General features: G+C 39.1%; 1 protein-coding gene across 4 annotated transcripts; it reads left to right on the top strand.

The window, feature by feature from the left end:
• The first annotated feature begins 21,704 nt into the window (after nt 1-21,704).
• On the top strand, nt 21,705-28,433 carry LOC149140927 (ACT domain-containing protein ACR4-like). Of its 4 annotated transcripts, none has more exons than XM_089447048.1 (6): nt 21,705-22,581; nt 23,312-24,393; nt 24,495-24,567; nt 25,325-25,429; nt 25,571-26,744; nt 27,110-28,433. In XM_089447048.1, the coding sequence occupies exons 2-5, from the start codon at nt 24,386-24,388 to the stop codon at nt 25,919-25,921; spliced, it is 537 nt and encodes a 178-aa protein (XP_089303174.1). In that variant the 5' UTR covers nt 21,705-22,581; nt 23,312-24,385; the 3' UTR covers nt 25,922-26,744; nt 27,110-28,433. The 4 variants fall into 4 exon arrangements, with proteins under 4 accessions (XP_089303174.1, XP_089303176.1, XP_089303175.1 ...); XM_089447050.1 differs by having other exon boundaries at nt 21,705-24,393; nt 25,571-26,394; nt 26,475-26,744; XM_089447049.1 differs by having other exon boundaries at nt 21,705-24,393; nt 27,110-27,934; nt 28,015-28,433.
• The last annotated feature ends 43,656 nt before the right edge of the window (nt 28,434-72,089 follow it).

Here is a 72,089-nt window from a genome sequence, read left to right as displayed (position 1 = left end):
CCTCACTCAAGACATCTAACCTGCCAAGTTGTCCTTCCTATGGCTAGCTCACGAACAAGTGATCTCTCCTGCCAATAAAATTCCACTTTCAAATGATATCCCTTACCCACATGACAACTAGCTACGTCACTGCTACCTTGCATCTCTCACCCACTCACATTAACAATAACTACCAAATTCATATAGACAATCAATGACCTTCCATATCCTATCTCTAGCATTACATAGTCAATAAGATAGATTATAACCCTTCGAGTTCGGCTAAGTAGTAATTATAGATAAATGTTTATCTTGTGCCATGACGATTCAAAATGTTGACTAGAGAGATGTGCACATCTGAACCAACTTGTTCCTTATTATTATTATTAGGGGGTCCAAGTGTGGGAAATAATTTGAATCAACTAGAGGAGGGTATATTATTTACTAAATCAATTTATTTGTTGGTCCAACCAACTATTATTTCTCCCATGGGAAAGTAATAGTAACTCTTTTTCTTTCAAATGAAATAACAGTGCCCAACAAAAACCAATGATACAAATTCAACTATAGTTAGGCTCGGTGAGTCGTACAAGCAAAATGTTTAGGATGAGCGGGAACCCCTACCCTACCTGCTATTATTATTATTATTATTATTATTATTACTATTTGTTCTGGATCTATTGTTTAGTCTTCTTTGGACTCAGTGAGGTCTATGTACATGACCCCTTTCCTACATCTTTTAGTAATTAGATCCTTGAGAAAGCGGTAGGGAATTAAGTATACTCCTTCACAGATGAGTTTTCTAGCTATAATAAAACACAAATCACTGGGAGGACAAGAACAAGACCACATTTTCTATGGAATGGGGGTGATACACCTACGATGTCATGCCCTTCGGACTAAAGAATGCATCCACAATGTTTTCTAGAGTGGTGGTTGTTCCATTCTCTGAGTATATCCATAAGTTCCTCTCACTTATGGTCGAGTGTTGGGTCCTTAATTTTTGGTAGCAGTTTTGGAAAATATTGATTAAGTTTTGGTCGAAAAATTGTCACAGAGAATATTACCATAAATGGCGAGACAAGTGGTAAAAATAGGCAGAATCCGAGAACAGTACGAAAGGAGCGGAAAAAATAGGTTAGAAGTAGTTACCTTGGAACTCATAAAAGCTGTAGAAGGAGGATAGGTGTACTAGAATCTGAAAGGATCAAATGGGATAAGGACCAAAACACCTAGATTTTGTCAAAGTGGACTAGATCAAGCGAGTGGGATCAACAAAGGAAATCTATAAAAGTCTAATGGAAAGATGAAAAAACAGAGAGAATTTCTTGTGTACATCGAGATGCTTCCAATGTGAATTTATGAACAAGTTCCAAACTCTATTATATTCCTATGTTTTACTCTATGCTTTGGCTTGATAACTATTCAGGATCTCGCATCTTTATGAAGAGATGCAATGTATTATAAATATTAGGTTGATAATAGAAATAAGTATTGCAGGGAATGATTATATGTCTCTATGTTAGAATGAATTATTATTTATTTGGCCTTTTAAAATTATTGAGATCATGATCTAAACGTCCTTTGTTGTTTTTGGTTACAAGGTATTTATGTTTAATTATTTAATGAATTAAAGATGTTAATAAAATGTCAAATGTAGTATCTGCGCAATGAGTTTTTTGTTAAATTATTCCTTGACCTTGTTCTATGATACCTTATCCTTTTGTTGAGTCTCGACAAACCTTGGGTGAGACGCTTCTCTTCCCAGGAGAAGTGAAAATGTTGGAAATATGATATAATATGGCAGAAATCTTCGTTGGCACCCTATGTCCAAACTCGGGTCTTCGCTATTACATTTTGTGCCAACAAATGGTTTCATTGCCAGGACCCTAATTACTTTGAATGGATTTGTACCATGATATTGAGGATCCTTAGAGGAGATATTCAAGATTGGTGGCATGAGAAAATTGACCGATTTATTTTACAGCAAGCGCAATTACGATAGAAGAATTTAGAGTGGGTAAAGGAGGAGGTTTTGTATGTAGAACCTACTTGTGATTGATAAAAAATATTCTGGTGTAAGTTCCCTGAAGAACTTCATATGGGATGTAAACCATGTCAAAATCTGTCATAATTAGACAACTGTTGATCTAGTTGAGTTCCATAAACTAGATACTAAGGTGTCTAGGGTTGTTGATTTTTGGGTACAAGCAACTCTAGAAAGTTATATCATTGAATTTGTTGTAGAAGATCATCTATATTTTTCCAAAGTGTAAGCAGTGTTCAAGTGTTGGTTATGGGGAAGACTGTTGAAGGATATCCCTCTTTGGATTAAATTTTTGATGGTGGAAAAAAACTTACGGTCATTTCAAGAACATAATATGGCATCTTAAAACTCTAAGTACTAGGGGTGGGATCTAGGGGAGAGATGTTGACTAGTTGCAAAAGATGAATACATTGTTGTGATGGATGCAGATGATTCGTAAAGATCTCAAGATCTAAGAGCATAGAGAAGGGCAACGATAGTTGATGAATAGCGGGAAAAGACATTGCGTGAAATTTGAAGATGATAGAAAGAGTTACACCTAATATGAGAGGCATTGAATAGTCCAATGTTGTGGATAGAAGTACCAAGTGGTTCAAAGTTGTGGCATACAGGAAATAATAGTGGTGTAAGTCCTATCCAAATAGGAGGTGTTGGAAGTTGTGTCATCAGAAAGATGGAGGGAAGTAGTAAAAATCCCCATGAGTCAGAAGGAGTAAAGACGTCAAGTGAATCAAGATCTTCAGTTGAGTTAATCAACCAGAATACTCCTCCCGATGAAGAACTGATTTTTATAATGAGGTGATTGTTTTATGAAGATGATGCATCCCCCATAAGTAATATTTCACTGGGTAACAATGTAGGTAGCTCCTTCGCTAACCTCCCCCTGGAACCCTATCAAAATCCTACTTATTTTATTTCAAAGTTAGTTAAAATTTTAAAAGTTCAGCAGGTTTATAGTGCATATACGACCAGTGCTTCTAGTGGTGTTGGTAGCAGTTACCAATCAAGTTCCTAGGGATCTTCATAGTCTGGTTTGCAAGGATTTATACCGATATCACCTGGCCAATCTACAATGGTTGGTAACATAGCGAGATCATTCACTCGATACCTTGAATTTTCAGGACAAGGAAATGAGGATGTTGAGCAACATTGGTATTTGTGTGAAACCATATGGAGGGCTAGACAGACACCCGATGCTACTAAGATTATTGAGTTTCAAACTACTCTAATCCTCTATGGGTTGGTGTAGAATGTGAACATCCATGAGAGTCAAAGAGACCTTGGGATGTGGAACCCAACGGTCACACAAAAGTACTATAAATGCATATCATGTCAATAATAATGTATTCAATGTTTATCATCCACCTTTGTTTTTTACATTACATGTAACTTTAACATGGTATCAGAGCAGGTACATTCATAATCTGCTCAATCTTTTGTGAGCCACTATTTTTGTGACCTTTCTCTGCCTTTCAGTTCTGCTACCATCCAACAAACCTACCCACTGTTCTCTGCCCATGAATCAAAAGAATTATTAGTGTGTCATCGTATCACCCATCAAACCAGCAAACACTCCTCTCTCTCTCTCAGCGAAATTGCAGCAAATGCTCTTCCTGACACCTCTATCATTTTCCTGCCACTGACAAGCTTCCTATCCACCAAGGCTTTAAGCTAAATTCAAGCTGCTAATTTTCTCAACTATTATTTCCTTGTTGCTCAACTGTTATCTTTGTTGAACCGTTCCTCCTCATTCGTGCTCACAACACTACGTGTATGTTAGTCTGCCTCCACCCCATCTGAAACGTTACATTACATCTTGTCTCTCTACTGCTACCAATAAGGATTTTCCATGTGAGCATTCATGGTTTGAAATCTCAATGGTATTTTATTGACGTTTGTCCATCGCCATTATGAAGCAAGGAAAAGAATGACAAATTGAGAGATTATATTTTTCGTTTTCAGTTTGGAGAGATGTTGTTTCATTCATTTCGATTTTGATTCATATTTACAAATCCAAGACATGGTGTGAATTCTGATGACCGTTTCTCTCCCACTCGTTGTTAATAAAATATATTCAATTGGTTTTATCTACTGAGTTTTTTTGAACCACCATTTTAGAAATTAGACAAGCAGGTTTGGAATAACTTCATCTTTATGGGACCGCATATTTGGTACCCTTCTTTGGAAGAAAGTGTGTGAAACTAGAAGTCACTTTCTTGTAATGCGCATGAAACCATGAGTCACTAAAGGCCTTTCCAACCTTCAGACGTCTAGGGTTCGAGTCCTTTTAGATATCGCTTCGGATCTCACCTCCAGCTCATTCTCTTCCAAATTTTCCGGCAGCTACACCACTCAGTCTCCAGCACACTTCACTACTCCGAACCTCGGACTTCGCCATGCTCCACCTCACATCCACCAATCTACATTCAATGTCACCACCGTGCAGAGGATTTCAAACAGTCTCGCACGCAAATTTTTAAGATGAAATGAAATTGCAGGAGTTCAAACTCAGAAATCGTACGCAAATTTTTAAATGAAATGAAAGTCGCCGAGCTCCTGGTAATCACTATTTCGACGGGAGCAACCACAAGATAGTTAACATTGTAGCCGTGGTCCAAGTATTCCAGATTCTCTTAGAAATAATTTCATTATCTCCCAAGTCTGTCTCTTGCTTCTGTTGGGAGGCTGACGGGTATATATATATATATATATATATATATATATATTGCATGTGCATTGAGCTTGGATTCATATTATTGTGTTGGCATTGTAAGTGTGTTTGGTATAACAGAAATTCTGTAATACCTCCTCGATCCCTTTCTGGTGCGGTGTTGTTCCTTCTACTATCGTAAACCACATGCTCCATGCACAATGTGGGGCAAGGGAGATTCCTAAGACAAATCCATCACACCAAAAATTATGCAATTTCTTCTTCTACAGAATTGGCTGCAGAATTTGAACTTGAGATCTATTGGAACCATATCCTGCATATGTTAGCTGATATATTTGAGCAATGTATAAGTTGATTGCACTCGCATAGTAAAGTGGTTGGAGGTGTCATGCTCTACTATGTGTTTGAAAGTGAATTATTGTGCGCTAAGAGTTGAATTGAAGGCTATAACTTAAATAAATATTATATGTTGTGTGAATGAATTCGGCTATGCACAAATAGTGTCATTTATGAGTAGAGCTTCGAGGTTTGCATCCTGTTAGTACTTATTGTGGAATATTGGTGATGTAAGCCCCCCATTGCACTTATTAGAATCCCTCTATTTGAAATCGGCGTGTTCCAGTACTCCTGTGCATTGAAATTTTTGAAAGACTACGTCGGCCAGTGGCTAAAATTATGATATATTGCTTATATTAATTGCGTTGAACCAACAATTTATATAGAACTCCGTCCATAGTCATATATTCAATTTGAGCCTTTTGGATTCTTCATTTCCTTAGTAGAGTACAGGTGATTAGATTAAGGGAGCGCTGGTGGTTGCCAATTAATGCAGAGGTCTGCCCAAACATGATGCAATAGGGGAGTACATGCAAGTTGGTCTGTATGGTATATGCATTATATACTCTCTGTTGTTGATTGTGTTATATTGGAGTTTGAAGTTTAGCATTGAGTTCTCATTATTTTACTATTTTTTGAGGTTGATTTGCTAAAAAATGGATTTAATTTGTAAAGTATTAGAGTTTCTCAAAACACTCATACAATGTATTATTGAAGACACAGTAAAAATCAGCAAAGTCAATCTTGCTCATATTCAAATATGTCTACAAGATGCACATCAAAAGATTGATTTTTTGCAATTAGAATCTCTTCTTTAGCAAGAAGAATTAAAACAGAAGAGTTGTCATTTTGAATCCATTTCTATTCGGAAAATTGATACATACTTCCATCAGCTACTAGAAAGTAATCATATAAATGAGATTAAGATTGATTCAGATGAAATACCCATCTCAAGAGCAGAGTTGAATGCAAAGCAGAAATCCAGTGTATGCCTCCCAAGCCCATCATCAGGACTTGGGAAGAACTTATCCATAACAAGCACAAAACTGGTCTTGGATATGACAAGGATGTGTCCTTTCATATTCCAAATTATTCCAAGCCCATCAAATTTTAGAGTGCAGGATTTCTTAATGAGACTTCACCTTCACATGTTCCAGATTCTACTCCTTCACATTCATAGTCAAAAGTTGTTAAATGCCAACACTGTGACCGAGTTGGCCATATGAAATATCAATGTTTTGATCTTCACCCATGTAAGCATTGTCATAAAACCAGTCATTCTTCAAACATATGCTTCAAAAATAAACCTCCTGCAAGAACAAAGATTCATCTTAGATGGATCGCTTCTTGGCAATGGGCTTCAACAGCCAAGAAGATATTTGACTCATACAACAGGATTTGTTCTCGAATATTGAAAAGTCTTGCAATTGATATCTCTTCATATTCTCACCTTGTATTTGATAGGGAGGGAAGTGATGGTCATCTACAAGCTTCAAAGCCACATCAAGCGAGCCTAAGACACAACTTGCCATACCAGATTCAGAGTTGTAGCCAGAGACAAATATGCCCCTGAGCATGGCTTCAGTTGGTGATACCTCTTCAAATAATTTGGGACACTTCCTCTAGTAGAATACTTCAGCGTCTTTCCAATTTTGGAAGAGTTCCAGGAATTTCATTAAGCATTCCAGAGTTGTTGGTCATCCTTAAACCATCACAGGTTTAGACCTCCCTTTTCAGGTTGAGGTTCTCCCTTTTATGCAGGGTGAGACCTCCCTTTCATGGTTGAAGCTTTCCCTCTTCAAAACATCAGGAGCACTTCCTCTAGCAGAAGACCTGAGCTTCATGCCAGACTTGGAAGAGTTACAGGAACTACACTAAGCATTCCAGTGTTGGTGGCCATCCTTAAACCACGCCCCTTATACCAACATTTCAGAGAGCACATTCAGCCTAGTGTTGCAATGCATTTTTGCACATTTTTTATTACAACTCTCTTCTTGACTCATACATACCCCTTCGAATTAAGGGGGGGAATGTTGGACACCTAATCCTCTGTGGGTTGGTGTAGAATGTGAACAGCCATGAGAGTCCAAGAGACCTTGGGATGTGGAACCCAACAGTCACACAAATGTACTATAAATGCATATCATGTCAATAATAATGTATTCAATGTTTATCATCCACCTTTGATATTTACATTCCATGTGACTTTAACCATAAGGATGATCTAAATTGTGGGATATCAAAAAACTAAGGGGAAATTGCATGGGAGTACGTGCAAGATTTAAAGATGTTATTGGTAAATTAAGCTACCTAATTTATGCCAATAACTAGTGATATTTGTTTATTAAAGGTTTATTATCGTTAACTCATACTCCCTCAATGCAACAAAATATTGATACATTGCAAACTACACTTGAGCAAGCTACAAAGATTGACGTTATGGCAGGGTATCGTCATGAGCACAAGGGAGGTGCTACTTCAAGTGATATTTCCCTTATTGGAATATAACATCAGACTGTTGATTTGACAAAGAAATTAAAAGACATGCATGTGGCACAACCTTTACGGCCTCAGGTATGGTGCACTAATTTTCATGTTGAGGGACATCATGCAACAAAATGTCCAAGGTTGAGAGGTTCAGGACCATCCTCCATGCCTATGGTACCAACTCCACCTTTTCCTACTATTGGGGTTATGCAAGTTGTTACAAACACTTTATTTCAAGGGCATACTCAATTTCATGCATTTGCTAATCAACAAGGTACATCTAAAACTGAGTATTGTGAGATATTTTGTACCTATGGCCACCCCCCTCATCTTTGTTCTATTTTGCAAAAACATTTAGACATTCCAAACAATGTTGTTTATGAATTTTGTGGGTCACCATCTCATCATACTACTTTGGTTGACTGCCTTGATTGCTCTACATTTAGAGTCACTGAAGCTCCTCAAGCACGTGGAGGAGGAAGTTCAAGGGGAGGAAGAAATAAAGGAAGAATTTTAATCTCTTTTTATAACTATGATCAAGAAGGATGTGTTTCCCATGATTATCCATTACCTAGAAGGCCCTAGTGTTCTCAATGCAGGGTAAATACACATGCAACGAAGGACTATCCTGAGTTGATCACTCGGTGGGAAAAGTGTAGCCGATAAAGAGGAGAAAATCTAATTAATTCATAACCTAGGGGACCTGAACCAACTCCATTGTCGAATATTAACATAGTTGCTAGAGAAGGAAAATGGACTAGGGTAGGCATGGGCATCTCTAAACAACTTACTATATTTAAATTTGTATCGCCTAATAAGTCTTATGATTCCAATTAACATAAAGAATATTATTAGGGATGCAACATAAATTTTTAAGTAGTTGGCATCATCTTATAGTCCTCATGTTGAACAACAAGAATAGGTAAGAATTTTGAGTCTAAGGCCATCTCAAGAAACACCTCAGCCTGTTATGGAATAGTTTAATTTTTTTTTTTTTTCAAATTATGAATGATGACCAGTTATCCAGATAGTTGTGTAAGAAGCTCAAAACTGTTGTTAAGGATGACTAACTCTCGGATGGACCTATTTCTGTAAATATTCCTAAATGACACACCAGATGTGTTCGACAGAATAAGAGGAGAACAGGAAGATAATTTTATGTTGATGCTTAAGTCACAGGATTCAAAATCAAGGATTCTATGCTATATTTGGGTTTTGATGTCAATATCCTACCAAGAAAGACTTGGGAGGCATCAGGGAAACCAAAGTTGGTGTTCTCACCGATTCATTTACGTATGGATAACCAATATTGTATTCTTCCAATTCGACGCCTAGAGGATGTTGAAGTTGATATTGTTGGGGTAAAAACATATGTTGATTTTGAAGTGATAGATATCATGGGGGGTAAAGACCCATATCCACCATTATTGGGAATAGATTGGGCTTTTAAGAACTATGTTGGTATTGATCTTAAGAAGGAGACAATGAATTTTGAGGTAGGTGGAGTTTGAGTCATAGGACCACTAGATCCTTATCAAGGTCCAAGGCTTATAGAACTTGTAGATGATAGAGAGGAACCTAAACTTGTAGATATACCAACTCATTGTGCGTAAAAGAGAAGATTATATCAATCCTACAATAGATGGTTCTATTAGTGAGGAGCATTCAAATCACAAAATTTGGTTCAAACATTGTGTTGGATGATTGGAAGTAAGGAGATCACGAGTTTCACTCTATACATTGTGCAACTATTAGTTGTGCCTGCTAGATTGGGACTGAGGTACGATATTTTCCTACTTTTAATGGTATAGGTTTTGTTGTTAATTTCATTAATGAAATTTATTCAAAGATTGGAGAGACGCAAAAATTTCCTTTCATGGATGTTTCCGTTCAAGTAACACCAGCAAGATGCTTGGGAGCTCATCATGTTCATCTTCATGACGGGAAGTCAGTCAAATCTACCTTTTTTATGTCGATTTGGTGCCACAAAAAAATTTCAGCTAAAATTCATGTATATGAAGGATATACTAGTCCACAGAAACATATTTAGACATGTAGTCTTAGGTGGACTGAAGCAGGACTTCCTACAAACTTGTTGGTACATCAATTCATCCATACATTGGGGACGTTTCCACGAGCCTGGTATATAAAGGAAGAAATGAAGAGACAAACGATTGAGTGGGAATCAATGGTAGCTCAATTTTCCAATGATTTCTCCTTTTCAGACGAAGATGAAAATATTGCAGGAGCCTTAAAATCAATAAAAGGCTTATTGTTTCTTATAGGAAATCCTATTGAGGAATTCCATGTTGATGGGATTTTTGAGCACTTATATGAATTAAGGTTTTTTGAAGTTGTTGCTTGTGGCAAGTTTAATCAAGACCTTAATGAAGTTGATTTGGAAGAGTTGAGGCATTTAACTTTCAAAAAGTTTGAAGGGAGAAAAACATAAAGGATGATCCTATAAAATATGCTCTGCATTTGAAGCCATTGACGCTGCAGAAACATAATATTGGGACTGAAGAAAACCCTAAGTTAGCTTCCATTGGTGATTATTGGAATGAACAAAAGAGTATGAATATCTTTTTCCCGCATTAGTCTCAAAGCTTAAAGGAATTAAAGGAGATTTAGGAGAAATGAATATTATCTTGAAGTGAGATGTAAGAACAGTCAAACATTGGCCCTATAAATTAAATCCAAGAGTAAATGATAACGTAAAGAAGGAAATTGATAAGATGTTCGCTACCACTCTCATCTTTCCGGTTGATGAATCCAAGTTGACCAGTCCTATTGTAAATCAAGATAAGAAGGATTTAGATGACATTAGGGTTTGTGTGCATTACATAAGCCTTAATAATTCTTATTTTCATGTTCAGTTTCCTATTCCTTTCAGTGACGAAGTAATGGTCAATGTTGCTAGAAATAAAGCCTATTCCTTTATTGATGGATTTTCAATCTATCATTAGGTGCACATTGCAGAAGAGGATAATCACATGAATACCTTTACTACTGAATAGGGTTCCTATGCTTATCATGTTATGCCATTCAGTATTAAGAAATATCCAATTTTATTTTTGAGGATTGTTATTGCTGCCTTCCGAGATTATATTCATAAATTTCTTGAAGTATACATGGATGATTAGATGGTATATATCCTTTTGAAAAAGCATTCTAGTGTGTTGCAGGTGATGTTTCATCGCTGTCAGCAACTGCAAATTTCTTTAAGTTTGAATAAATGTATCTTTGTTGTTCCCTTTAGTACATCGCATGGAAACATTGTTTGTAAAGAAGGAGTTTGTGTAGATTATGTTAAAGTTGCAACCGTTTTAAATATGTCACCACCAACAAGTGTTAAGCAGTTGTAATCAACCTTGGGGAACAGAGGCTATTATCATTGATTTATATGCAACTATGTCATGATCACAACACCTTTGGAGAAGTTACTAAAGAGAGCGGAGCATTTTGTATGGACTACTAAATGTGATACTACATTTGGTACCTTAAAGGAAAAGCTTGTGAGTGCTCCAATTCTAGTCTATCCATATTGGAATAAGGAATTCCATGTACATATAGACGCTTCTAGAATTGCTTTGGGTGCCATCTTATCTCAACCAGGAGAAGGTAACTTGGACCGTCCCATTTATATTTCCAACAGGAAACTCTCTACGGCTGAAAATAATTATACAACTACCGAAAGGGAGGCTCTCACTATGGTGTATTCTCCTAAAAAATCCAAGCACTATTTGCTTGGGGGGGGGATTTAAAATTCTTTACTGGCCACTCTGCTTTGAAATATTTGGTTAATAAACATGTATTATAGGGAAGGATATGCATATGGCTTCTTTTATTTCAGGAATTCACGTTCAAAGTTATTGTAAAATCGGGTCGATCCAATGTCGGACCGAATCATCTTTGTTGTTTGGAGTCTGGTGAAGCAATAATTTCATTTGATGACCAGTTGCCTAGTGTAGATTTGTTCCAGATTGAAGCAATACCTCGTTATTTGGAGGATATATCAATGTTCTTAACCACTAGTAAGTGTTGGAAAATGTAACTAGTTTTGGTCTTCATGATTGTCAATGTACTCAAATCATGATGTATATCTTATGTTGCAAGAAAAAGAAGAAAGAAAATATTATTTTCAAAGCATGGGTTTCATGCTCCATTTTGATGGTCATCTAAGTCAAGCATGTTCTTCATGCTTCTAAGGTTTGTCATGTTAAAAGAATATTTTTCTTGAGTCAAGAGAGTCTTTATCATTTGTATAAGACCTTATCGGGCAAGATGTAACATGTAAAAGATATTGCTTTTGATTCTAGAAAGTCCCAGAAACCTCCCAGCACAAGTTGGCCCTAACAGCTACAATTTGGCATAAAGGAGGGAAATTGACCGCAAGGAAAGCATATAAATAAGAGCATATTCATCCTCATTAAGCACCAATTCAATTTCTCTCATTAAGAAGTTTGATCTGAAGCTGAAAACATCAAGGAAGAAAGAGCGAAGATCTAGAAATAAAGGAGAAGAAGAAATATTTCCTTTGGGATATTTTTCTCTCATACATGCAAATAATATAGGGTTTCTTCAAGGCCAAAGTTGTGTAGGTTTTAAACCTATACAAAAATTACATGCATATGAGTTTTAAATAACAGAAAATAAACAATGGCAAGAAACACAAAACAAACACACAAAGATTTTCCCCTGGATCACAAAACCGGGACTACCAGATTGATTCTTCATTATACTCCTTTCAATGTTACAACACATATATATTCATGTTGAAGCATTCATAAACCCCTATCCATTAACGTTGGATTAGAACATAATCGTAGTTCCCTTGACCAGATCTACAAGATAACATGGGCAGAAAACCATCATGCCCAAAACCATGTGCAAAACCGATGAACAAAACCATTGGTAGGTTCGCCCACCTAATATAGGGTCCAAAAAAATATAACACACACCCAACAAGTTGCGAGTTGAATTTGGGGGCTGAAGTTAAAGTTTGATGTTGGTTGGAGCAGAATTGATCCTTGTTGTTTTGGCTAATATTTGACCTAATTGGAAGGGCTTCTTGGAAGGGGAATTAGTCTAGGGTTTGGGTCTTGGTTTTCTCATTTGAAGTAGAATATATAAGAAGAGAAGAGATTTTCTAGGTTTTCCCCTTCGAGAGGTTTTTCCATGGCTTGGACGTGTCCATTGGCTTTATTATTTTTCTCTTGATAATTGTTTGAAGAAAATATATAATAAATAAAACACAAGAAGATAAATAAATTTCACAATAAATTATTAAGGAATAAGGAGAAATTGAATTAATAGCTTCCATATTGCATTCTCCAATCGTAAGTGCCCTAATGACTATACAACAACTCAAAAAACACATATGGTAGTGTGTGTTCAAGATTACCAACTTATTGCATGACAACTATACAAAATGGGGCTTGATCATATTTTGCACATATGTGTTTTGGACAATGAGAAAGAATATGTTTTGTGGGGATGTCATTCTGGGGTTGCAAAAGGTCATATAGGAGGAAAAGCGACTGCCAAAAAAGTGGTGCAAGTTGGACTATGGTGGCCTACTTTATTTAAGGGTGTAAAAGAATATGCCAAGAAGTGTGATGTTTGTAATGAGTAGGTTGGCCATATTAATGTGATGATCTTCCATTGCATCTCATTCGAGCCCTTGAAGCCTTTGAAAAGTGGGCTATTTATTTCTTGGGGACCACCAATCCCCATGCACGACAGTGTCATGCTCATTATATTATCACTGCCACCGATTATTTATGTAACCACCCCTTCCCACATTTACCCAATTTCATCGTCTTGTCAGGATAAAAATGAGATGAAGACTTACTATGACATGACCCGACCTTCAAGCTCCAATTAAGGAAGTGGGGCCTACAACTGACCACAAACTAAAAACTCCCAACATTCCACAAGGTTGTTGGACACTCAAAGGCAAAAGGACCACCCCAGGCGACCAAACCCTGAGTTGGGGCTCTTTTCACTTACATAAAATCCTAATTGCATGCATGACAAGGCGTGGGTGCACATATATGCCTCTAACCACATGCACAACACTCCCTCCATGAGGTTGTGACTCAACTTGCCCAAGTCAAAGGGTCCGGTCCCGAGATCTGAGCCACAATTCCAGGCCTGCCTCTAGACCACTGCCCATAACTGCCTGAGAATTTCTAGAATCATTATTCACATGAGGACAAAGCTAAACATTTAAACTCGAATCAAGAAATTGACCAAGACTACCTAGAACACACTAGACATTGCGTCAAACACATGGAAAACTTGTAAGCTAAAAGTCATGAAATCACATCTAATGATAATAGTCTGAGATTCATTTGAGAATCACTGAGAAGGTCCTATGCCCTGTCCACATACCTACAACAACACTTATTAGTCCATATATTCATCAACCAAACATAGCTAAACAATTCATGACAAGAGCCATAAATGGTACACATCATATAACCAACATATAACCTAAAAATAACCAGCATAGGAACCATGATAACTCAGTCATAATATCACCAACATAATCACTAAAAATATACATGAATCATAGCAGAATAATAACTCTTATTAATATGTGAAAATACCAACCAAGTCAAGGACTTCCACGTACCACCCGACCATAGATTGGACTGAACCAAATTTCTCTTTTAGCCAATCACCCTCGTACCATATTCCTAGCATGAATGTTTGATCTCATGGAATAAACCAAGACAAAACAAAGCCAGGGCTTCCAAAGGCCAACCACCTCAACTCTCAACCAGTGATTCCACCTCTATGGTCAGACATCACTAACACCAACCAAATTGGTCTCTACCCAAGATGCCAAGGGCTCCAGGAACAAGTAACTCAACCCACAACCTTCCAAATATCTAGAGAATTTGTCCAACCCGACTCCAAGGACTAGTAACTCAACCCCCAAGGGTTCTAGAGTGTTTGTCCCAACTTAGGCTCCAGGACAACTCAACCCAAGTTGTTCCAGGGCTTCTAAAGCATTTCTTCCAACCCACAACCATTAGTAATTATCAGCACTAATCAAAAAATATATATATTGGAAAAAACCACAACAGCGTCGCTATTAAGGAAATGACAAGGCAAGACTAAAACCATTGTCAATATAGGCAAATTTGTATGCCAATGACAACACATAACCAATTAATCACATGAATTAACCATGCATCCAAAAATCAACAAGGAAATCACACATTCAACCTCTTACCTGCAAAGGAATTCAGGTGTAGTTGTTGATCCCACTGTTTCCTTGCGCTTTCCTTTGCCTTCTTTGTCCAAATCCAATTTATTCCAAGGTGATCCAAGAATGCTCCAAGCATACTCTAAGTGTGCAAGAGTGTGAGAAAACTAGAAAATGAAATGAGAGCTCCCAGAATGAACTGACAAAAGTTATGAACTGATCCTAAGTAGCCTTTTTATCATTGAGGCCTTTATTTTCTTCATGTTCCTTCATTTTTCCTTTAATTTTCCTCTCATGCAAATATGTGTCTCTTCACCTTCATTTTCTCCTATTTTTCTTTATTTTCATAAATAAATGCCATTATTTCCACTTTTCCTTTTCCAATTTCCATAGCCATAAATTAATCACAAGTGATACCCATCACTATTTTTTTCCCAACATTCAGCTTGAAATACGTGACCCATGACCTTGGTCTTATTTTATTTACATGTAAAATCAACCAGGGGCTATTACAAACCCCTCCCCCTTGGGGGAACACCGTCCTTGGTGTTCTATGACACCTATGACCAGTAAACAACTGAAAATACAACATATTGCTCATGGAGCTTTATAGCATAGCTTGATGTAGTATTTACAATGAACAACTGCTACAAACCATGACCAACATGAGAAACATGACAATCATACCACTTATTGGAGCTTTATAACACAACACGTTGCGGTATCTACCACAAAATCAATATACATATACATAATACCAAAAACCCATTTTCTTGAAGCAACAATTAATGAAGGATACACAACTCACATCTAATATTCCATCTCCCATGTAGCTTCATTAAGCCCAAAGTGCTCCCATTGCACTTTGACCTGCTCAATTGCTTTGTTCCTGAGCATGAGTTGTTTTCGCTACAATATGCATTGTGGTTCTGGCTAAAATTCTCCATCTGGTTCCATCTGCAATATAGACTAGTCAATCACATGATCAATATCCTGGACATAATTCCTAAGCAATGAAACATGGAAAACATCATGGAATTTCATTATCATAGGCAGTGAAAGTTTGTAGGCCACTGGTCCAATCGTCTCAAGGATCTCGAAAGGCCCGCAATACCGAGGTGCTAGCTCAACACATGATCCAATCCTCAAGGAGTTCCTCTTGGGCTTGATGCGCAAATACACATGCTCCCCAACTTGAAACTCCTTAAATACCCTATTATAATTTTCATAACTCTTATGTCTGTCCTATGTTGCCTTTAAATTCCTTTTAATAACCTACCTCTCCTTCTCCATCTCTACCAACATATCAGGTCCAATCAATACCATGTTCACTAAATCACTCCAATTTATAGGAGTATTACAACTCTTCCCATAAAGGGCCTCAAATAGACTCATCTTCAAGGACTCTTGATACCCATTATTATACGCAAACTCTACCAATGGAAGATACTCCTCCCACTTCCACTGTTGATTCATGATCCTCAACATGTCCTCAATAATCTTGTTAACCCTCTATGTCTATCCATCTTTTTGTTGATGATAAGCTATGTTGAAGGGCATCTTTGTCCCCAAACCTGAAAACAACTCTTTCCAAAACCTAGAAGTGAAATTGACATCTCTGTTTGATACAATCCTCTTAGGAACGCCATGCAGTCTCACTATCTCCCTAATGAAAATTTGAGCAACCTCGCTAGCTGAATTCGTAGACTTAACTACAATGAAATGAGCTACCTTACTTAACCTTTCAACCATAACCATAATAGAATCATGTTGTCAAGATGTCCCGAAAAACTTGTACTGAAGTCCATGGATATGACCTCCCATTTCCACTATGGAATCAAAATTAGATGTGATATACCATATGGATGATTACACTCTGCTTTTACCTATTGATAGTCCAAACATCTCGCAACAAACTCAGCCACCTCTTTCTTCAATTTCAGCCAATGATAGAATTTCTTAATTATTGTCAATGTCTTTTGATATCCCAAGTGACCTAAATATGGCTTAACATGGAATCCCCTCAAGATAAGATTCTTGAGATCACTGTCATCTAGTACTTAAATCAAGTTCCTAAAATCTAACCAAGCCATTTGTTTTGAGATGATATTTCTCATCCCTTTCACGTGTACCCTACTATTGTACCCTATGCCTCGACTATTGATACTTGTCATCATGTTGTCTTGCCTGCAATATTCGCTCCTACAAGTCTATCCCATAAGAACTCACTATTGAGAGTATCTAACAATCTAGCTTTCCTAACATTTAAATTATGTTAATCAAATAAGTATCGTAGTCCACTATGATCACTCATCAAGATGAACCTCCTACCAAGAAGATAGTGTCTCCACATATCCAATGCATGAATGATAACTGCCAACTCAAGATCATGAGTCACATAGTTTTGCTCATGCTCATTCAACTTCCTCAACTCATAACATACTACCTACCCTTCCTACATTAGGACTCCACCAAGTCCTCTCTTGCAAGCATTTTTACAAACCACAAACTCTTTGTCAGGAACTGTGATCTTCAAAACTGGAGGATTTGTAAGCAAATGTTTCAACTACTCAAAACTAGTTGTACACTCCTCATTCAATTAAAACTTCTTTCCTTTTCACTACAAATATGTAATAGGATAGGCAATCCATGAGAATTTCTTGATGAACCTATTATAGTAACATGTTAGTCCCATATATGATCTAACCTCATCCACATTCCTAGGAGTTGCCCACTCCATGATAGTTCTTATCTTTTCTAGGTTTGTTGTTATAACTTCCTTCTCTTTCTCATTCTTAGAGTATATCAATATGTCATTAATGAGTATTATCAAAAACTTGTCTAGATAAGGATGCAACACACTATTCATTAAACACATGAAAGTAGTTGGAGCATTAATAATACCAAAAGGAACTGCTATAAACTCATAATCCTCATACCTAGTACGGAATTCAGTCTTGTAGATGTCCTCTTCTTTGATGCATACCTAATGATATCTTGATCTCAAGTCAATCTTCGAGAACATTATTGCTCCCTTCAACTGATCAAACAATCCATTCATCTGCAGAAAATGATACCTATTCTTGATAGTCACTTTGTTCAACTATCTGTAATCAATTCACAACCTGAGAGTATTGTCCCCCTTGTTTACAAAAAATACTGGTGCACCCAAGGTGACACACTTGTCCTTATGTATCACTTATCAAGCAATTCCTTGATCTCTAACTTCAGTTCCATTAACTTTAGAGTGTTCATCATGTAAGGTGCCTTTGATGTTGGTGTTTCTCTATGAATCAACTCAATAGAAGAGTCCACTTCCCTATGAGGCGGTAACTCTAAAATATATTTTTGAAAGACATCCTGAAACTATTGCAAAACTGGATACTTCTTCAAAACTTCAACATCCTCAACATCCTTCCCTTTGTGACTGGAAATATGGACTGCAAATAATACACACCCTTTCCTACTATTGTGCTTTTCCTACATAGATATAAACATTGTCATTGATGTAGGATTCCTTTTACCCTGCAAGATTCTTCTCTCTCATTCATCATCCAAACACTCAATAGCCTTATCATATCAATCTACTTTAGTCCTGCGAATATACAACCAATCCATACCCAACAACATATTGTATGATCCCAACAGAAGCACATTTAGATGCGCTGATGTAGACATACTGTTTAGTTCAAATGCACAATATCTTACCCAATGATGAACTCTTTTCTTGGTACTTGTAGCTAACTACACCAACCAAGACTTTTATGCACTTTTGTATTCAAGCAACATGTATCCACGTCAGGACTGATATAACTATAGGTAAATCAAAGTTCAATCAAAATAGAAACAACTTGATCACAAATATTACCTTCCATATCGATAATAGATGCCTGATCACCAGCTTTCATATTATCCAATGTTACATAAATCCGAGGAATACTTTGTCCAACATCCCCAACTCTCTGTGCCTCCTAAGAACTGTAAATATGCAGTCTGCCACCCTAATATTGTGGATAATCTCCCCTGTGATGATCCTTGCCACAAGTCCAACACTGCAAAGGTTTCTTGCCATCACACTTGTTCTTCTCCTCAGCTGAAATCCATGTCCTTTGTAGATTGTATTTAATTTCTTGTATGATGCTACATTCTCCTTGTTACATGTATCCTGAGGTCTTCCTCACTTCTTATCGCATTTCCTTTAAAGTATTTTCATTATCTTTCCAACCCTGCTTAGGTTCTGACTTACGCTTAGACTACTCATAACAATGTTTCAACTTCCCAATTACTTCCTCTAATGTTTAAGGCTCATCATACTCAATATGATCCTTGAATTCTAAAGGCATTCCACTAATGAATCTTTAAACCTTCGTCTTCTCATCCTTAAGATATGGTACATACCTCAACATCTCCAAGAACTTAGTCGTGTACTCTTCATCTGTCATAGATCCCATCTTCAATTTGTAGAACTCCTTATTCTTACTGTCATAGTACCTCTCTAACAAGTACTTCTTTCTGAAAAGTCTCTTAAACTCATGCCAACTCAACTCCCTTATCCTGATATCTCTAACACAGTTCACATCTTCCTTGTAACAACCTAAGGTTAAAAAATTTAATAAAGAAAAAATAAGAACAAGGTCATGGGACATTTATTCCAAGCTAAATGTTGGCAAAATATCCTAGTGGGCATCACTTCTTGTGTTTATGGCTAAGGGGAATTTGACAAAGGCAATGGCAAAGGCATTAAAAAGGAAAAAAGGCTTTTTTGGCATGTTATTTATGAAAATAAAGGAAATTAGGAGAAAACGGAGGTGAAAGGTCACAGGTTGCATGTGAGGAGGAAATTGATGGAAAAATGAATAAAATGAGGCATCAATAATAAAAAGACATCAAAGCATCAGTTCGTATATTTTTGTTATTTCATTTTCAGAATTGGTTTCAGAAAGGAGAAGAGCACCAAGAAAATCAAGCAAGCAAAGGAAGGACAAGGAAGGACAATGAAATCAAAGGAAGTAAGGACCAATCAAGGAATGGTTGGATCAGGCAGCTTCAACGGGAATACTTGTAGGTACCAGATTTCATGTATGATTTCCTAGCTAGTTTTGGCATGCATGGCATATGCATGTGTATATTTGGTTTCATTATTGTCGGTGGCATGGATTTTGCTGGGTTTTAAGAGTGGTTTTTATCCTTCCATTTCCATTTTCGAAGTCATGGTGTGGCGGGATTCTTTCTCAATTGAGCTATGGATTGTCAGAAGGTTTTGGATTCGGGTGAGGTGGTCTCAGGAAAATCCCAAGGGTTGTGGTGGAGATTGTTTTCTCCGAGAAGCCCTCAACAAGTGGGTGGAGACAGGAAAATTCCTAAAGGGATGGCGAAGGCATTCTGAGGCATCCAATCTTGGTTTGGTTTGGTGATCTTGAGATAGGTTTAACTGAGATCACGGTATGGTGAGGGTGGAGGTGGTTTAACCTCTAGATTCCATTGGTTGTTTATGGATCGTTTTATCCCATGAGATCCCACATTCATGCTTGGAATATGGCATGAGGGTGATTGTCTAAACGAAATATTTGGTTTAGCCCAATCTATGGTCAGGAGGTACATAGAAGTCCCTGACTTGGTTGGATTTTGCATATGGTTAATAAGAGCTAAGTTTCTCTTCATTTTTGTGAGTAAATGTACATGTTATTATGTGGCTTTAATGTTTGTTCTCTCATTGTTATTTATCTGGTTATATGTTGGTTATAAGCATGGTTAATTGAAAAATATAAGTATTTATCTTAACACATTCCCATCAATGAATGTTTGGTTAATGAATGCATTACCTAATTGGTTTTATGACAGCTATTGTGAGAAAGCATTGGCCCTTCTTGTTTAACTTCAGATAATTTTTCAAATCCTTATCTTCAAATATGTATTCTTGACCTGTAGGTTGCATTTTTACCATGTGTTTGACGGAATGTTAGTCCTAGTTGGGAGGAGCTAGGTCAAGTCTCGATTCAATTTTTGGTTTATAAGCTTTGTTTCTATGCCATTTATCATTTCTGGAACTTTCACTGAGTTTTGGGTAGAGGCCTGTGTCCTAGACTTGAAAAACTGGCTCAAAATTTAGGTTCGAAAGCATAGAAATGACTAGAAAATTGCACAGTCACATGGAGGCAGGCTTATCAGTGTCACTGGAGGGCTACAGTCACTTGCATTCCTTGGAAAGGGAGCATTTGAGGCTCTAGGTCAGTGAAAAAAATAGTTATCTCATGGGCTGGACACCAGGAGGGGTTGGGTTTCTCTTAGAGGTCCTATAGCACCTGATGTTGAAAATGCAACAAGATGATGGAGCTTAGTGGAAAGAAGTCGCCTTCACTAAGTGAGCCCGCAGGGTATTTTTGGCGCAAAGTCTATTTTTAGACTATGTCTATTTTTAGACATATGGATCATGGTCTATGAGTTGCAGAATGTTGTTTATGGATGATTGGTCATGTTGGGAAAGATAGATGGACTTCTATTTTTGGTTCACAACAGAGTGATCAGAGTCTATTTTTAGACTGCCATGCTAAAAATAGAAATAGTCAAATATTATTAGCCTTTAGTAATATTTGGACCCTAAACATTATCTTATTCTCTTGGAGCACTTCAGTTCGAGCTACGGATGTGGCACATGCAGCTGATAAAAGGAATCACGTGGTTTCTTATGTGTTAGTTGAGCTATTGCATGGAGGACTTCAGTTAGAACTCATGCATGTGGGTTATGTGGAGTTGGATGTGATGTTGATGGAGTTGTGTTCAGTTTGACTTAGTTGAACTAGTTGTATTTAGTCTAACTAAAGAATACACTAGTGATGAGTTGTGTGAATTGATTACGCCGTAAGGGGTTTCCCTCTGAAATCCATCTCCATTTTTGCCTACGTGTCCTCCTTTGACGCCGTACGATTAGATGTTAGACGATTACGCACACTGAAACCGTCGATCAAAACAGTCACTGAAGCGGTCCAGGTAATGAAGAGCGCGGGGTGCCAATCGCCATTCCAGAGGTAGGGTTTCTCCAGTGGTGTTCTCCAGGCGGGCGTCAGGACTTGCCTCCCCTGGATCCCTCAGGACTTGCCTCCCCTGGATCCCTCCACGCCGCTTTGGATCCCTCTGAATCATCCATGCAATATCCCTCTGAATCATCCATGCGTTGTATTGCAGAGGTTGGCAACAAACCCTTGCGTAGTGCCTTTGTTTGGAAAACCAGTAGGTCTAGATGCAGCCGCTGAACATACGACAATTGAATTAACACAGAGAAGCTAAAACGGTTGTATTGCAGAGGTTGGCAACAAACCCTTGCGTAGTGCCTTTGTTTGGAAAACCAGTAGGTCTAGATGCAGCCGCTGAACATACGACAATTGAATTAACACAGAGAAGCTAAAACGGTGGTGTCAATGGGATTCACTCACACAGAAAGGCGGCTTTATCAATTGATGTTTGCTGACCGTGACTATGATAAACTCGATGGAACTGGAGACAGGGCATCTCTTTCTCTCAAGGACAACGACAACGCCAAGCCTCTTGTGACTGTTGACAACTGTTTGGAGCCCTGCTACTATCTTTGGAGATCAATACCTTGCCGGATTTAGCTACTAGACTCGGGATTAGCCAAATAAAATCAGATTATGGAGGATTACAGATGCTGGAACATTCTCTGAAAAGAATGTTGTCCACCATTTCGAGTGGTTCATACGATCACAGCGAATATATTGAGGAATATATCGTAGGGTTCTTTGAGGCAAATGCATCCTTTGCAAAAATTTGTGGGTCTGCACTTCTGAAAGAATTTAGTACCAATATCGAACGCGCTAAATCTGATAAGTATGCTATCCTTACTGCTTGTACTGCACTTTTATGGATTGTCAATGTGATTCAGCGATGTGATGGGCAATTGTTTGAAATATTGTTCAAATTATTTTGCGAAGATGCTGAACTTCCTATCGCAATAAATCGTTCTTACAGTGGATATTCTGGTAGTGTTAGTCCATATTCTGGTCTAAAGAAGCCAATTCTTGGTCTAAATACCCCACTTTTGGACCTAATTGATCGGTTTCTAAATTGTCTGGGCAACGGCGAAATAATTACTTCTACATTATTTAGGGTTTCTTTTCTCACAAATTGGGTTCCTGTCATTGCTGCGCATCTCAATCACAAGAATCAATTGGAAAAAAGTATCATTGATGTTGCTGAAACCCTCCCTCCGGTTGAGCAAAGACGGATTTACAACATTTGGAAAAAACCTCTGACCAAAACCCACACAGAAACATTTAATTGCTGGGCCAAGAAAGTAGAGGATGCCATCCTTCGCCACAACTATTTTTTTATGTAAGTGGTTTTCTTAGTTCAGAGGATGTGGTCCGATGGTTAAGTAGGAAAGTTTGTTCTCCATAGGTCATGTGGTTCAATATGCTCCTTCTTGATCAGTCCGATGGTTAAGTAGGAAAGTTTGGTCTCCACAGATCATGTGGTCCAATATGCTCCTTCTTTTCAGTCACATTGGTTGATTTGGATGGTATATTCCCCATATGTTTTTTTGATGGTGCATCTTCAGGGGGAAGATGTGGCTGTGGTGTATATCTTCGTATTGATCCCTCTTTTCTATATCATTTTTTCTGGTCTGGTGGGTTTGGAGACAATTGCATGGCAGAGATGATTGTTTTATGGGATGCTCTTCAATGTGTCTCTTGGATAGGCATTGCGAAGATTGTGATCATTAGCGATTCCCTCTCTACAATTTAGTGGATACAGGGTAGGAGTGATCTGGATATCCCTCCTCTATGTAATTGGATGCAACAAATCCTAGACCTAAAGTCTTCCTTACCTGATGGGTCATTTCAGCGTGTATACCGGGAACAAAACTTGGAGGCAGACACTCTTTCTAAGGGCGGTGTGGCTCTCTCCGATGGTCATATGATCTATGAATATAGAGTCGATGGTATCATTTGTGGCCAAGGCTATTTTGACATCCGAACGAAAAACGTTCCGATCTCTTTTTGCCATTTTCAGAACTTCAGCTTTTTCCAGAAATTTTGTACTGTGTCTATCTATCCCTGTTTTGTTATGTTTTTGCTCTCAATGTGAGTAATCTTTTTGACAGTGTTATTGTGATGTTATGATGGCATATCAGTGGTCTGTTTTGATTATATTCTGGTGTTTACTGTCCAGCTTGGACAAGGCAAGGTATGCTAATGTAAAACAATCTAAAACATGTTTCTGTTTTTTTCTTCTGCAAAACAAAAGTAAGACTGTATGCCTAACCGCTGCTCCAAACATAATTTATTCACTAGAAAAAAACCTCTGTTATCCCTACCGGATGACCTAGTCAATAGATCTGAAGCCTGTTCAGCGGATTCTAAGCCCATCCCTGTGGGAGGACCAGGGCAATAAGTGCAAGCCTCCCTATGTATCTGTAAGTGAAACAATTTTGATATATCCACAGTAGATCTGAAGCCTGTTCAGCGGATTCTAAGCCATCCCTGTGGGAGGACCAGAGCAATAAGTGCAAGCCTCCCTATGTATCTGTAAGTGAAACAAATTTGATATATCCACAGTAGATCTGAAGCCTGTTCAGCGGATTCTAAGCCATCCCTGTGGGAAGACCAGAGCAATAAGTGCAAGCCTCCCTATGTATCTGTAAGTGAAACAATTTTGATATATCCACAGTTTTGTTTGAGTGTCAGCTTATACATAGTTATTTTCCAAATATGTTGTTACACTGATAATTATTTTTTCAGTATCAACAGTGATCTGATCATTTTTCGATGTTGCCAGTCTGATTCTTGCCCTGCCCCCAATGTACTTGCAGAGGTTTTTTCTGGTCCCTAATTACCTTCCACGGTTCTTATTGTTTGTTATTATTTTCACTGGATAAGGCCATTGGTTTTTTATGGAGGTTGAAAAGATTTATTGAATTAAAATGAAAAATAATAATTTTGTGTTCATTATAATTCCTTTTGATTTCATTATAAACAATGTTGGTTTGACAGGCATGAAGAAAACAAAAAACGTAAAGCACTGTCAACGCATCCCCATTTTGGATTTTTTTTTTTTTACTTTTGATTTAGTGAAAGGTTGAAATCAAAAACTCTGTTGTGAAATGTTGAAAGGAGTATGAATGTATAATGTTCATCCGTAGTTTCTATATTATATTTGTTTTTTAATAGTTGGTTCGAAAATCTTTACTTAATATAAGCATTTATTTTGATAGGAATAATGTTAAAATTTAATTAATTATATTTTTAAATTGTATTATTAAATGTTAGAATTTATAATTTCATGATCTTTTTGAAATATGATATATATATTATAATTTTTTATTTTAAATACATGTTTTCGTATCTAGAAAATTATGAAAAATTAAATACATATATTTTTTTTTTTCAAATGTTTATGAAAAATTAAATACATATATATTTTTTTTTCAAATGTTTATTTCCTAATTTGATTTTGTTAAACCAGGTATAGGTGGTTTCAGATCACATCCCTAATGGGATTAATATTGAATCTAAATTAGGTTAAAGAAGAGTTGGGGTATTTATTTCCATTCTTCTCTTTTGTGATACAGGAGTACTACATTAGGCATACTGATGGTTGCCCCGTGTATTCAGAAGCAGAGAAGCAGCGTGTGATTCAGTGTTTGGAGGCTGCCATTAGACGAAGAACATCAGAGGTATGAGTCCAAGGATCGAATCCATGGTGGAAATTTATTCAAAACCCTAAGACTTGGGATTCCCAGTGCATTCAAATTTGATCCTTTTTAAATTTTAGTCAGCTTAGTGTGAGTTTTGTTGATGATATTTTATGAATTCAGGGTATGCGACTGGAACTCTGCACCAACGACCGTGTTGGGCTTCTGTCGGAGGTGACTCGCATATTTAGAGAAAATGGGATGTCAGTTACAAAAGCAGAGGTGTCAACGCGGGGTGATAAGGTAGCTGATGTGTTCTATGTGACTGATACAGCTGGAAACCCCGTTGATGCCAAGACAGTAGAAGCTGTTCGCCAAGAAATTGGACTAACAATCTTGCAAGTAAAAGACGACTGTATGCATACAAAATCTCCTCCAAGGGAACCTGCCATCCGATTCTCCCTTGGTGATCTCTTCAAATCAAAGTCAGAGCGTTTTCTCTATAGCCTTGGATTGATAAAATCCTATTCTTAGATGTTGTATTTTGGGCCTCTTGCAATGGAATTAAGTAATTGCCTTTGAAGGTTGTATGTATGGACGATGGTTCTCTAAAAACCATCCTCGTTCATCTGTTTTACACTGTGACAATTACCTTGCTAAAGACAGAAATTGGGTACAGCAATGCCAGGATCTAGAAAGCACAATACCACTAGGATTTGCCAAATATGATTTGTTGATGATCGAACAGAAGACCAACAATGGAGAACTATTCACCACACTGGCCGAACATGGCCCTGTCATTTGATGACCCAGGAATTGCGAAATTGACCTCATCATAGAGAAGTGTGCAAAATTGGTAGATCTGAAAGAAGACAGCACTAATTACAGTGGTGGTAGGAGAAAGGAACTAAATCCACCTAATCTAGAATTGCTTATACAAGTTGTACAAATTACAAGCTGATAAATAGTCTTTGTTCTACAAAATGACAACTCTTCAAACTACACAGGTAAAGACCATTGATGAATCACAGTGTTAACATAGATTCTAGTGCTTGACATAGATTCTTAGCACTTCTTGGCCTTGTAGGAAGTAAAATACTCCTTTTAGCCACTGGAGGTTTCCTTTGAAAAGTAGAAGTCACGATCCCAAGTCTATCTGCAAGAATTGGGCAGACTGAAGGAGAAGGCGTTGGATTCTGGACTTCTTGCTGAACATCTGAATTTGAAAGGTGTGTGATTTGGTAGGAGATTGGTACAGCACGAGGTGACAATTTGGGGCAATTGCTGGTAGTTTTTGCTTTCCTTCATCGAATAGGAACTGCACCCCACCTTTCTGTTTAGAGATTCCTGGTCAGTGGTATGTTTTCGCTGGATCAGCTAATACAGTGCTTCCCCCTCCTTTCTTAAATCATTTGAATCCACTGGCACTTCTGATCACTTTCACTTCTTATACCGTTGTATTGATGATGTAAAATATGTAAATAATTGTATAGCAAATTCAATGGAGTTGGCCTCTGGATGATCATAGTTCATTGTTTGTGATCGACTTGACTGGGGGTTGGCCTCTGTATAGCTCTGTATCCTCTGTTTCTTTATCAGCCCATAATAATAAAAGTTTATTACAAATGTGTGTGGTGCGATTCCCAGTGCATTCAAATTTGATCCTTTTTAAATTTTAGTCAGCTTAGTGTGAGTTTTGTTGATGATATTTTATGAATTCAGGGTATGCGACTGGAACTCTGCACCAACGACCGTGTTGGGCTTCTGTCGGAGGTGACTCGCATATTTAGAGAAAAATGGGATGTCAGTTACAAAAGCAGAGGTGTCAACGCGGGGTGATAAGGTAGCTGATGTGTTCTATGTGACTGATACAGCTGGAAACCCCGTTGATGCCAAGACAGTAGAAGTTGTTCGCCAAAAAATTGGACTAACAATCTTGCAAGTAAAAGACGTCTGTATGCATACAAAATCTCCTCCAAGGGAACCTGCCATCCGATTCTCCCTTGGTGATCTCTTCAAATCAAAGTCAGATCGTTTTCTCTACAGTCTTGGATTGATAAAATCCTATTCTTAGATGTTGTATTTTGGGCCTCTTGCAATGGAATTAAGTAATTGCCTTTGAATGTTGTATGTATGGACGATGGTTCTCTAAAAACCATCCTCGTTCATCTGTTTTACACTGTGACAATTACCTTGCTAAAGACAGAAATTGGGTACAGCAATGCCAGGATCTAGAAAGCACAATACCACTAGGATTTGCCAAATATGATTTGTTGATGATCGAACAGAAGACCAGCAATGGAGAACTATTCACCACACTGGCCGAACATGGCCCTGTCATTTGATGACCGGGGAATTGCGAAATTGACCTCATCATAGAGAAGTGTGCAAAATTGGTAGATCTGAAAGAAGACAACACTAATTACAGTGGTGGTAGGAGAAAGGAACTAAATCCACCTAATCTAGAATTGCTTATACAAGTTGTACAAATTACAAGCTGATAAATAGTCTTTGTTCTACAAAATGACAACTCTTCAAACTACACAGGTAAAGACCATTGATGAATCACAGTGTTAACATAGATTCTAGTGCTTGACATAGATTCTTAGCACTTCTTGGCCTTGTAGGAAGTAAAATACTCCTTTTAGCCACTGGAGGTTTCCTTTGAAAAGTAGAAGTCACGATCCCAAGTCTATCTGCAAGAATTGGGCAGACTGAAGGAGAAGGCGTTGGATTCTGGACTTCTTGCTGAACATCTGAATTTGAAAGGTGTGTGATTTGGTAGGAGATTGGTACAGCACGAGGTGACAATTTGGGTCAATTGTTGGTAGTTTTTGCTTTCCTTCATCGAATAGGAACTGCACCCCACCTTTCTGTTTAGAGATTCCTGGTCAGTGGTATGTTTTCGCTGGATCAGCTAATACAGTGCTTCCCCCTTCTTTCTTAAATCATTTGAATCCACTGGCACTTCTGATCACTTGCACTTCTTATACCGTTGTATTGATGATGTAAAATATGTAAATAATTGTATAGCAAATTCAATGGAGTTGGCCTCTGGATGATCATAGTTCATTGTTTGTGATCGACTTGACTGGGGGTTGGCCTCTGTATAGCTCTGTATCCTCTGTTTCTTTATCAGCCCATAATAATAAAAGTTTATTACAAATGTGTGTGGTGCTTGTTTGTGCTATTGTTCTTTGTATTATGTTTGGCACTTTTTATGAAGTAACCGCGATGATGATACTTCAGGTATTTCGTGGCAATGTTGATTTGCTCTGTCTAATTTATAAGATTTATGTTGTTATTTCACGGGAGGTTGCTATGCGCTGTATCATCTCCAAGTGCAGTCGAGGATAGTTAACAACAAATCGTGAACTCCTTTGGAAAATGAGCTTTCAAAGGATCTAAAGAAAGTGAATTCTCAAGGAATTTATGTCTTATTTTTAAAACTAGGGTTTTAAGTATATCACAATGTCCTTTAAATGTCCTCAAGTCAATGGTAATGGTTGTTAGAGAGCCGTGGACTTACAGGAACGAAGAATAATGAATTTCAAGAAAATGTTGTGTTCAAAGATATCTTTACAGTGTTGAAGTACAAGTAAGCATTGCCTGACATAAAATGGATAACTAAATAATTTTAATGACAAGACAATCGGTATGATTTATACATGGCTTAAAATTAAAAGTAACTCATCTAAAATAGGAAAACAATCAACGTTAATCATCTTAAATGCATTTGGATCTTCATCTCAGATACTTTGATTTGCAAAGCTTGGGGACCTATCTTAGATACTTTGACTTGCAAAGCTTGGGGACCTATCTTAGATACTTCGACAACGACAACGCCAAGCCTCTTGTGACTGTTGACAACTGTTTGGAGAGGGGGTATTCTGTGGTGACTGTTCAGTGTAAAGACAGACCTAAGCTTCTCTTTGATATTGTTTGCAGCTTGACAGATATGGAGTATGTTGTCTTTCATGCCACTATAGACTCTCAAGGCCCACAAACTTTTCAGGTATAGCTCCAGCAACTACAAGGGACTTGATTTTTCATAGGATCTTTGTTTTTTTTTCAAATGTTTATTTCCTAATTTCATTTTGTTAAACCAGGTATAGGTGGTTTCAGATCACATCCCTAATGGGATTAATATTGAATCTAAATTAGGTTAAAGAAGAGTTTGGGTATTTATTTCCATTCTTCTCTTTTGTGATACAGGAGTACTACATCAGGCATACTGATGGTTGCCCCGTGTATTCAGAAGCAGAGAAGCAGCGTGTGATTCAGTGTTTGGAGGCTGCCATTAGACGAAGAACATCAAAGGTATGAGTCCAAGGATCGAATCCATGGTGGAAATTTATTCAAAACCCTAAGACTTGGGATTCTCGATGCATTCAAATTTGATCCTTTTTAAATTTTAGTCAGCTTAGTGTGAGTTTTGTTGATGATATTTTATGAATTCAGGGTATGTGACTGGAGCTCTGCACCAACGACCATGTTGGGCTTCTGTCGGAGGTGACTCGCATATTTAGAGAAAATGGGATGTCAGTTACAAAAGCAGAGGTGTCAACGCGGGGTGATAAGGTAGCTGATGTGTTCTATGTGACTGATACAGCTGGAAACCCCGTTGATGCCAAGACAGTAGAAGTTGTTCGCCAAGAAATTGGACTAACAATCTTGCAAGTAAAAGACGACTGTATGCATACAAAATCTCCTCCAAGGGAACCTACCATCCGATTCTCCCTTGGTGATCTCTTCAAATCAAAGTCAGAGCGTTTTCTCTACAGTCTTGGATTGATAAAATCCTATTCTTAGATGTTGTATTTTGGGCCTCTTGCAATGGAATTAAGTAATTGCCTTTGAAGGTTGTATGTATGGACGATGGTTCTCTAAAAACCATCGTCGTTCATCTGTTTTCCACTGTGACAATTACCTTGCTAAAGACAGAAATTGGGTACAGCAATGCCAGGATCTGGAAAGCACAATACCACTGGGATTTGCCAAATATGATTTGTTGATGATCGAACAGAAGACCAGCAATGGAGAACTATTCACCACACTGGCCGAACATGGCCCTGTCATTTAATGACCCAGGAATTGCGAAATTGACCTCATCATAGAGAAGTGTGCAAAATTGGTAGATCTGAAAGAAGACAGCACTAATTACAGTGGTGGTAGGAGAAAGGAACTAAATCCACCTAATCTAGAATTGCTTATACAAGTTGTACAAATTACAAGCTGATAAATAGTCTTTGTTCTACAAAATGACAACTCTTCAAACTACACAGGTAAAGACCATTGATGAATCACAGTGTTAACATAGATTCTAGTGCTTGACATAGATTCTTAGCACTTCTTGGCCTTGTAGGAAGTAAAATACTCCTTTTAGCCACTGGAGGTTTCCTTTGAAAAGTAGAAGGCACGATCCCAAGTCTATCTGCAAGAATTGGGCAGACTGATGGAGAAGGCGTTGGATTCTGGACTTCTTGCTGAACATCTGAATTTGAAAGGAGTGTGATTTGGTAGGAGATTGGTACAGCACAAGGTGACAATTTGGGGAAATTGCTGGTATTTTTTGCTTTCCTTCATCGAATAGGAACTGCACCCCACCTTTCTGTTTAGAGATTCCTGGTCAGTGGTATGTTTTCGCTGGATCAGCTAATACAGTGCTTCCCCCTTCTTTCTTAAATCATTTGAATCCACTGGCACTTCTGATCACTTGCACTTCTTATACCGTTGTATTGATGATGTAAAATATGTAAATAATTGTACAACAAATTCAATGGAGTTGGCCTCTGGATGATCATAGTTCATTGTTTGTGATCGACTTGACTGGGGGTTGGCCTTTGTATAGCTCTGTATCCTCTGTTTCTTTATCAGCCCATAATAATAAAAGTTTATTACAAATGTGTGTGGTGCTTGTTTGTGCTATTGTTCTTTGTATTATGTTTGGCACTTTTTATGAAGTAACCGCGATGATGATACTTCAGGTATTTCGTGGCAATGTTGATTTGCTCTATCTGATTTATAAGATTTCTATTGTTATTTCACGGGAGGTTGCTATGCGCTGTATCATCTCCAAGTGCAGCCGAGGATAGTTAACAACAAATCGTGAACTCCTATGGTAAATGAGCTTTCAAAGGATCTAAAGAAAGTGAATTCTCAAGGAATTTATGGTTACCCATACAAGAGTGATCAGGGGAATGGCCCTTCTCTAGAACACACCGCCAAAAACATACAGAACATTTACAAACACATACAGAGAGTCCCTGTTTCAGTTCTGCAAGTGATAAAATTGCCTCCAGTTGCAACTTTTGTACATCAGCATTCCCAGAAAATTCTGCAGTGTTGCAGTGAAGCCACTTTTCAACACGATCGCGCCGTCTATCAGACAATGCCACTAAGAAATCGAGAAATTTAGAGTGCCAAAAATCACCATTTTTGCCTCTCCTTTCCAAGACACGTTCTAGTTTCGATCTGAGACGATACAAAATTTTTCCATTTGACATAGATTCATCCAGAGTTGCAAGCTCCAAGCCAGTGTCATGCAAATCTAGAAGGAGATCCCCAATTACCATTGGAGCGTCACTTACCTCTTCCTCTGAGTCAAATTGGCAGCCTTCAAACACTGAATCATGATTAGATAAGCCATTGCTTGTAGTCAATCATGCATGGATTCATTTGACTATGAATTGGCTCTGGATAATACAAATGTATTGCCTGCATTCCAAATTGTGGTCAAGGAGATTTACACTAATGTGAGCAAGAAAATGTTGAATTCAGATTCCTATAAGTCTCAATTGCCTCTCAACAGAGTTAATATTATGGATGTATATGGAGATGGGGATGGAGTGGAACCACCCAAGACAAAGAATTCTTGCTGCTGAGGATTCAGAGAAAAAGCTCCTTTGTTTCTAGGCCTTCTTCAAACAATTGTCTGTGTCCTTAATTGGAAGAACAAATATGCAACATAAGCTATTAGCATGATGATGTTGCTGACTCTAGACAGTTGTAATGTTGATACGGCTGCTTCACTATATGCCATAGATTGTTGAAGGGCCAAGGGTGCATGAGACACAGTGAAGCCATCATGAGAAGACTGGAGTCGATTCCAGAAATAACCTACGTCATATAGCAATACAACACCCATGGTTAGGCCCTAATGAATGAATATCATGAGCAGGTCGGACTTGTTTTGGTGGCCTAGGTTGTTAAAGAAAAACTAAAAATATATCACATGCCTTGTCAAACCGTTGTTCTTTTTTCATGTTGGCAATTCCTCCACAAAAGAGAGATGTGCCAAGCACAAAAAGTAAGTTGGAAAGCACAGAGCCTAGTAGAGAATACTTGACCACATTGGTCTTGCCATGGTAAAGTGCGAACACTGCAATGAGCATCTCTGTTGCATTTCCACATGTGGCGTTGAGCAGCCCGCCAACTATAGGAGAATTAATTAACAATATATTTGCATCAGTTACTTTGAAATGTCAAACACTTTCTCATATATATCAATTAGCTCATATCTTGTATCCACAAATATGAGTACATAGTCCATATACATATAAGAATCTCACTTGTTGGTCCAGTGTAGAATGCAATTTGTCTGCAACAATTTACAACAAAACATCAGATTGTAGAACCAACAAACATAATATTTTATGAAGTCACTGCACTGCAGTGACCATTCCAAGTGTATAAACAATTGCAGTACAAGGTATAGATTACACATAACCTATGTACATATACCATGCAATTTTTCACTTACTCGGTGACAAAGCCTATACGTTCAGCAAGAGGTGCAAGGCCAAGCAAACTGATGATGAACACCTAAACCTGCAAACAAAAGAATGTGGAAAATGATGCCAGAAAAACTTACAGAAAATGTCAGAAATGATAAACTTTCAAGTATCATGAACCCTCCGTCCTTTCTATTGATAAACTTACAGAAATGATGCTACTTTCAATAAAGAGCTTGAAAGACAACTTGTTATTGTTAGATTTCTTACAATAGATGGGCTGGAGCTTCCATTTATGGTTGCTCTGTTTCTTCCACTCAAAGAGGATGAGTTCATTTCCATCAGGTATTCCTCCAACATGGCTATCTGCAGCTTTCGCATCCATATTCAAATTAATGTTGTTCACAGGGCTCAGACATTGATACCTATTTCCAACATCTGCACTTAAGGTCCACAGAACAGACTGCTCTGCCTTGTCATGATTATAATCTGCCAAGTATATCTATTCAACAACATTCAACAAAAACTATGGATTAGGGGACCACCGTTGTAAACAACTCTGTTGCAGCCCATAATTCCCAAGACCCTGGCATTCCGAAACCCTGAGTTAAGGTGGTTTATAGAATTGCAGTGAATAAGACTTCTCTACATATCCAAAGGAGAGGCTATATTAAACAATGAAACTAAAAGGAAAAGGGAAATAGAAAGTTTTACCTGGTCCCATTCTTTATCCCCGTGTTTCAGAGCATGTCTGGCATTCTGAAACCCTGAGTTAAGGTGGTTTATAGCATTTCAGTGAATAAGACTTCTCTACATATCCAGAGGAGAGGCTATATTAAACAATGAAACTAAAAGGAAAAGGGAAACAGAAATTTTTACCTGGTCCCATTCTTTATCCCTGTGTTTCAAAGCATGTCTGGTGGACTTGTATATCGATATGGATACCTAGTTGTTGTTCACGTGAATTCATTTGTTTAACTTCACCTTCAACTAGACAATCTTTAAGGTATCTAAACAAGTTCAATGGATATTTATGACTACTTTTATTCTATTTCATAGCCACTTTAACCCCCGAATAGGGTTTTCGGCATGGCTTCCTCAATTCAAACTCATTATCATCGACCCTTGCTTTCAAAAAAGCCCATTCACATTTCAATATTCTTCCACACACTATGCCTTACGGCGTTTCCTTTGCAACATTAGGTGCAAATGCTAGTTGTTAATTAATTCACTAATTATTAACTCATAAAGAAACTAAAGAATACATCAATTAACTCAGTGCATGGACAGTTCAACAGAGACAGGTGTTAGAGGTAAGTGAAAGGGTTTGTTGTGACTATCAGTTCTGCATGAGATTTTGCACATGCATGGATTGAGTAATGCCAATGAGGACTGCACAGTGTGGGCCAATATCAAGGGAATTGTAGCTTGTGCTCACGTGATTCTCTTGCAGGATTGTGCAGTGGAGGCAGGCAAAGCAGCGGAGGAGATTTGAACCTGTGACTTGTTCGGATCTGAGCTAGTTTTGTGTGTAACAGGTGGAGATAGTACTGAGTACTTGTGAGGAGTATTGTTACATGTTCTCAATCATTATAATATACAGATAGTGTGGGGTTTTCAGCTGTATGCTTTCCCCGGGTTACATACTGTGTTAATGTGTGCATGCTATTGATGTTTTATTGTTATTGATGCTGCTAAATTGATGATCAACATAGAGGAGCTTATGTATTGTGTATGTATTCCACAATAGTACATGATCAGGATACTCGTTGTTGAATATGTGTTTATTATTCAAAATTTCTACATGGTATCGGAGCTAGATGATTTGTAGAAAAAGTTTCTACATGGTATCATAGCGGTTGATCATCAGATCTATTATTCAGAAAGTGTTTACATTTTATTTCTTCAGGCAGAGTCTGTAATCGGGCCAGGTAGCCTCTGGATTCATCCTTCTTTTAGAAGGTGAGATATCCGATGAATGCCCATACAGTCGATCTCTGTACGAGAAATACTTTGTTCTCACGAATCTTAGATCAGAAGAGGATGAGTTTTTTTGAGCTAGTGGAATTCGAATTTCCAGCAGTGTTTTCTTGGTGTCAAAGTTGAAATGTCTTTCAACGGATTGTGATTGGAGTATGCCCTTGAGGTAAGCTTGAACTATATTGCATGGAAGGACAGGCTGGAGGTGGTGTTAGATGATAATGGGTTGAAGGAGTTCATAGATGCGGATGTCCCAAAACCTACTGATGCTGCTCAAGTCAGGGATTGGCAAAAGAAGACAGCAAAGTGTCGAAGGATTCTGTTGGAGGGCATGAGGGATCACATTGTGTCCAGCCTCCATGGAAAGGCTTCTCCATATTTGATGTGGAAAATGTTGACAGAATTATTCCAAAGCAAAAGTGACCAGAGGAAGTTGGCGCTCAAGGATAAACTCAGAAACATTAGGTGTGAGAATGGAGACAGTATGCCCCAGTATCTCACGAAGTTCACCCAATGCCGGGATGAGCTGGGAAGTGTGGGGGTAACTGTTGAGGATGAGGATATGGTGAGTCTAGCACTCCTTGGTCTTCAAAAGAGTTGGCATTCCTATCAGGACTCTGTCAATGGTCGGAAGAAATTGCTAGGATGGGAGAGACTTTCGTCAGATCTTGTGCAGGAGGAGATCAGACGGAGCACCAGAGACAGTTCTTCATTCATGCATGATGAGGAGAAATGTGCCTTAGCGAGTAAGGCGAAGAAGGGGAAGGAGAAGAGTTCTCTTTCCGAATCCAGTTCTTCCAATGATGGGAAGAAGGTCGACAAGTCGAAGGTGAGATGCTTTCGTTGTCATGAGTTGGGCCATTATGCTACTAATTGCCCAAAGAAGAAGTCCAAGAAGGGATCCGGCGAAGGATCTAAAGGTGAGGCACTTGCTTCACAATTTGAGTTGGATTTCACACTCTTCGCATGCATGGTTTCATCCATGATGGGAAGTGGTTGGTTTCTTGACGGTGGAGCTTCTTTCCACATGACTGGTGACAAAATTTTGTTCAGTACTTTGGAGGAGAAAGATCTCCAGATACTCATAGCGATGGGTAATGATGAGAAGTATAGTGTCTCAGGTGCAGGCACGGTTATTTTTCAGAGGTAGCATGGAGCTCGCCTTACCTTGACCGAAGTCAAGTATGTACGAGGACTAAAGAGAAACTTGGTGTCGATCACGATGCTGGAGGACAGAGGCTATGATGTAGTCTTCAGTAAGGGAAAGGTTTTCCTTAGACACATCATCACTAGACAAGTGAAGCAGATTGGTTCACGGGTTAAGAACCTATATGCTCTTGAGGTTCAAGATGCATGCAAAGCCTTGTGCAGCGAAGCAATTGATGGATACTTGGTGGTTGAGAGGGAGCGTATATTACCTCTTAACATGCAGAGCCAGAAGAAGTCTCAGACAATTGTGGAGGAGCCACGATTGGTGTAGCAGCTTCAAGAGATTGTGGAGCAGCCACAACAAGGGAAGCTAAGAGGAGATCGAGTAGAGACATCTACTCATGCAGAGACCTCCAGTAGGGGGAAACTGCGAGCCAGGTGGGCAGAGGGATTGCATGCAGCCATACCTCTAGGTAGGAGGTGGGGTGATGTGGATTGATCGTCCCAAGGAGGAGGGGCAGGATCCTTGAGGTACCCAACCTCTTGGATGAGACCTTGCTACGGGAGCCCCGATGTGGAGAGCAGGAACTGACTGATTGGGTAGAGACAGATGCGGGTGGAGCGGCAGAGAGAGCGACAGTGTAGGGAATCCCAGGACAGCGCATAACTAGCAGGCTGCAGCAATGCGAGAGGCACAAGTGTTTTGCACAGTGCTAGGTGGCACAAAGAAGTGTGCAATGGTGCGAGATGCATGGAGATGTTGCAGTAGCGTAGATGTCAGAGAGGGATCACTTGTCAGCAGCAAGTAGAGCTTCAGCATCAGAGTGTGTTCCTAGCCCAACAGAGTGGTCAGTTGGGAGTGTTTTGTTTCAGGTGTTGTTGGAGCAAATGTGTTGCATGCAGAACATTCCAGAGTTGCAGGATAGGGGTTGCAGATAATCCATATCTTGTTGAGAGGGAGTGTTGAAAATGCAACAAGATGATGGAGCTTAGTGGAAAGAAGTCGCCTTCACTAAGTGGGCCTGCAGGGTATTTTTGGCGCAAAGTCTATTTTTAGACATATGGATCATGGTCTATGAGTTGCAGAATGTTGTTTATGGATGATTGGTCATGTTGGGAAAAATAGATGGACTTCTATTTTTGGTTCACAGCGGAGTGATCAGAGTCTATTTTTAGACTGCCATGCTAAAAATAGAAACAGTCAAATATTATTATCCCTTAGTAATATTTGGACTCTAAACATTATCTTATTCTCTTGGAGCACTTCAGTTCGAGCTATGGATGTGGCACATGCATCTGAAAAAAGGAATCGCGTGATTTCTTATGTGTTAGTTGAGCTATTGTATGGAGGACTTCAGTTAGAACTCATGCATGTGAGTTCTGTGGAGTTGGATGTGGAGTTGATGGAGTTGTGTTCAGTTTGACTTAGTTGAACTAGTTGTATTTAGTCTAACTAAAGAATACACTAGTGATGAGTTGTGTGAATTTATTTTTAATTAATTCACTAATTATTAACTCATAAAGAAACTAAAGAATACATCAGTTAACTCAGTGCATGGACAGTTCAACAGAGACAGGTGTTAGAGGTAAGTGAAAGGGTGAGTTGTGACTATCAGTTGTGCATGAGATTTTGCACATGCATGGATTGAGTAATGCCAATGAGGACTGCACATTGTGGGCCAATATCAAGGGAATTGTAGCTTGTTCTCACGTGATTCTCTTGCAGGATTGTGCAGTGGAGGCAGGCAAAGCAGTGGAGGAGATTTGAACCTGTGACTTGTTCGGATCTGAGCTAGTTTTGTGGGTAACAGGTGGAGATAGTACTGAGTACTTGTGAGGAGTATTGTACTATGTATTGTTACATGTTCTCAATCATTATAATATACAGATAGTGTGGTGTTTTCAGCTGTATGCTTTCCCCGGGTTACATACTGTGTTAATGTGTGCATGTTATTGATGTTTTATTGTTATTGATGCTGCTAAATTGATGATCAATGTAGAGGAGCTTAGGTATTGTGTGTGCATTTCGCAATAGTACATGATCAGGATACTCTCTGTTGAATATGTGTTTATTATTCAAAATTTCTACACCTGAGGGAAGTCAGTAAGGTCTTAAGTTTTCAAATCTATTTCCTTAAGGTCATATAGGAGGTTGAGTCTTATCATAGTGACCCTCAACTCATGTTTACCATGGGAAAGCTGGTGAAAGAGGGTAAATGTGGGAGGAAGTGGTTACATTCCTGTTGAAATATGTAACTAGGTTCGGTCTTCATAATGACATATGTAATCATAATTTTATGTATTTAATGTAAATAGAAAGATAAATATATTATTGGTGTTCTTGAGTCATGGGTTTCATGCTCAAGGGAAATTTATTTATAGGTCAAGCTCCCATTGAGAGCTTCTAGGTCTTGTCATTAAGTCTACAAGTCAAGAAATTCATTGTCATGTATGAAAGCCCCTTCTTGGGCATGTCACCTATTGTAAAGAAAATTATTTGAGTCAAAATAGAGTCAAAGGACCCTCCAAGACCAAGTTAAGATGCAAGCAACAAGTCAACCTAAACAAAGTGACAAGTCGATCTATTTTGAAGTGATTGAAAGCCTATATATAAAGCACTCGACTCCTTTCAAAGGGATATACATTCATTCATCAAGAAGCTCGATCAAGGGAAAAGAAGAAGCCTCATATCAAGCGAAGAAGAGGAAGTCAAGAAGATAAAAGGGTTAAAGTAATTTTGGGTCTATTTTGAGCTATTCTTGCTCACATATGCGAGGAGACTAGGGCTCATTGTATTGCAGCAAATAAAAAGTACAGTCACTTCAAGAAGGTCGAAACTAGGTAAGAAGAAGATCCCTCTTGCAAGTCAAAGTTACCAGGAGATCATCTCAAGGCAAGTGAAGGAGAAGAAGCGGTAAAATTGCCCTAAATCCATCACATGTGCCAAAGTTGCAGGAGGCCGAGAATTGCAAGAAGAGAGGTCAAAAATTATAGTCTAGCGATGCAGGGCCGATGTTGAGGACGAAGAAGAAGTTGCAGCACTATTAAGGCAAGGTTGAATTTGTTTGACTTGGCAAGAAAAAAGTAGGGTTTGACTTGTTCTTGGAGGTGTCTTAGGTCTAGGTCTTGGAATTCGTCAATTGAAGATTTTATAAGAAGAATAATCTTTGTGAGTTTTCCTCTCAAGTGGAGAGGTTTTGGCCTTGACTAATCCCCTATATATCATTTCCTTTGTCTTATTATTCTTTATTGTTTGGTAGCTATTTGATGAATAAAACACTAATAATAAACAAGTTAAAGAATAATTTAATCAAGTTAAGTAAAAATAGACCACAAGCAGTTATCAAACAAAAAAAAGAGAAATCATCCAATGTTGTTGCCTCTTGATTTCTCAACATGGTTTCTGAGCTAATGTGACAAGAAAAGGAAAGAAAACTTATAGAAGGACCATAAAAAAGGATCAATAAGAAAATTAAAGGCGTCAAATAAGACACCAAGAAGAATAATCAAGGGCCAAAGCACAAGAAGAACATCAAAGTAACATCAAGAACATCAATCAACTAGAAGGATTAATCCGCTCATAATCTTGAAGGAAGTATCTAAGGAGCATCAAAATGGACTATTCATATCAAGGATAACACCATCTAGAAGAAAGGATTCCTCAAAACCCTAGCTCATCCAAAGAAGGGTTCTACATTTGAAACATTCTTGAGAAGCTCATACTTGCCTCATTCATCATCATCAAGAATCTTTCAAGGGCCCTTTCTCATCTCAAAGAAGGAATTCACATTGGAGCATCCTGAAGCCTTTACATTAAAGAAAAGTAAGGAGAAGGTGTTGTCATCATCATCAAATAATCAAGGTGATATCCCTCTTTGAAGGATCACTTTTGATGGAAGACATCTTCTATTAACAACATCATCATCAAAATCAAGAAGGCATCAAGTTGAAGATATTGTCATCAAGGAGTATCTTCACAAGTAAGTATCTTTATGTCCACATCTGGATCTATCAAAATGACTTCATTTTGCAAGGAAAGCAACAAATTGGTTATGTCATCAAACTTTCTTGCATGGAAAAAGAGGACATATTTGATCCTCATAGAAAATGAATTCGTTGAATGTGTTAAGGGTTTAATCACAAAAACTCCAAAGGAATAATCTCAAGCCTTAGCGAAGTATATGAAAGGGGAAGTAAGGGCTCAAGTGATTCCTATATAATCTATCAAAGATCCCCTCATACCATATGTATCAAAGTTGGAGACATAAAAAGAAATATACGAGAAGCTAGTAGAATTGTTCTATGTAAGTAGTACAAGAGAAGTGATATCATTAAGACAAGAACTATACAAGATGAAGATATCAAAGGAAGAAGGAATAACCTCATACTTTATGAGGTGTCATAAATTTGAGACCAACTGCAAGAGTTGGGAGAAATAATGTCAGATAAATAAATTACCACCACAGTGCTCAATGCACCATTATAGGAATGGGGCAATTTTACATAAAGCATTTATGGAAAGAAGGAAGCTTTTCCATTTAGTGAACTTTGGTCATTGTGTAAAATTCAAGAAACCAAGTTGAAGGCAAAAAGCAATGTAGGATCAAACGAGCAAGTTCAAGCATTTGTTTCCATGGCTAATAGAAAAGGAAAGTTTGGGAAGTTTAGTCCTTAGAAAAAGAAGAAGAATATGTCAAAGATCCAATGTTATGGTTGTCAAGAATATGGGCACTACAAGAGAGATTGTCTTAAGCTCAGAAAGAACAACAACAACGAAAGAGGAAGAGATGAAGCCCATGTCACCGAAGAAGTGGAAGAACTTGAAAAGAAGAAATCAAAAAAGGAGGAAGTGAAAGATTTCTACTATGACTCAAATAATCTCCTTCACTATGTTCTTTTTCAATTTTTCATGAAATATAGCTATCATGGTGGAAAGCATTATAAACATGATAGTATACATGATTTTAGGGATGGCATCATAACAACATACAATTAAAGAAATACCTCGTGACATATTTATTGAAGCTCGAAAGATATCTGAAGTAGGAGTCTACATGGAAGTAGTAGTCATCACAGAAAGGAATAAGCTCTTGGTAACCTTGTTGAAAAACATTAGTACTTATGGAAATTCATCTAGAAATAATTCATCATGCATCATCATTAGGAAGGAGAATTTGTAGGATGATGATAATCAAGATTATCCGTTGGAATATCCATCCGAAGGTTCACCTCTCTTAGGAAAAGAAAGCGTCTCGCTAAAACTTCCATCTTGTATGGGATTCATGAAGGATGATGGTATGATGAAAAAATAATGCAGCATGGATGAAGAACTTTCAAGCAAGGAAAGGAAGCTACTAAAGGAAGTCTAGATGATCAAAACAAGGAAAGAGGTATGTATGCAAGTACTTGATTGAGTCATGCCACCATATGGTTGCATGGGTAAATGCTCTACATCAACATGATCAAAGGAAATGGATATATTCCCTTTAAAGATGTGTGAAGGCATGGTTCACATATTGTTAATATGTAATCAACATAATATGTCCTCATATGGAATATGAGGTGGTTGCAAAATATGAAGGATCTATGAAGTTCTTGGGAAGTAATATGTGAATAAAGAAAGAAGAGATCATGAAACTTTGCAACCATGATCACATAACGAATTAAAATCCAATGAATAGAAGGATCTAGTATGATATATCCATGGGAAAGGTACGAAGACCTTGATAAATTCTGAAAATAACAAGGACCCTTGACATTGGAAATCTTGGAGATATGTCTAAGAATATGCAGGATGTTGATGTTACAAGAAGCAAATGTCATGATGAAATGCAATCACAAAAGGTAACTTTGACTTAATGTTAATTTTGATTTTTGAGTAACATATGGATGGGTTGATACATGGCTACCAAAATAGAGTTGTATATCTCACCTACAACTATCACTAATGTGGTTTGATGGAAGATCCTGAAGGAAACATGACTTGGAAGAGGTAGTTGTATGAAGAAAAGCCAGATGTTGACTAAAGGATCACTTTCTAATGAAAAGAATGATGGCATGAATGACGTGATTCATGAATGAAGTGATGGATGGTTGATGCCCTACAAAGGTGAAGGCTCAATAATGATGAATATGAAATCCATGAAATCTAGATGAGGATCTCTACAATCAAATGAAAGTCCCATGATCTCCACCAAAGGGCAGAAAGTGTAGAAATTCTCACTATAGATCACCTGATAATGCAATATACTAAAGCAAAATACTTGATCTACTTCTACAAACAAACTTGCAGAATCTTAATCGATTTTGAGCAAGATCAAATAGAACACATATAATAGATGAAGAAGAAACAATCACACATGAACACAGAAGAATACTCTGGGGAAAGCCTCAGCTAAAATTCCCACTATCTGTATTATCATACAAGTGGAAATATCCTAGGATTACACAAGTCTTTAGCTATCAAGCTATCCAGCTCTCAAGCTATCCAGCTCTCAATACAATCCCTCACTGCTGCTCATAGCCAGAATAGACAACACATATGCCTTCCTTTAGTCCTCCAAGCCTCCTATTTCCTTGCGCAATTTCTCTTGGGTCCTCAAGCTGCCACCTGTGTGTAATTACCTCACACACTGTTCACCAAACTCGGAAATAATTGCGCAATCCTCAAGGAAAGAATTCCTTCTGCATGCAAGAGATATCCTCAAGGGAATATTCCTGCAACTTATAGTACATTGTCCCATCCTTTGATCTCAACTTGGTCTCTGTCTGAACTGACATGCATGAGTTATTTATGAGAGAATATTTAGTTATCTGAAGTACACTAGTTGCACGCATGCATGCATTGACTAACTGAACTCACAATCAGTTCCACAAACTGTTGGAACTAATCTAACTGGACTTAACTCAATTAACTGAGCTAACTAATTACAACTCAAGGTACAACTCATCCTGATCTCCTTAATTAAGGGATAACTTCCTCAATCAAAGGGATAACTGTTGCATGTCTTCACATAGACTTCATGTTTGATTTTCTCTAACTAATTAACTCAAGATGAATTAATTAATTATTTTACAAACAGCTGTTGAGCTCAAATTCGAATTTTAATTCACAATTTTAATTTAGGGACTAATTAAAATTGGAATGTATCCCAAAATGTTATTTTTAGCATTTCTATATTTAGCATTTCTTGTTGCTATTTTCAACACTCCCTCTCAACAAGAAAGGGATTATCTGTCACCCTGATCCTGTCTCTGTGGACCTCCAATTTGCATTTTGACAATGCCTTAGTCAAAATATCTGCATCCTGCTCCTCGGTCGAAACATATTGCAACAACATGATCCTCTTCACTGCACAGTCTCGAAGATGATGATACCGGATATCGATCTGCTTAGACCTGTCATGAAATACTGGATTCTCATAGAGTTTTATACAACTCTGATTATCGCAATAGATCATAGTTGGATCCATCCTCTGATGAAACAATCCAACTAGAATTTTCTGCATCCAAATGGCCTCATATGTTGACTGGCTTGCAGCCATGTATTCAGCCTCTGCTGAGCTAAGTGCAACTGACCTTTGTTTCCTGTTGTACCAAGAAACTGCAACTGAACCAAGGTTGAAAATTCCTCCTGAAGTGCTCTTCCGATCTCATGGACTCCCTACCCAATCTGCATATGTGAAGCCCTGAAGCTTCACTCCCTCTATCCGTTTGTACCATAATCCATACTGAGATGTGCCTCTAAGGTATCTCAGCACATGCTTAGCTACCTTCCAAAACAGCTTGGTAGGCTGAACCATAGCTTGACTCAGCTGGTTCACCACAAAGCACAAATCTGGTCGTGTGTTCACTAAATACATCAATGAATGCACAAGCTGCCGATACACAGTAGCAGCTACTACCTCACCTAAAGTAGTATCCTCCTTCCTCCAATTACCTGCTAGAGGAGTCTGCATGGGCTTGCACTTCTCCATGTGGAATCTCCTGAGTATCTCATTGGCATACTTTCCTTGAGACACAAACACTTCCCCATCCTTCTGCCACACTTCCATGCCTAGAAAGTAGTGCATGAGACCCATGTCTTTCATCTCGAACTCTCTTGCAAGGTCCTCCTTGCAAGACTTGATCAACTGATCATCACCTGTTAATATCAGATCATCAACATAAAGAACAATGATCAATGGCTTACCTTCTACCATGATGTGGTATAGGTTCGCATCCGCTTCACTCTTTGTGAAGCCCAACCTGGTGAAATAGTTGTTGATCCTGGTGTACCAAGCACGAGGTCCTTGCTTCAACTTGTACAAATCTCTCTTGAGTCAGCACACATGCGACTCACGATCGAAGGTCTCAAATGCTTCCGGCTGCTCTATGTACACCTCTTCCTCAATCTTGCCATTGAGGAATGTAGTCTTCACATCCATCTGATGGATCTTCCAACCCATCTGTGCTGATAGTGCCAACATTGATCTGATAGATGAGTACCTTGCTATAGGAGCAAAAGTCTCATCATAGTCGATCCCCTCAACCTGTGAGAAACCACAGGAAACAAACCTTGCCTTATGTTTCTCGACACTACCATCAACTACTTGCTTTACCTTGTAAAGCCATTACGAACTCACCACTAACTTGTTCTTCGATCTTGGAACAACATCCCAAACACTGTTCTGAAATATGGAGTCATACTCCTCCACCATAGCATCAACCCAAACTGGTTGCTGCACTGCTTCCTCGAAGGAAGATGGTTCGATCTCTACACACTCCCCAACAAAGGCCATGTAACCAGTGTACCACTCAGGTGACCTCCTCTGTATGTGCTAAAAAGATGGCTCTCCCACATTCTCTCTCGCATCCATCAACAATATGTCAGCTTCCCTTGAGCGTTTCCGCCCATCTCTGGAAGACTCTGCATGAGTGGATGTCTCCACTCCTGTATTGTTAGATGATCCAAAAATACTTTTTTATCATAGGTTATAAAATTAGAATAAAATAATTATTAATTTAAGATATTAAATTAATAATTATTATTCTAGAATGTTTAATTATTTAATGGAGACTTTTAGAATTAGCATATTGTTGTAACTAGATATGACTCTCCAAATGTGTCGTATCTTAGGCTCTATTATAGGAGATTAGTTAGCTAGTTGGTTTGAATAGCATTTATTGTAAATGGACACTTGTTATTTAATAAGTGATCCATAATTAGAGGTAGTTAGGACATGGAGCTTATAAATAGCTCATTGCAAGAGTGTTTGTGTTGTTCGGGTGTAAGCTCTTGCAAATCAATTATGTAATTGTTTTTTTTTCTGATTAATAAAATTACGTGTCTGAGGACACTTCTGCCATTATTGTGGTATCAGAGCTATGGTAATGCTGCAGTTGATTTGAGGAGATTTCAGCTCAACAAAGTCCTGGAAAACTCCATTCAGTTGGCCAGCAAATGATTGGTATGAAATTACCCAGTTTTAAATCTGCAAATTGATTCTATTCATTTTTTTGATGCTGGAATATATGCCCATACCGGAATTTAATGTAAATTTGGAAGGTTTTTTTTAATATTGAAAGCGTTGAAGATCTGGCGTTGACGATCAGGCGAATTCCTTAATTGTGTAGTGTCATAAAGCAAGCTTGAAATTTCGTCCAATTGTTTGTTTTGCGTAAATGCGCTTGTAATTCGAATAACGCTAACAGACCCTTCCTCACTTCTTTCGCAAGAAGCTGCCTGTATAGCTCCGCTGCTATGTATATTTTGATTCAATCTTCCCACCTTCAGTCCAACCATGTTGCTTAAAGAATAATTGTGCACGGCCATTACCACCAAAGCTCATCAATTTCAACTGCTCCATGGTCCATGTATCGAGATTCGTAGACCTGTAAGCACAAATTTCTGCAGACGCATTTGACTATGGGTCATCGTGTTTATATAAACGTATGTACAGAAAGGTATTGGTTAAACAATTGCAGGGGATCGTTTTGTTCCTTTACCACCGTTTTCAGTTGGACAGGTTCATTCCTTTGATTTAAAACTTCTACCATTAAAACTTTTGGTGAGTTGCAGTATATAATTTTATGTAATTGGAGTAATAAGGATTTTGTAAATATTTGGAGAAATAAGGTTAGCTTTGTAATCGAGTGATGAGTGAGCTTTTAAAAGTTTTTCTTTGTTAAAAAAAAAAGGGGGGGCCTTGTAATGGAGTAATAAGGGTGATGTTTTGAAATTTTTGGAGTAATAAGGAGTTTTATTTGTAACTTGGAGAGATAAGGTGTGTTTGATAATTTGTTTTCAAGAAGCTATTTTTTAATTGGGATCATCATATTTGTAACTCAAAGTAATTTTACTTTGAGGGGGGGTAAATTTTTTTACCAGATTGTGCAAAAGCACCATTGTAAAAAGTCAAATTTTGAAAGTTGCCCTGTAAAAATTTGAGAAATTGACTAGAGCCAAGTGCAAAGCTCAGTCAATATTCTCCTGTTTTGACGACTATTCGAGGGTCAAGGCCAAGCCCCGATAGATCGTGTTTTTTGCGTGGTGTGTTGTGTTGACTATCTTGTCCTTTCTGTTCTGCTTCTTGGTGCGTCTCTTCATCGCTAAAAATGTCTAAGTTGATTAACTTATTTTCTGATTCCGACAAACTAGAAGGCACCAAATCTTATAAAACGTGGCATCGTCTTATTGAAAGCACACTCATTTACAATGAATTATGGCAAGGAATATGTGATGGAGATGTAAAGCCGAATAAACCCACAGATGCAGATCCACTGGCAAAATGGGAAATCAAGAATGCTAAAGCCTTAGCTCTTATTAAATCGTCTGTGAATGATGAAATGTATGTACATATAGAGAATGCCACAGATGCATGGACTGCCTTGAAAACTTTTAAAGACCTCTTTGATACTCAGCCAGAATCAAAGAAGGTTGATTTACAGTTAAAATTGTTGCAACAGAAATTAACTGAAGATGGTGATATTCTTGAATATCTCTCCAGACTTAAGAATATTAAGCAAGAAATTATTAATGCTGGTTTTCCCGCAATTGATGATAGCTTTATGGTCACAATTGTAATTGCTGGGCTTCCTTCTTCCTATACGCATTTTTTAGAAACTTTACAAGTAACTGGGAAATTAGAAAAACTAAAGTTTTATGAACTTTGTGAAATGTTAAGTCAGCATGATAAAACTTTTGGGAAGAAGAAGAAAGTTGGTGAAGATGTTTTTCTCACAGAAGCCAGCACAAGTAAGTCATCAGCAGATAGTTCTCGAGGAAGAGGCAGATGGAATCAGAATCAAGCAGCACATAATCGAGGTCGAAGCCAAAGTAGAGGCAACAATTTTAACAGAGGAGGAAGAAATAATTTTCAAGGTAGAGGAAACAACCAAGGAAGAGGCAATTTTCAAGCACAAGGATATAATAGTCAAGGTAGAGGACAATCTCCAAATAGAGGTCAAAGCAGAGGCAGAGGACAATCTTCAAGACGAGGAAGAGACTTAAGTCAAATTGTATGTCGAAGATGTAACAAAGTTGGCCATTATGCTGAAGATTGTCGAACTTCACTTAATAAAATTCCCAAGTTTCAGCAGCATTCAGCACAATTTGCAAATGATCAAGATGAAGATAGCTCAGAATATGTTTTTACTTCCTCACCAGCATCACAAATTTCATCTCATCTTAGAAGTGACTATGAAGATGCCTGGATCTTGGATTCCGGGGCAACTCAGCACATGACTTGTCAACGTGATTTTTTCTGGAATTTTGAAGAATGCCAACTTAATTCAATTTTTCTTGCTGATGATACAAAACATACTCCTTATGGAAAAGGAGTAGTGAAAGTTTTTCTCCCTGACATTGGAGAAAAATCGATTTCCAATGTATGGTATGTACCTAGTTTCAAGAAAAATTTGCTCTCTTTAGTCACGATTCGACAAGCAGGACATCAGGTGATTATGGAAGATGGTTTAGTGAAGATTAATTCAGTGAAACAGAACTTGAAAACAGTCATGACAGGTTATGAAGATGGAAAACTGTTACGGATGAAAGGGACAGTTATTCCAAGGCATTCTGATTTTGCAGGGGCAGTGACTACAGGTATTTCACCTATCAGACTATGGCATGTTAGATATGGACATTTCAATTTTGAGAGTCTTTCTCAATTGCAGAAACAAGGAATGGTTAAAGGACTTCCCACATTCAAAAGGGAAAATGCAAAATGTGAAGCTTGCATTTATGGTAAACAAAATCGAGAAAGTTTTCCAACAAGTTCATGGCGTGCAAACAGGCGGCTACAACTAATTCACAGTGATGTTTGTGGTCCACTACAAACCTCATTTGGTGGTTGCAAGTATTTCTTACTATTCATTGATGATTTCAGCAGAATGACTTGGGTTTACTTCTTGAAGAACAAGTCAGAAACATTTGATAAGTTTAAAATTTTTCGCCAACTTGTTGAAAATGAAGTCAAAGAAAAGATAGGTACTCTCAGGATGGATAATGGGGGAGAATTCACTTCAAATGAATTCAAAACTTATTGCAGTGAAAATGGCATAAGACGACATCTCACTAATGTTTACACTCCACAGCAAAAATGGAGTAGTCGAAAGAATGAATCGCACTTTGTTAGGAATGGCGAGATCCATGTTAACCTTTAAGAGGTTAAGTCCAACATATTGGGCGGAAGCAATTCATACAGCTGTCTACTTAAGAAACAGATCTCCAACTGCTTCTTTAGACGGAATCACACCTTATGAAGCTTGGTTTGGTTTCAAACCTCGAGTTAAACATCTTAGAGTTTTTGGGTCAGTGTGTTATGCCTTAGTTCCGAAAGAAAAACGAACTAAGCTTGACTCAAGAAGTTTAAAATGCACAATGATTGGCTATTCTGATGAGAAGAAAGGGTATCGTCTTTTGACCAATGGAAAATTCATTGTGAGCAGGGATGTCATTTTTGATGAAACAGAGAGTAAGAGTGCTGAAGAAATTGAAAATCTTCTTCACAAATTAGAAACTAAGGGAAGTAAAAGAAATGGAAAAATACAAAGTCAACCAACTTCACCAAATTGGTATGAACTTGATTTTCCTTCCTCTGAAGATGAGTCATCGAGTCCATCTACATCAACAACTTCCTCAGGATCTTCTAGCAGCTCATCCGCATCTCCAAGCAGCAGCAGTTCTTCAGACAGTGAGTCTCCACATTCTTCACCTGAACGACGTACATCAGTTTATATTAATCCTCTTTACAATGATGGGGACTTTACAGAAGCACAAACAAGTGAGCACCAACTTCCGAAATGGGCAGTTCAACTTTTGAAAGATGTCAAACCTGATGAACAGAATAAAACTGGCACCAGAAGGACACATAGAAGTGAAGGAAATTTTGCCTTGATAGCAAATGATTTTACTGAACCGTCCACATACAAAGAGGCAGTAAAACATAAAGAATGGCAACAGGCTATGGTTGACGAATATAAAGCAGTAATTGATAACAACACTTGGAAACTTGTTGATTGTCCAGCAAATGTTAAACCCATAGGATGCAAATGGGTTTACAGAATTAAGTATAATCAGAAGGGTGAACTTGACAAGTATAAAGCACGACTTGTCGCAAAAGGTTTTGCGCAGCAGGAAGGCATTGATTATGAAGAAACCTTTGCTCCAACAGCTAAATGGAACACCATCCGATTAACACTTGCATTGGCTGCTCAAAAAGGATGGAAACTTCATCAAATGGATGTGAAAAGTGCTTTTCTCAATGGGGATTTACAGGAGGACGTGTATATGACCCAACCACCAGGTTTTGAAGTTGAAGGACAAGAACATAAAGTCTGCAAATTGATCAAGGCTTTATATGGGTTAAAACAAGCTCCCCGAGCTTGGTATGCAAAGATGGATGATTACCTTAAGAAAGTTGGTTTTCATCGCAGTGAATCTGATGATACTTTGTATGTGCGACAACAGGGAAAATATTTGGTAATTCTTGTTATGTATGTAGATGATTTGATCATCACTGGCAATCATGATGATCATATTGCACAGGTAAAAAAGGAGTTACAAGCAGGTTTTAAGATGACAGATTTGGGATTACTTCACTACTATCTTGGAGTTGAAGTCTTCCAACGTCCACATCATATTTTCCTTTCTCAGAGTAAGTATGCAGCAGAGGTTCTTCAGCGATTTGGCATGCAAGATTGCAAGCCCGTTCTCACCCCCATGGAGCAAAACTTGAAACTTTCAAAATTTGAAGGGGGGGAAAAGGTGGACAGTACAACTTACAGACAGTTGATTGGCAGCTTGATTTATTTGACAAATACTCGTCCTGATCTATCTTATGCAGTCAGTATTCTTTCCCGTTTTATGCAGGAACCACGAGACAGCCACTGGAATGCAGCCAAAAGAGTTCTTCGATATATCCAAGGAACAAAAGATTTTGGTCTTCTTTACACAAAGACTAAAAATTTTGTACTTGGTGGATATTCTGATGTCGACTTTGCTGGGAGTATTGATGATCGAGCATCAACATCAGGTTATTTAATGAATATGGGGTCAACAGCAGTATCTTGGAGTTGTAAAAAACAAGCTACAGTGGCCACTTCTTCAGCAGAAGCAGAGTACATTTCAGCATGGGAAGCAGCATGTGAAATTGTTTGGTTGCGCCGAATTTTGCAGGACTTGGGCATTTCTCAGGCAGAAGGTACATCATTGTTCATTGACAGCCAGTCAGCCATCAAACTTGCCAAGAACCCAGTTTTTCATTCAAAGACAAAGCATGTGGACACCAAGTACCATCATATTAGGTCGCTCATTGCCAAAGATGTCCTCAAACCAGTTTATTGTCCTTCCGAAGATCAGATCTCCGACATTTTCACCAAACCGCTTGGCAGAATAAAATTTACTAAGTTCAGGGATGAACTTGGTATCTGTTGTAATGTATCTTTGGATCATAGGGGGGAATGTTAGATGATCCAAAAATACTTTTTTATCATAGGTTATAAAATTAGAATAAAATAATTATTAATTTAAGATATTAAATTAATAATTATTATTCTAGAATGTTTAATTATTTAATGGAGACTTTTAGAATTAGCATATTGTTGTAACTAGATATGACTCTCCAAATGTGTCGTATCTTAGGCTCTATTATAGGAGATTAGTTAGCTAGTTGGTTTGAATAGCATTTATTGTAAATGGACACTTGTTATTTAATAAGTGATCCATAATTAGAGGTAGTTAGGACATGGAGCTTATAAATAGCTCATTGCAAGAGTGTTTGTGTTGTTCGGGTGTAAGCTCTTGCAAATCAATTATGTAATTGTTTTTTTTTCTGATTAATAAAATTACGTGTCTGAGGACACTTCTGCCATTATGTATCCTCTTCATGCAGCTGCTCTGCATCAGTATGAGGCTCCTCCTCCTTAGGAACCAAAAGTTCCTCCTCTACATGCAACTTGAACTCCCTCTCAAGGGAAACTTGCATGGCCTTCTGCTCGTCGAACTTTAGATCTCTGCATACCATTGTCCTCTGACTAGTAGGCAACAACACTCGATAGTTGTGGGGTGTATCAATGTACCCCACAAGTATCCCCAACTCAGCTGTTGGCTCTAGCTTCTTCCGGGCATCTTTGGTCACATTGCAAAATACTGATGAGCCAAAGATCCTGAAGTGACTCACATCTGGTCTCTTCCTGGAGAAAGCCTCCTCTATTGTCTTCATCCCCAGTATGTGATGCAGGCTTCTATTCTTCAAGTATACCACTATATTTCATGCTTCAGCCCACAAATGAAGTGGTAGGCCTTGGTCATGCAGCAGCGCCTGAGCTGCTCCCACAATCGTTATGTTCTTCCTTTCGGCCACCCCATTCTGTTGTGGGTTATGGGGTGTCGTCAACTCCTGTTTAATTCCTTTTGCTGCACAAAGTCCTTAAACTCTTGAGAGACATACTCTCCACCATTGTTGCTTTGCAAGGCCCTTATCTTCTCTCCTGATTCTTTATCAATCAAGGCTTTGAACTCACAAAACCTTGAGAAGGTTTGATCCTTATTTTGCATGAAATAGATCCAACATCTATGAGAAAAATCATCAATGAAAATAACATAGTACCTTTGTTTAGCGGTGGAGGCTGTCGAGAATGGTCCACACACATCTGTATGAACTCGCTCCAATATTGCTCCAACTCGAGTGTCTCGATCCTGAAAGAGAGATTTTGCATACTTACCCAAGGTACAACCTTTGCATCTATCCACTTGCTCAAGTTTACCCTTGGTAGGTCCGATAGAAATCTGTTGCATGATCTTCAAGGTATCATGGTGCAAGTGGCCCAATATTCTATGCCATAGCTCACCAATATCTTGGCTTTGCACCAACTCTGCTTTGGAACTCAATGCAGCACAATCATCTACCTCCATCGTGTAGAGATTCTTCACTTGAATCCCAATCCTCTTGGTCTGTCCCGTGCCGATGTGTCTCAGGAATTCCTTTCCTTTACTAAAGACTACATCATAGCCTTTGTCTTCCAACATTGCAAACGATACCAAGTTCTTCTTCAGTCCAGGCACATACTTTACATCAGTCAAGGTGAGAGGAGCTCTATGCTCCCTTTGAAACACAACCGTGCCTTCACCTGAAACACAGTACTTTCCATCATCACCCATCTCTATGTGCATCTGGAGGTCCTTCTCCTCCAAGGTACTGAATAAACTCTTGTTGTCAGTCATGTGGAATGAGGCTCCACTGTCCAGGTACCAAACACAACCCACCATCGATGAAACCATGCATGCGATGAGGGTGAAATCCAATTTGAACTGTGAGGCTAGTGCCTCACCATCTTATCCTTTCGAGGATCCCTTCTTGTATTTCTTCTGTGGAAAATTTGTTGCATAATGGCCCACCTCATGAAAATTAAAATATCGCACTTTAGATTTGTCAATCTTCTTCCCACCATGGGAAGAACTCGATTTGCAATGGGAAGCCTTTCCTTTCCCTTTCCTTGCCTTACTCGCTAAGGCTAGATTTTCTTCATCATCATGCTTTGATGAAGAACCATCTCTGGTGCTTCTCTTGATCTCCTCCTGCATCAGATCCGACCATAGTCGTTCCCAATCTGGCAGTTTCTCTCTTCCATTTACTGAGTCTTGGTAGCTATGCCAGCTCTTAGGAAGACCGAGGAGAGCAAGACTCACCATGTCATCATCAATTTTCGTGATTCCTACACTTCCAAGTTCATCCCTACAGGTGGTGAGCTTGTTCAGATATGTAGAGATCGTGTCGCTCTTTTCACACTTGATTTTTTGAAGCTTGTCTTTCAGCACCAAATTCCTCTGATCGTTGTTGTTCTGATATAGATCCTTCAATGTTTTCCACATTGAAAACTCTGTCTCCTTCCCATGGAGACTCGAGACAGTGTGGTCTCGAACTCCCTCCAGAAGAATCCTCCTCGCTCTAGCCACACATTTCATCCATTCCGCCAATTCTTGGGCATTAGCAGCTGCTGGCTTGGGGACTTCTTGATCAGTGAAGTCCTTCAAACCATTGTCCTCTAATATCGCTTCCATGCGATCCTTCCAGGCTATATAATTCGAGCTGTCATCCAAGGCATACTCGAGTCTCAAACCATTGAACGCCATTGGTGAACTTTGAGATGTGATAAGAATTCGATTTCTATAATCAAGAACTTCAACCTTCAAACTTCTCCCTTCTTTGTATATTGTTCTCCAATTTGATCAACTTTTCTCTGATACCATGTTGAAATTCTCACTGTAGATCACCTGATAATGCAATATACTAAAGCAAAATACTTAATCTACTTCTAGAAACAAACTTACGGAAGCTTAATTGATTTTGAGCAAGATCAAATAGAACACATATAACAGATGAAGAAGAAACAATCACACATGAACACAGAAGAATGCTCTAGGGAAAGCCTCAGCTAAAAACCCCTCTATCTGTATTATCATACAAGTAGAAATATCTCAAGATTACACAAATCTTTAGCTCTCAAGCTATCCAGCTCTCAGTACAATCCCTCATTGTTGCTCATACATAGAATAGACAACACATATGCCTTCCTTTAGTCCTCCAAGCCTTCTATTTCCTTACGCAGTCTCTTGGGTCCTCAAGCTGCCACCTGTGTGTAATTACCTCACACATTGCCCACCAAACTTAGAAATAATTGCACAATCCTCAAGGAAAGAATTCCTTCTGCATGCAAGAGATATCCTCAAGGGAATATTCTTGCAACTGATAGTACATTGTCCCATCCTTTTATCTCAACTGGGTCTCTGTCTGAACTGACATGCATGAGTTATTTATGAGAGAATATTCAGTTCTCTGAAGTACACTAGTTGCATGCATGCATGCATTGACTAACTGAACTAACAATCAGTTCCACAAACTATTGGAACTAATCTAACTGGACTTAACTCAATTAACTGAGCTAACTAATTACAACTCAAGGTACAACTCATCCTGATATCCTTAATTAAGGGATAACTTCCTCAATCAAAGGGATAATTGTTGCATGTCTTCACATAGACTTCATGTTTGATTTTCTCTAACTAATTAACTCAAGATGAATTAATTAATTATTTTACAAACACCTGTTGAGCTCAAATTCGAATTTTAATTCACAATTTTAACTTAGGGACTAATTAAAATTGGAATGTATCCCGAAATGCTATCTTTAGCATTTCTTGTTGCTATTTTCAACAGAAAATTGTTGTTGAATGCTAGTCCCTGGTTAAGAGGGAGCTTGGACAAGTCCCTGAATAAGAAGGAGCTTGGGTACATTCCTTTTATAGGAATGGGTATATATTCCTTGGTAAAGAGGGAGAGATAAACACATAATTATTGTCTTCTTATTGCAAAGAAAGAATGGAGGATTGGGTAAGCATCTGGCATCCAATACTCTTTGAGGATGAGGTAGGGCATCCAAGATAAAAATATTTTTAGAGGACCGATATTCTTTGAGGACTGGGAATCCAAGATAAGAATAGACTTGGAAGGACATACCCTATGAACACCTAGGTTGGGTATGTGCCTTGAGAGACAATGACGATGGTGTCTATCATTCACTGATCTCACCAGCAATGTGCTCTGATCTTGTGGAGAGATACAGTTGGTAGTCAAAGCCTTGTTATGTGACAATGTTGGTTGGTATGATGCTAAACAAATGGGTTACCAATCCGACTCTTCTTATGAGAATTATTCATATTGAGAATGTCCAAGTACCTTGTATGGATTATATGTAACTAGGTTCAATCTTCATAATGACATATGTAATCATAATTTTATGTATTCAATGTAAAGAGGAAGATAAATTTATTATTTTTGTTCTTGAGTCATGGGTTTCATACTCAAGGGAAATTTATTTTATAGGTCAATCTCTCGTTGAGAGTTTCTACGGCTTGTCATTGAGTCTACAAGTCAAGAAAGACATTGTCATGAATGAAATACCTTCTTGGGCATGTCAATATTGTAAAGAAAATTATTTGAGTCAAAATATAGTCAAAGGACCCTCCAAGACAAATTCAAGATGCAAGCAACAAGTCAGCCTATTTTGAAGTGAATGAAAGTATATATATAGAGCACTTGGCCTCATTCGAAGGGATATAAATTCACTCATCAATAATCTCTATCAAGGGTAAATAAGAATCCTAATATAAAGTGAAGAAGAGGAAGTCAAGAAGATAAAAGGGTCGAAGTAATTTTTCTTCTATTTTGGGCTATTCTTGCTCACACATGTGAGGAGACTAGGGCTCATCTTACTGTAGCAGATTAGAAGTACAGTCACGTCAAGGAGGAAGAAACTAGGTAAGAAGAAAACCCCTCTTACAAGTTGAAGTTACTAGGATATCAGCTCAAGGCAAGTGAAGGAGAAGAAGGGATAACATTTCCCTAAATTCATCACACATGCAAAAGTTGTAGGAGGCTGAAAATTGTAGGAAGAGAGGCTGAAAATTACAGTTTAGTGTTGCAGGGCCGAATTTGAGGATGAAGAAGAAGTTGCAGTAGTATTAAGGCAAGGTTGACTTTGTTTGACTTGGCAAGAAAAAGGTAGGGTTTGACTTGGTATTGGAGGAGCCTTTTTCAAGGGTATAGGTCTTGGAATTCGTCAATTGAAGATTCTATAAGAAGAAGAAATCTTGTGGGTTTTCCTCTCAAGTGGAGAGATTTTGGTTCTGGTAGATCGCCTATATCTTGTGTACTTTGTCTTATTGTTCTTTATGGTTTGGTAGTTGTTTGTTGAAGAAAACACTGATAATAAATAAGTGAAAGAATAATTTAATCAAGTTAAGTAAAAATACACCACAAGCAGTTAAAAAAAAGAAGAGAGAAATCATCCAATGTTATTGCCCATAGATTTCTCAACACTTCCCACCAGATTTTCACTTTTCCATTGAGACTGAAAATAAATATATTGGACTTCATATTCTCTGTATAATCATGGGTCTCGAAGAACTTCTTCATCCCAAGCATCCACGCTTTTGCATCCTCCTGTTTCTTCATCTCTCCATCAAATGCAGGAGGCTTGGGTTTCTTGAACTCATCTAGAAAGTACTACTTCTCACTCTTCCTGTAAGGATGATGACGGTGATGACCATGTTGTCTATCTAAACTAGAACTAGAATAAAACCCATAACCACCACCTCTCCTATCATGTGTATCCATCCATCTACCACCTATGACCATGTCATCCATGTCTGACATGTGTCCTCCATAAGACCTGCTAATATATGCTTCATTAGTCATTTCCTCCTCTCCATAACTTATACGTGGTTGTCCGTGTCTCTGCAAATATGATAAGATATGGAGGATCACTACATTGACTTCTGCTTTCTTTTCCTGTGCCCTAGCAAGTCTTTCATGTGATTGAATTATCCTGTAAACTTCTCAAGGTATCTACTATGTCAGGAGAGTACTCATCTTTGTGTTGCTCATTTTAACTATAAGGAGAGTCACGTGAACTATAATCCACCATTTTTCTTTCCATCACTAATCTTCTACTTCCTGCAAACATACTACATTAGATAAACCAAATATAAACATGATCCAACATGCCTCAGTGAAGTTCAGGGGAGGTTATCTCATCTACACAATTAATCCATATTAACACAACATATGTATATATAATGAAATCAACATATCAATCATCTCAACATAAACATCATTAACCTCTATATGACGACACAACTGAAATAATCACCATCACAATGCATGCCTAACAAACACATTGAAAACTAACATGCATGTATGAAAATCACATTTATCCCATCTAGTCCAAGTGTTTGAACTTGGAAGCTCTTATACAATCTATAACCACCCCTTCCCACATTTACCCAATTTCACTAGCCTACTAGCGTAAACATGAGACTAAGTTTTCCTCTGATATGACCTGACCTCCAAGCTCAATTTAAGGAAGTAGGGCCTATAACTAACCACAAACTAACAACTCATAACATCCCCGGGGGCTATAGGACACTCAAAGGCCAAAGGACAAACCCAGGTGATCAAACCCTAAACTAGGAATCTCTTCACTGACCTAGACCCCCAACTACATGCATGACAAGGCCTGGGTGCAGTTATAGGCCTCCAACTGCATGCACAACACTACATACATGTGGTTGTGACCCAACTTGCCTATTTTAGAGGGTGTGATCCCGAGATATGAGACATAATTCCACACCAACCTCCTAACCACTGCCCATAACGCTTGAGACTTTCCAGAATCATTATTCACATGAGGACAAAGATAAACATTCAAACTCGAATCAAGAACTTGACCTAGACATCCTAAAACAAAGTATACATTTTGTCACGCGGAAAGAGTCGTTAGTGCGGACACAACCGACCTTCCTAGAAAGCCTAAGACTCTCTAATGACAAACAAGACAAATAAGAGAAATCCTTCCCTAAATATGCTTTTACAATATGAGAAATCAAGTGTTTAGATCCTACCTGTAATCCAACGTTGTTGTAGTATTCCAGCTCCGTTGATCCGGATGAGCTCCTCCTTCACTTCGAAACCTGCATTCACCAACAATCAAACGATTAAATAGCACCTGAATATCACATAAAATAAAACATATTTAACATGTAGACCAAGGAGTACATGAAACAACTCATTAATAACAAATTGTTGAGAAGAATGGACTAATTTGTATTAAAAGGTAACAAAAGGAACCATTACAACCTGAGCCTTGGTGTTGTGCAAGCTCCTCCCAGGGTCCACAAGAGTTCTCCCTTACTCTGATCAGCTCACCCACCTCCCAATGGAAACAAGTAAAGATGGTAATCTCTCCTCACAAGCTTCTACAAGGAAGTCCTAATTCCAGCAGCATCTACCCTTAGGAATGTTCAGCTTTTAACCCCTTCCCCCTTTGGCCCAATGCCTGTACTTATAGTGCTCTAGAGGAAGTTATTCGGGTCCACCATCAATGGGATAAGTCCCTCTTTGGATGGGATAGCTCCCTTATTGATGGGATAAGTTCCTCTTTGGTAGGGATACATGAACCATCTGGAGGCGCTTCATACACGTCAAACATACTTCTAGAAGCCTCTAGAAATGACCACAAGTAACTTTTTTGAAGTGAAACTTGCGCCTTTTGACCTTTACAGGAGTACGCACCCATCCCTTTACATACAGAGCGTACAAGTACGCAGGTATTGTGAACTTGGGTTGCGTACCCGCAGGTAAGGCTGAGAGAAACTGCGTACCAGAGATAACTTGACTTTAAATGACTTTTCCCTCTTTCTTTGAGTTTGACATGGAAGGCAGAGGCATGAGACTTGCCAAGGAGGATAGTATGACAATGGATGGAGCCATACTAACTGCAAATAGTCATGGTGACATTTTTTAGTGCAACAGATTGCCCCCTAAAGTGCGAAGCCTGTAGTAGATTAGGGTTTTTATGATCTAGGAAGGGTGAAGTACTTTATCATTTCAAGGAGTATCTTGCGGAGGACCTGGTCAGAACATGAAAATATTCAACACAAAATACATATATAAGATGATATCATCGCTGAGATAGGCATTCCCATACTCAGATTGAAAACTTTAACTAACAATCTAACTACTGCTCTGATACAAGAATGATTTTGCAGTACATCACAATCATAGACTTTTGTAGACACAGTATGGACGCAGCCATCTGTTTATGATTAGTCTACTATATAATGAATACAAAACTCCTCGCAGCCTGGATGGTGGAAACTAGATCCAGGGTCTTCATTTCTACTTCCCGAATTGGTACGATTCTATCCATGCGAATAAATGAGTTGATGTCGAGCATGGTAGAAACCACTTGATTACTAGTCAATGATGTAAACTGTTAACAAGTGTGGGAGAGACCACCAGTGATTTCAATGGTTCTCAAAGTACCCAGTACAATCCATGAAATGTGAATGAATGAGTTGATGTCGAACACGTCACGGAATCCTTCGATCGAAAGTCAATGATGTAAACTGTCGTCGAAGGCGAGAAACCTGCCATTGATGCATGCAGACTTCAAGGTACCGTTGATTTCTAAGTCATCTTTCTAGATAATGTGCTGATGTCGATAGAAAGCGACTCGTTGCAGGCAAGCCCACAACACGAAATCATTGTTCAAGTTGAAGAAATGTTTCTGTAAGGACTGACTCAGGGATGGTCAAATGGATGACAAGTATTTTGCATATGAATGGTTTATTTGCAGAGACCTCTTGAACACATAACGACACGACAGATGGTTTGGTGATGATTGACCCAAAGTTAATACCCGGAAACGGTTGAAGACTTTCAAAGTGGTCTGATCAACTTTTAAGGCAAAGGATTTCCCAACCCAGGTGAATGAAAAGTGTCGTGTTCAAGAGCGGTGATAAGGTTCTTCTGTAACAAAGGATGACAAATCGGTTCATTCTTCTCTCTTTTCCGCCACCATTTCTGGCAAGTACCTCTTTATTTTTTACAAGCTTGAGGAGGATAACATGTGCTTGATTGTAAGCTCATCCTTCGGATGAGTCCAACTTAGTTTAGATTCGGACCCTAAGAAGGAGTGGTCCGTTCCTGTTTGTAATCGAACAGGTCCTTTACTGTGAAATTTTAACGAGTCCAGTATAGGAGAAACTCGACGTTTTTCATTTTGAGAGAGTCTGAAAAAACTAAAGAAGACTCCACGGTGAACTTTTTCGTAAATTTGTGTCTCCCAAGCCCGAAAAAGTATAAATAATACTCGAGAGAACCGCTTGATCTCGCGACCAAGGAGTACTTTCATGATTAGTGTCTCTGACCTGAAAAGTAAAAAGTGATCAAGGACACGTCGTTTTATTTCCGTATCGAGTTTGAAACGACAAAAACCCGGCAATCTTTTCATGTTTTTACGGTCAGAAAAGAGCTATAAGGGGACCGTCTTTTAATTTCGTTTTAACGAGTGTAAAAGAAACGCTCGGCAATCTTTTCATGTTTTAGGAGTCAGAAAAGGGCTTAAAAGATGACTCTGACGTGAAAAATGATAATTTACCCTAAAGTCCCTTTATCCTGCACAAAAACAACACATTACTCATACCTGTTTAAGATGGGCAAAAATACATTGAAAAATATCCTTTCATGGTGAAAAATAAACAAACTTAGCATTCATTCATCCAAAAAACCTATAAAAAGACCTTTTACCATGTCATTTTTACCATTTTACTGTTGAGGTTGAGAAAAAGGCTTTTGACAAGAAACTTCCTGTGGATATTGCGGAGAATCCGACCGTCAGAACCGAATGTCGTCTCATCAGGTATTCTACAACATCCTTCTCTTGCTTTCCATCCGTTTAAAATTCATTTTTAGGTTTTTATTTGATTTTTTGGAGGTCTTGGGGTTTCAAGATGCGCCCTTCGGGGTACGCAGGTCATGCACTGCTGACCTGCGTACCCCGATATTTTCTCAATGGGGAAAATACCAGGTGTATGCACTCGGCCTTAAGGGAAGCTGCGTCCAGACGCTTTGTTCCTAAAAGCCGGGGTGCGTACCCCGCAAAACGCATTTTGAAACCCTCATTTCTCCAAAATGAACCAAAATTTTAAAATTTTATGGATTCTAATAGATGTTTTATGATGTGCAGGGTGCACACCATGCTTGATTGGCGTGAAAGAGAACATGAGGACGTTGATTTGGCCGCAATAGGTCATCAACCTTCTATTGATGCGTTAAAGGCATGTGGACTCTATAAGTACTGGGCCATACCTGGCATGAGGGCCCAGGTGCCATTCCTTGAGTGGCTGGTTGAAAGGTGGAATATTCAGGAGCAATGTTTCTACATCGGAGAGCACCAGCTCGAGATAGAGCCCTCCGACATATATTTTCTCACTGGCTTACCTAACAGGGGCGAGCAACTCTCTTTATTTGGGACTAGGCCAGGTGGCCAATCCCTTGCTAGTCTCCGGCTAGAGTGGTGCAACAATCAAAACCAGGAGAAGGGGATAGAAATCAAGTACATATCCCGACCTGAACTTATGGTGATAGCCTTTACTGTTACCAGACTTTGCGGCGCGGCCGCTTTGCACCATGCCACCGGGTCCCAAATGCGGATGGCTATAGATTGCTTCCAAGGCACCATTTTCAACTGGTGCGATGCTGTGTTGGCCAATATGAAGGGCCAACTAACCAGGGAAAAGAGAGGACAACTGAAGACCTTTGGATATGGGCCTTTAGTCATGAGCTTTGCCCTAGAGAGAGTTCCAATGCTGATCCCCCAGCATCTTACAGTTCCAGTTGGGGCTCCTCGGGAGCCTAAGTTGACGAGATGGGTTGCGGTAATGGCCCGACATCCTGACGAGGGAGCAGCAGTTGTTCGATTTCCTGACGGTTACTTTCACTGGCTAGAGGGCCAGGTCTTTGCGATTCAAGATTTTCCGTATGCCGGAATGGATTTTCGCAATGATCCGGACATGGTTCTTCCACAGGGAGAACATTGGGACGACAAAGGTATTTCATTTTTCACAAGTTTTTAAATTATGTATTTTTTTGTTTTTTATATATCGCCTCAAAACTGACAGCACAAATTTTCAAAATGCAGATGTAGGTCCACGGCGTCCGGCCAACCTCCGGGCTTTTGAGAGGAGAGTACCAGCTGTACCAGCACCAGCCCCACAGGATGCGGTTGCAGAGACCTTAGCCGAGCTGGAACAGGATCTAGAGCGTCTGACGGCGAATATACCAGAGACCACTATAGATGACATTCCTATCCGACTTCAGCGTTACGTGGTCGCAGTCCCAGGACCTTTTAGGAGGTTCCTGTGTAGGGTAGCGCGGGCAGTGGTCTCGTATAGAGAGCACCACCAGTGATTGGCTAGTCACTTTTGTAGACACATATGACATTTTTGGTTTTTTGTACTTATCATTTTTGCCGATCATAAGGTGTTTTTCAACCTATGATCGAAGACGATGTATATTTTTGACACACTTCTATCTATATATATCATTATTACCGGCTTATTTTGTTAAACATATGTGATGAAATGTTTATAAATTTACATTTATGATTGTTACAAATGTCTATTTAACATTCGAGACGCCATTGCATCTGCTAATGTATTTAAAGACCTTGGAATATGTTGATATTCAATGTAATCAAATTCACGTTCCAAGAGACGCACCCTCAAAAACAATCTTAATAACACTGGATTTCTAATGGCATAGACTCTATTAAGCTGTAATACAACGAGTTCAGAATCTAACCTCACTATCAAACTCCGAATCCCAAATGAAATAGATTCAGATAATAATTCAATCACTGCACTGTATTCTGCAATGTTGTTTGTTGTTTGACCGAGGCTCACCCCATGCATAGAAACTAACTCGTCAGAGGGCGAATAGATAACCCAAGCTGCGGAAGAGATATTTCGTGTACTACGACAAGCACCATCAGCAAATCCAATGCACGTTTGGAGAGGCGTCGACATCTGCAATATCAAGAGTAAAACCAAGATAAGCCAGAATAACGACAAAAACACACTCTTTAAACTAAGCACACAGCCTAAACTAAGCAAACATACCAGTTAAAAACAAAATTAACCTAACTAGGACTAACTAAATCTCCATACCCACCATTTAAGCATAATACCTCTTTAGGTAAAGTCCATTTCTGGGCTTACCCAAAGAGTCCCCATCAAAATCTACCAGCTCATAGGCCCCTTTTGCCAGCTTTCGCTTGACAATGTAGGGCCCATGCCACATGGGAACGAATTTTCCAGCACCTAATTTATCGTTAGCTTGATCATATAATAGCACTAGGTCTCCTTCCGAAAAATTACGAGGGGTCACGTTACGGTCGTACTGAGCTTTCATCCTTTTTGCGTGAGTCTCGATTGCCAAAGCAGCGTCACGTCGAGTCTCATCTAATTTAGCTAAGTATAACAGACGCTTCTCCTCTTCAGAAGTAGCTGGGAGTAATTCGATAGCCATTTGAAGTGATGGGATTTCGCATTCAATGGGCAACACTGCTTCCAAACCATAAACTAGTTAGAAAGGAGTGAACCATGTTGATGTTTTTACTGAGGTTCGATACGCCCAAAGCGCTGAGAATAACATGTTATGCCAATTCGACCGATGAATACCAATGATTCGTCGGATCATGATAACGAGAACTTTGTTGATGGATTCAACCAAACCGTTTGCTTGAGGATAATAAGGAGTAGAACTATCATGGCGTAAACCAAGCTGGCTTGTAAGTTCTGTCATCATAATGTTTCGAAAATGGCGCCCATGGTCAGTGATAATCGCTTGTGGGACACCAAACCTAGCAATAATATGATTGAATACGAAAATCACTGCTGTTTTGCCGCTTGCCTCGAATGTAGGCATCGCCTCGGCCCATTTAGTGAAATAATCAACCGCAAGGATGATATACGCATGCCCCCCGGCCGAGTGAGGGTTACAAGTAATAAAATCGATACCCCATTTAGCAAAAGGACCAACGGCAATTATAGGGTGGAGAGGAGCAGGTGGTGCGCGCATCTTGCGATCAAATACTTGACAGTTGTGGCATTTTCGAACCGCAATGATGCAATCTTTAAACATGGACGGCCAGAAATAGCCAGCACGCAACACTTTCTGAGCTGTGGAATACCCAGACATATGACCGCCACATGCTCCAGAATGACAGTCATTCAAAACCCTTTCTGCCTCTTCATGATTTAAGCAACGACGAAAGACCAAGTCTGCCCCACGACGATAAAGAGTATCTCCAATAATTCTGTATTGTTGGGACTGGAATCGAATTTTCCGGCGTTCCGACTTTGAAGCTTCGGGCCGAAAGGATTGGGTTTGGAGATAGACGATTATATCCCCATACCACGGATCTAAAGTGCTGATAAGAAACAGAGATTCGTCCGCAATGGGTTCCTCTGCCACAGTCTCTATGTCAGCACGCGGGAAGTCACACATCAATTCCGCGAAAACTAAGGATTTCTTAGACTTGGACTTCTCAAACTCCAAATCGAACTCCTGCAGGATAACAATCCATTTGGAGTACTTGCCCCCTAGCAATTATTTTGTCAAAATATAGATCATAGGGTTGCAATCCGAAATCACTGTAGTTTTACGGAGGAGAATGTAATGACGAAAACGCTGGACAGCGTGAACAGCTGCCAGGGCCAATTTCTCCACATGCGAATATTTTAGCTCAGTGGGATTTAACGTCCTACTAAGATAGTATATCACATGTTCCGTTCCGAATTCATCTTCCTAAACTAAGACCATTCCAATGGTGGAGTGGGAGGCGGCGAGATACAAAAAGTAGTCCCGGTTGTAGTTGGGAGGATGCAGCAACGGTGCATGGGTCAACGCGTGCTTAAGTGCATCAAAAGATTTCTGAGCTATCTCATCCCAAGAAAATTGATCATTTTGTTTCAACAATCGGGTGAAACCCTTTGTAACCTCGGCGTAGTTAGGAATGAATCGACGTAAAAAGTTTGCTTTCCCTTGCAAACTTTGGAGTTGGCGCAAACTCGAAGGAGGAGGAAATTTGATGATGGCTTCGACCTTCGAGGGATCGACGCGGATACCGGCTTTTGAAACGACAAATCCTAGCAACCGTCCCACTTCTATGCAGAAGACACATTTGTGTGGGTTCAACCGAATTCGATAATGCCGACACCTCATAAAAATAGCGCGTAAGTGAACAAGGTGATCAGCTCGATGTAAAGAATGAGCAGGCAAATCATCGAGATAGGGTTGCACAATGTGCTTGATGTCGTGAAATGCGTAAGACATTGCCCGTTGGAAAGTGGCTCCAGCATTCTTAAGTCCGAAAGGTAATTTGCAGTAAGCAAATGTCCCCCAAGGACAAATGAAAGCCGTTTTCGGTTGATCGGCGGGTAGAATATTGATTTGATTGTAACAGGAAAATCCGTCCATAAAGGAAAATATTTCACTGCCGACACAATCATCAATTATTTGATCGATATAGGGTGTAGGATAGTTGTCTTTTGGACAAGCACGATTTATATCCCTATAGTCGATACATATTCTTATTGTTCCTTGTTTCTTGTTAACCGGAACAATATTCGATACCCAATCCGTTAACGGGATCGGATAAATGAAACCTGCTTTCAACAGCTTCTTGACTTCTGCTTTAATCGCAGCCGCTTTCCTAGGGTGTATCTGACGCAGACGTTGCCGAACGGGTTTAGCGTCCGGGTAGGTCTTGATTTCATGAACAACAATAGAGGGATCAATTCCTGGCATTTCCTCATAGGACCAGGCAAACACGTCGCGGAATTCTTGAAATAGGACCTTGTATGTTTGAATTTCGTTATCTGTACACGAGGCACCTATATGAATGTTTTCAATAACTCCCGTTTTGACTGAAATGTCGATGGCAATAGTTTGGGAGATGTTTCCCAAATTCAACTCTGAATCAGGATGTTTCATGGGATTCTGAGCGTCCTTGACATATTCAGCTGTAAAAATTGATGAAAAATCATTTTCAAAGTCATCACCCTCAGGTAAAAACGAAGATCTATGATGAAGATCTTCCCATGGTAGATCGTCTACGCTTAGGATTTCGCGAAGTTGTTCGTCAGATGACACGACTTCAGGAAACGTTATCCGTTCTGAGGTTGATGTGAAAAGTGATTCCTCATGGACCACATTCATTTGGTCAAATTGGGTTGAACTGGAGTCGGAAAAAGACTGCACGGCCTCATAAGCAATTTCATATGGACTCAAAGGCATTGCATTACCGAAGGAGTCTATTTCAGATTCAGATGGGACAATCCAAGGATCATCGTAAATAATAGTGTCTGAAGTAATCATAGGAATGGATGCGAATGAAGGGTCTGCATTGATGAAAGGAAAGGGGAAAGTTCCCAGTAAACCGGAATCTTTAACCAATCCTACACCAACATCCCTGTAAGGGATAGTCGTTTTACCGACATGCTAGATACTCTCTGAAGAGGCTGGGTCGGATGAAAAATAAGCCAACTGGTCTATCGTCACGATCTTACCATTATGTGGAAACTTTATAACTCTGAAGACCGATGACACGACTGCTGTCATAGCATAAGACCAACTGCGACCCAAAAGAAGGTTGTAGTCTAGAGGGGCATCAACCACTTCCACATCCAGACTAACGGTTTTTCCTTCAACCCCTATAGGCAAATCCTGTAGAATGCCAAACGGATGGAACCCACGGCCATTAAAGGCCTTAAGAATCGTCGGGGATTGGTTCAGTGAAGGAGAACCAAGCGATCTCCAACACTGAATCGACATAATACACGTAGAAGCTCCTTCATCAATTACAGTCCGATGAATCGGCCTGTTTTTTACTATCACTGGAATTTGGAAAGCCATTTGATGAGGGAGACGCGGTGTACTATTTTCTAGATCGAAGATTATCAGGTTCGGGTCCTGAATATCAACAGCTCCTATAGCCGACAAGAGTAATTTTCGTTGTGCTGGGCATGATTGCAGCACTTCCAAAGCCGACATTGCTGAGGGTGAAACAGCTAAATCCTCAACAATGTTATAATTCTGAGCTGCTCTCGCATGTGGATTGAAAGCAGACTTTCGAAGTATACCCTTGGCGGGCGGTTTAATTATCAAGTCCGGGTTAGGTTTCTCGATCTGTAGTGGATCGGAACCGGGAGCTGAGGTTGATGGATTAGAATGAGAAGATTCTGCTTCTTTACCATCAACAGGATTCTTACTACCATAATCTTGCGATCAAGTCGCAATCCGTACATGAGACATCATCAATATGGGTTCTTCACTGGCACTCGAGGAAGAACCTATCATTTTACTCTCCTGCTTCGGAAATGGATCTTTCAAAACAGCAGGAGTTGGGGAACCCTTAACGATTTTCACAACCTCTGCCCGATGAGGGCAATCTCTTGTGAAATGATCTTCTTCACAAATTAAACAAGGATAGCGAGGTTTGCGCTTTTCGTCGTTAGATTCCGACTTCTCTTTTTTCTCCTTGGAGCCTTGTCTGCTTTATCTTTCTTCTTGCCTTTCTTCTTACCACCGTTTTTTGATTTAGCCGTAGATGACTCTATAGCATGAATATCGGCAGTAATTTCAGGAGAAGATTCTCCTGTCGGGGAGTCCGGTAGGGTTATTATTGGAGAAGAATTCTTTGAGGATTTCTTCTTACTTTTAGTATTTACCGTACCAATCATGCCATCAGCAGCATGAGACCCCGAAGGAGCAGCAGCAATTTGATTCGACTTAGGAAGATCTGGGATCTTCTCGTGCAACGTACCCGACTGAGTGTAAACTAAGTCAAGGTACTGGGCTTGAGCAATGACTTGCTCCTCAGTAACTACTCCGGCCTTAGCCACATCTTCAGTAATCTTCGGTAATAATGATTTTACAAACCATTCAGCTGAGATTTGGTCCGGGATAAAAACTTTCACTAAATGTCTTCGACGTCTCCATTCATGAATATGATTGGAAATGTAAGTGGAGGTCGACTGTTTTAATGAAGTTAATAGCTCCGTGCCGTTATCGTATCTGACCGGCAACTGAAAATGAGTTAGGAACGAGGTAGCTAACTGGCTAAAATTGTAAAAAGAGGCTCGTGGTAACTCAATGTACCACTTGGCCGCGAGACCAATGAGCGTACGCTGGAAAAGACGTAAGCGGATCGAATCATCCGAGATACAATTTGAAGCACACCAGAGGTGGTAAGTCATCACGTGATTCGACGGATCCTCTCCAGACTTACCTTCGAACTTGGGTATATCACTGGGCAACTTATTTGGCATTGGCGGCCAGAACGGAAGATATTGAATTGGATCGTTCGTTAGGCACGTCAAGTCTGGTAAATCCAAAGTTGCAATAAACGGTAACTGCCGGTTAGGATCTCTAAAACTCTGGGTCACAAGACCAGTCCCAAGAGGAGGATATCCAGGATAACTAGGAACAGGAATCGCATTAGGGATATTATATCCTCCTGGAAAACCAGGATTAACCGGACCATACTGGGGTTGTTGAGGTTGTTGATAAGTGTACCCAGGATACGGTTGATACTGGTAAACCGGTTGTTGGACAGCAGGACCGAATTGGTACTGTCCCTGGTACTGTTGTTGAGTAAATTGAGGTTGAGTTGTTACAACAGTACTTGAACCAGGCTGCCCTATAGGCATCTGGACCGTGGTTTGAATCGTAGATCCAGACAACGGTAAAGATGTCTGAGGAGTGGTTGCAGAGACAGTAGAAACCGGAGCTGTCGATACTCCAGAAGTAAGTGCGGTAGATGTTGTGGTAGTTGCAGCAGCCATTTGAGATGGAGTACTAGGTGCAATTGGCGGCTGAGTAACTACCGAAGTTACAGAAGTTTGAACATTTGACTGGACAGGTTGCGGTTGCTGGGGTGGACCAGAAACTACGGGTTGTCCAGCTTGAGGTACCAACTGTATACTTGGCTACAACACCTGTTGACCTTGTGATGGATCCCACACTATCATTCCGGGGTATTGACCCGTAACAGGTTGAGGATACTGAGATCCATAACCGGATTAAGGATAGGATTGATAACTGAAAGGCATAGTTCCCATACCTTGAACATATGACTGACCTTGAGGTGGTTGATAACCTTGACTCGGGTATTAACCTTGAGGTTGATAACCTTGGGGTAAATACTGATACTGGGGTTGACCTTGACCTTGAGGTTGATACCCTTGGGGTTGATACCCTTGAGGTAAATATTGATACTGAGGTTGACCCTGGGGTACATATTGAGGCTGGGGTTGACCCTGAGGCATGTATTGTACCATAGGTACATACTGACCTTGAGGCTACCCCCCAGACACAATTTGTGTACCTTGAGGTTGCCCCCCAGGCGTTAATTGAGGCTGCCCCCCAGGCGGTAATTGACCACCTTGAGGTTGAGAAACGGGAACTGAACCTGACATCATGTAAATGTCCCCTACACCCAACGGTTTATTACCATTGTTTCCAGCTAATAACCCATGATCAATGGGTTGAGGAGATGCCCCCACAAAGATACCAGAAAGTGACTGATACCTGGTGGGAACAGAAGGTCCGCCGTGTAAGAAAGATTCAAGAGATTGAGTAAACACAGACGACTGACCTGACATATTTACAGGAGTATAAATACCTCCAGGTGGAAAAGGAGTACGAGGTGGAGAAAAACCTACCCCTGTGTTGTCTAAATAATTGGTTAACGAAAGGTACCAAGTAGTACTTCTAGGAGGACTGTAAAAGATAGATTCACGCTCCCTGAGATCAATAGTAGGTTGATCTTCAAGGGTAGATACGCCTAATTCTTCCTCTGGAGCAAGTTCTTCAATAGCTATCAAACCAGTAGGAAGATTTTCGGTGATGACTCTTTCTACCCTAGGTGAATCTGGTACACTAGAAGTTGGAATAACAGGTTCAGATATTTCAGGTTCTTCACCTATATCACTAGTAGATGAAAAACTACCAGCAAGCTCAGAAACTTCAACTGCTTCAGGGTTATAACCTGTCTCTAAACTTTGGTAATCTTGATGGACTACCAACGAAGACTCTCCTTCTTCTGGTGAACCTACTCTACTGCCGCTAGGAGGAGTTACAAGGACCTTTAAACCTTCGTAATGACCCGGGACGTCTTCAGGAGGTCCACCCCGTGATCTACGGAGTTTCCTCAACAAATTGGTTCCGGTGACAATCTCAGGTGACTTGCCCCGAAGTCTACGGGACTGTCGCGGTAATTCTGCCACAGTTAAAAACTTTTAACTACTGTACACGCAAACAAAGTAAAATCTCAAAACAAATCACCTAAAGTCTCTAAAGAACCAAACAAATTTGAATCATACGCCTAAAGAATCTAGGGCATCAAACCAAGCACAAACAGTAGCCTTCCAGACCGAAAATGCTAGTTGGAGATGAAACCCAACATTGCCGGATTCAGTACAGAAGTGGCGGGTGGAACAGTTACCCCGGCAACCTGCTTAATGAATAGACCGGCACAAGTTCCTCCACTTTAACCGTCTCGAGTGAAGTGAACCCCCCGGAAAATTCAAGTGAGTCTAGCCGACGTCTGCTCCAGGTACAGTGGGATCTTCCCTCCACCGTCACCTTGGTAGAATCCTAAAGATAATGGTCACTAAGGTTACCAATCGCAACAAATGCACCTGGGGGAACAGTCTACACTCCGACAGCACGCAAGGGCAGAGTATCAAGCTCAATCCCCTTGCCGGTTCCTTGACAATAATCCAAGGTTTACCGACAAGTGACCCCTGGCTCCTCGACAATGGTTAATCCGAGGTTTACCATTTGTAATACGTGCGTGTCTGGCGTCGTTCCCAACGAGGGAGGATTGATCCCCTCACTGGTTCGGACACGAGCTCGTGCTTCTCCTTTAAGAGGAGCTTTCCCAGAGTACAAATGAAACAATTGGATTTATTATATCACAAGATAAGCTACTTGTTTGGTTTTGTTGTCTTGGAGAGTTAATTACTCTCCTACTCCAAGACACTAGCCTGATCTAAATTGGTGTTTCAGAGCCCTAGTAAATAAAAGTTACTACGTTGATTTTACTTTAAGCGTTAATTTTATGGTTTTTCTTAAAGACAAAAGGTGATGGAGATGAAACTGGTGGTGTGTAGACTCGACTCGCAACCACTACAAAGATGCACCTAAGATGATTTACACTACTTTTCTTTTTCAATGAATCTCCTAACTAAGAGAGTTGGAAAATGCAAATTTTATAGAAAACAACTTTCTTAGTAAAGACAATCAAAGAAACAATTCTCTTTATCTTTTCAAAACACACAACTCATAACCACTAATTACTCTACGAAATTTCCTTTTTCTCCCAAAAGTCTACAAATGCTACGAAAGCAAACTTTTTCCAAAAGAATTTTTGTGTTTTTCTATGTTAATAAAGCATGTAAAACTATTTTATCAAATCGAATTTAACAAATCTAATACAATCAAAACAAATTCATTCAAAAGCAAATTTACCTAAGAGTAAAAATAATGAGGACAAAAGCCTACAAGGATGATTCCCGGATGTTTTACTTAGTCAAAATGCAACTAAGGATCAGTTCATGCAGAATCATAAACTAACCAAAAACAAAATCGAAATCTTTTTGTTCTTTTTCTCAAGAATGGAATTCAAAGCTTTAACAAACAAACTTTCTGAGATTCGCAAAGAGAAGACACAAAGGTAGGTCTCTCACTTGGGTGACTTCTATGACAGGTCTGACTCCTAAGAGGACTGATCAAAACCAGGGAGATCCAAAGTTTGACAAGCCCTAACGCCAAAGTCACTACAGGACCAGTTAAAAATCAAACCCTAAGGCAAAATCCCTATGAATTCCACCAAAACCCTCGACACTAACGGGACAAGTTCAGGTGAAGATCTTTGACAGTAAACTG

Source organism: Pinus tabuliformis, chromosome X (assembly GCF_031772625.1).
Source record: "Pinus tabuliformis cultivar Carrire ecotype Pingquan chromosome X, CPIR1, whole genome shotgun sequence".
In the NCBI taxonomy this organism is placed as follows: domain Eukaryota; kingdom Viridiplantae; phylum Streptophyta; class Pinopsida; order Pinales; family Pinaceae; genus Pinus; species Pinus tabuliformis.
The sequence above is the reverse complement of the archived record's forward strand: the minus strand, read 5'-3'. Positions and strand labels throughout refer to the sequence as shown.

Bases quoted from the DNA above. Each gene is read 5' to 3' on its own strand.
- LOC149140927 (XM_089447048.1), top strand. The intron at 24,568-25,324 runs GTTTTTTCTGGT...TTTGTGATACAG, and splicing joins CCCCCAATGTACTTGCAGAG to GAGTACTACATTAGGCATAC. The intron at 25,430-25,570 runs GTATGAGTCCAA...TTATGAATTCAG, and splicing joins TTAGACGAAGAACATCAGAG to GGTATGCGACTGGAACTCTG.